Source organism: Chionomys nivalis, chromosome 8, assembly GCF_950005125.1.
Source record: "Chionomys nivalis chromosome 8, mChiNiv1.1, whole genome shotgun sequence".
Classification (NCBI taxonomy): domain Eukaryota; kingdom Metazoa; phylum Chordata; class Mammalia; order Rodentia; family Cricetidae; genus Chionomys; species Chionomys nivalis.
In genome coordinates this window covers 94,729,052-94,785,767 of record NC_080093.1, presented here as the reverse complement: position 1 = coordinate 94,785,767, position 56,716 = coordinate 94,729,052, and the positions used below count along the sequence as shown (strand labels likewise).

General features: G+C 44.7%; 4 protein-coding genes across 4 annotated transcripts; 1 reads left to right on the top strand and 3 right to left on the bottom strand.

Moving 5' to 3' along the window:
- The first annotated feature begins 369 nt into the window (after window positions 1-369).
- Rrm1 (ribonucleotide reductase catalytic subunit M1) lies at window positions 370-28,006 on the top strand. Its single transcript, XM_057779662.1, has 19 exons — window positions 370-697; window positions 1,518-1,606; window positions 4,783-4,960; window positions 5,977-6,077; window positions 8,435-8,494; window positions 9,222-9,261; window positions 9,943-10,105; window positions 12,884-13,025; window positions 13,877-13,960; window positions 15,568-15,729; window positions 15,878-15,957; window positions 17,546-17,747; window positions 18,261-18,410; window positions 18,622-18,843; window positions 19,924-20,000; window positions 22,023-22,158; window positions 23,804-23,899; window positions 24,988-25,176; window positions 27,417-28,006. The coding sequence occupies exons 1-19, from the start codon at window positions 679-681 to the stop codon at window positions 27,603-27,605; spliced, it is 2,379 nt and encodes a 792-aa protein (XP_057635645.1). The 5' UTR covers window positions 370-678; the 3' UTR covers window positions 27,606-28,006.
- A 4,728-nt stretch (window positions 28,007-32,734) lies between these two features.
- LOC130880720 (olfactory receptor 52E8-like) lies at window positions 32,735-33,745 on the bottom strand. Its single transcript, XM_057779898.1, has one exon. The coding sequence runs from the start codon at window positions 33,743-33,745 to the stop codon at window positions 32,735-32,737; it is 1,011 nt and encodes a 336-aa protein (XP_057635881.1).
- An 8,417-nt stretch (window positions 33,746-42,162) lies between these two features.
- Window positions 42,163-43,167, bottom strand: LOC130880702 (olfactory receptor 52K1-like). Its single transcript, XM_057779870.1, has one exon. It carries the CDS (start codon window positions 43,165-43,167, stop codon window positions 42,163-42,165), a length of 1,005 nt encoding a protein of 334 aa, XP_057635853.1.
- A 7,062-nt stretch (window positions 43,168-50,229) lies between these two features.
- LOC130879996 (olfactory receptor 52K1-like) lies at window positions 50,230-51,180 on the bottom strand. The gene has a single exon (XM_057778802.1). The coding sequence runs from the start codon at window positions 51,178-51,180 to the stop codon at window positions 50,230-50,232; it is 951 nt and encodes a 316-aa protein (XP_057634785.1).
- Window positions 51,181-56,716: the final 5,536 nt, after the last annotated feature.

Below are 56,716 nucleotides of genomic sequence, written 5' to 3'. Positions count from 1 at the left end.
AAAAGACAAAAAAAGGCGAATGGCTCTCCCTGCTTAAAAATTTTGCAGAACCTATTTCTGTAAGGCTAAAATCTGGTTTAGCCTGGTTCTTCAATTCAGGAGTGCAGGCCTCCTAGTTGCCTCTGGTCTGCGGGGCGTAGGTTTTACTGGATGGAAATCTTGGGGTTGCCAGAATGTAAAACAGGAAAAAAAAAAGTGTTCTGGGTAGTTACTTTTTTGTTATGAAATTAAAAAATACTTGTGGGCGGAGATTCCCTTTGCTCACACCCAGTATGGCGGCCGAACACTGTTCCCGCCAGGTCCGCCTTTACCCAAAGCGGGAGAGAGGCGCAGACTCCGGGGCTTTGCCCATACTCAATATGGCGACCATGGGAAGGGCACGCTGACTTTCCGCTACTCGTTTTCTGCATTCGGCTCCGGGCGTTGGAAGCGTCAAGAACGTCATTCGAATTCCGTCGCGCTGCGTTGCGTTGTACGTCACGGGTGGCGGGAGCGGGAAGGAGTTCGGATTCTCGTTCTTCCCTGGCGGTTAGGAAAGTGCTGTCTGTCGCGCAGTCTCAGTCCGTTCGCCGAGCGTTCCTTGGGGGTCCGCGCTCACTTTCGGCCGCCGCTCTGCCCATCAGCGCCGCGGAGCTGCAGATCGGTTTCGAAACCCTCGGCACCCGAGCCGGCAGCGCGATGCATGTGATCAAGCGAGGTGAGGAGGGAGAGCGGCCGCCCGGCTGCAGCACCTCGGTCACTCACGCCCGCCCCGCGGCGCCCCGCGCTTCCCGCCCTTCCCGCCGCGGCTTCCCGCCCTGTCAGCGCGCTGGGCCCGGTCTGCTCGGTCGGCCCCTGAGTGCCCGGGTTGGCTTGGCCTTTGTGGTGGCGCGCCCTCCACAGTTACTCCCGTGTGGGCTTGTCCCCGAGCACTGCTGTTCCTAGCCGCCATCCGCAGCTGCTTCTGGCTCCATTTTACAGAAGGCGTTTCAGAGACTGACGAAAAGCACTCCCCCACCCCGCCAGTAATTGAGGAGGCTAGAGTTGAAACTTATATAGCTGATAACACTTTTGTCCGTCTTTTTTTTTAGTTTCTAAAACAAAAACAAACACCACGAAGTTGATGACCTGGAAATTAGAAAAGAAAATACTTTGGACACCAAAGTCATTTTTCTGGTCTTTTGGGAGGTATCTCTCCACCCCTAAATTTTTTTTTTGGAGGGTTTTTTGTGTGTCGTTTATTTGTTTCTTGAGATAGGGTTTCACTATATAGTTAGTAGTGGCTGACCACTTTTGGCTATGTGGACCAGGCTGGCCCTGGATTCACAAAGATCTGCTTGCTTCTGCCTCCTAAATGCTGAGGTGGGTGACTTTTAATCCAATTAAATTGACAAGGTTAGCCACCAAGCCGTCTCTGCAGACCCCAAAGACGATCTCTTAACATTTCTTTTTGGTCAGTTTCAAAAGCTGATTACACTTGATTCTTTCATATTCCCATCTTAATAACTGCTAGTGCAAACTGTGGTTTGATTCTTCAGATGGCCGCCAAGAGCGAGTTATGTTTGACAAAATTACATCACGAATCCAGAAACTCTGTTATGGACTCAATATGGACTTTGTTGATCCTGTAAGTAAATATAGTGTGTATATTTATATCGTGGATTCTTCCCCTCTTGTGACTTTTTGTGTCTCTTATCTGTAGACCTTCACTAACTATACTTAAGTGTTAAATGTGAATTTGTTGCCCGAAACTTTTTTAACTCTGATGTGTCCTTTGAGCTTTCACTTTTCAGAAAACTGAATGTGGACAGAGGGAGCAGTTGATCTTACCCTGTGCAGGCACCTCATTTATCCTGTCCTGGTGCCTGTGTTCCTCTCCGCTCTAGCCACACAGTATGAAAATTGGTTATGTATCTCCATCATCTAGTATTAAGAGTGGATGTATCTTATTCTTAACTTTTAAGATGCTCTTAACAATTTTATACATACATATATGAAATACGTTTTTATTATCTTTTGCCCAGTGTCCTCTTATCTCCTTTCCACCAAACTTCTCCGTAAGTCCTTTTAGTACTCTGCATGTTTGTGTCTCTTTGTGTCCCCGTCTGTCCCTTCTCGTTAAAATTAATTAGGGCTACTTGTATGAGCAGGACCCAGGGCTTAATTTACCTGGTTGAGCAAGGGCGACTTACCAGTGATTGCATTGCTGAGGAATTTGACCCCTCCGGCAGCCGTTAGCTGGACAGTGAAGGGAAGGGCCCTGCGTGTCTGTCATCCACTCGTGCAATACTGATGGGCCCAGTCTTGCAGTTGCGTGTCCAAAGGGACCAGAAGAGGTCACCGGATCCTGTGGAGCTAGAGTATATAGGCTGTCGGGGGGTGTTGGGAACCTACTTCGGGTCCTCTGGAAGAGCAGTGTGCTTTCTTTCTTTCTTTCTTTCTTTCTTTCCTTCCTTTTCTTTTCTTTCTAGATTTATTTATTTATTATGTATACAGTATTCTGCCTGTATGTTTGCCTGCAGGCCAGAAGAGGGCACCAGATCTCATTACAGATGGTTGTGAGCTACCATGTGGTTGCTGGGAATTGAACTCAGGACCTTTGGAAGAGCAGGCAGTGCTCTCCAGCCCCTTTCTTTTCTTCTTTCTTCTGGTTTTTCAAGATGAGATTTCTCTGCGAAGCTCTGGCCTTCTTGGAACTCTCTTTGTAGGTCACGCTGGCCTTGAACTCAGAGACCTGCCTCTGCCCCCAAGGGCTGAGATTAAAGGCGTGTGCCATCGGTGTGCTGAACCAGTCCTCCAGCCCTCATGAAAATATCTTATTCTTGTGAGAGCCACAGTGTGACATTTATCTAATTAAGTACTTGGTAAATGTTTAGTTAGTAGCCAAAGTGAGAAAATAATTTTACACTTCAAAATTTTATAAATCTACACATTTTGAACTTCTAGATAGTAATTAAAATAGTCAAATGTTAATATTGGGATGAATCTGAGACCTTGTCCTATTTCATCTTCTTTGTTTTGTAGATAAGAGAGCGGAGGGGGCTGATTGAATGGTAGTGTAATGAGAACCAGGTAGAGTTTCTTGAATCTTAGTCTATTGCCTCATCTAAAAACGTATGTCCACATGCAGAGATGCCTTAATGGACTAGCTTCCCAGGGTGGATCCTGTTGAAAAAGTCTGGTGGATGCTGTTATATTCGGCACATAGATGATATGCTATTCTGAGTTCTGATTACTTCCAGAAGCTATATGGACTTCTTTGCTTTCCTGCTTATCTGTTGAGTCAAGAAAGCAATCAGGAGCAAACTGTGGTTTTTGTTGTTGTTTTGTTTGTTTTTGGTTTTGGTTTTTCAAGACAGAGTTTCTTTGTAGCCTTGAAGCTGTCCTGGAACTAGCTCTTGTAGACCAGGCTGGCCTCGAGCTCACAGAGATCCACCTGCCCCTGCCTCCTGAGTGCTGGGACTAAAGGCGTGCGCCACCACCACCCGGTGGCTTAGCTGTGTTATAAATGCAATCACAATAAGCGCCTACATTCTCTCAGATCACTCCTGAAGGAGACATGCTTTGGCCAGCTTTCCTAGTTAACCTGTTTCTAAAAGAGTTAGTAAATAAGTAAACTATAACTTAAATTTATTTTTCTTTAAAATGTTTGGTGGGCTCTATAAGCATGAGTCACTGAATTTGGATCTTAACACCTATGTGGAAAAGCCAGCTACAACAGTGTATGTAATCAGAGCTCTGGCACATGCACAAAGGGTCAGATCCTGGTCGCACATAAAATGGCAAGCTCCAGACTCGGAGACACTATCTATAAGTAGAAGGCAGTTGTTACAGTGAGGCCTCTATCCATAGACTTTCCACGCTGGCTCCTCTGACTGTGTGTGCTGTGTGCTTGTGAGGTTTCTGTTGTGTTTTTTTTTCTTTTTGTAAATTTATACTTACTACCGTGGGAGAAAATTATAATCAGCTTCAATTAAAACATACTTATAAAAACGATTCTAGTCTCAGGCTAGCCAAAGGTAGTAAGAACATGTCTGAAAACAAGAACAAAAAACAAAGTACAAAGCTATTCATGTAGTCTAAAGTATGCTTTTGGTATTATTTATCTTTAAAATTTAAATGGTCTTTACTGAACTAAAAACTTTTTCAACTCGGGAGGCAGGGGCAGGTGGATCTCAAGTCGACTCTAGCCTCCACATGCACCTGCGTGGGTAAGTGAGCTTACTCCCATGTGTGTGTGCACATGTCTGTATGCCAACAGTGTCTATATGGTATAGGCACGGGGGAGATGGCTCCGTTGGTAGTGCTTGCTTTGTAAGCATAAGGACCCGAGTTTGGATCCCCAGCATGCATGGAGAAGTCAGATGTGATGGCGCATGCCTGTGGGAAGGAAGATACAGGGTCTCCCTGAATTTCGCTGGCTGGTGCGCTACTCCAGGGTCAGTGAGAGTCCCTGTCTCAAAAACGGAAGTGTGTGAGGTGGAGGTTGGAGCGATGGCTGCTCTTCCAGAGAACCTGAGTTCAATTCCCAGCACCCACATGACAACTCAATTGTAACTTCGGCCCCAGAGTATCTGTCCCACACCTCTTCTGCCATCCGCTGGCATTTTTTTTTTAAAGTGACACTAATTCATTTGTATATGTATAGGATACATTTTTGGTAGTTTTGTTGGTTTATGGATTCTTACATTGGGATAAGGATGAGGAGATTTATGTTAAGACTTTGGTTGTCTTAACTGCTCTTTTAAGGAGGCTCTTGTTTTTTGGGTTAAACTCAAATAACTGTTGGTTTTATTTTTGTAGGCTCAGATCACCATGAAAGTAATCCAAGGCCTATACAGCGGAGTCACCACAGTGGAACTGGATACTCTGGCTGCTGAGACAGCTGCAACCTTGACTACAAAGCACCCTGACTATGCCATCTTAGCAGCAAGGATTGCTGTCTCTAACTTGCACAAAGAAACAAAGAAAGTATTCAGTGGTATGTCTGGAGTAACAGCGGTAGAAAGAGTTTAATATTGTCATAAAATTATAGGGATAATATTACATAAGTTCCAAAGATTGCATCTTATTTTAAAAAGCAGGAACTAGAACTTCCTACTTTTCCATGTAGCTGACCTGCTGTGTGAAATGTGTGTGTATGTGAAATTGTATGTGTGTGTGGTATATGTTGAGACAGGGTCTCTCTTAGCCTAGGGTGCCTGCAAACTCAGTTTGTAATCCATGCCAGCCTTGAACTCCTGATTCTCTTGTCTCTATCCCCCAAGTGCTGGGTTTATAGGCATATGTCATCATTTTGGCTTGAGTTTCTGTTCTTTTTAATTTTTTAAAATTAATTTTTAATTATGTTTGCTTATTTTGTGTGTTTGTGCACATGGTGTGCAAATGTGTACCACAGCATGCATGTGAAGGTCCAGGGACAACTTGTGGGAGTCGGTCCCTGGGATAGAACTCTGGTCATCGGGTTTGGTGGCAAATCCCTTTACCTGCTGAGCAATCTTGCTGACCTAAGTTTTTGTTCTGAAAAAAATTAAAAAAAAAAGTGTCACAAAGTGATGGTAATTTCCTTCTGCACCCTGTTTTTTAGCTGTGTGTGAGAGCCATTTAGGAATTGCTATTAAGCTATAAGGGCTTATATTCATTATCTTTTAAAGACTGTTTCTTTTATATGTAATGTGTTATACTATAGGTACTCAACAGAGGTATGTTTGTTGAGTATTTTCTCTGCTAGGCACTGAAGTAGGTTGGTATTAAAAAACAAGAATTGAAGCCGGGCGATGGTGGCGCACGCACTTGGGAGGCAGAGGCAGGTGGATCTCTGTGAGTTCGAGACCAGCCTGGTCTACAGAGCTAGTTCCAGGACAGGCTCCAAAGCCACAGAGAAACCCTGTCTCAAAAAACAAAAACAAACAAACAAAAAAACAAGAATTGAGAGTCATTATTTTAAAACAGCCATTTAGCAGTTTGACTTTCCTTGTTTATTTTGTCTTTCCTCAGATGTGATGGAGGATCTCTACAATTACATAAATCCACACAACGGCAAACATTCTCCCATGGTGGCCAGTTCAACCCTGGATATTGTTATGGCCAATAAGGATGTATGTACAACATTTTTTTTTCTGGTGGGAATTAATTAATTTAATAATGCATTTAAGGCCGGACAGTGGTCGCACTCACCTTTAATCCCAGTGTTCAGGCTGAGGCAGGTGAATCTCTGAAGTTAAAGCCTAGCCTGTTCTCTAGAGCGAGTTCTAGGACGACCAAGGCGACACAGAGAAACCCTGTCTTAAACAGAAACAAAGCAAAACAAAATGCATTCATCAAGAACGTTTGAACACTACAGAAGGTGTATATTAAAACCAATCCTGCTCTAGATCCTGGTTTTCTTTAGTAAAAGCAACTTGATCTAAGCATCTAAAGCATTTGACTGTGTGTGCTGTGTTGGGCTCACTGTTCTCGCTGTTGCTGCTCTCACTTAGAACTTGCCCCATTTCTCCTGTCGTCAGTTGCATGGCATTCCATTTTGTAAATTATTTTGATTGTACCCATGAGAATCCCTCTGTTGATGAAAGTTATTTTCCATCTTCCCTGCAATAAGTAAATTTCCTGGTATGATAGCCATGTAAGTGTTTTGGTATAAATCAGTTTTAACGTTAGGTAACAGGGAAATTAGTTTTCTAGTTCTCTAAGTATGTGTTAGCTATTAAGGAGACTTAAAGCAGCCATTTGTATGTTATTTTAGATTTTATTTTTATTTTTATGTATATAACTGTTTTACTTGCGTGTGTTTATGTGCACCATGTGCATGCCTGGTGCCCACAGATGTCAGGAGAGGCTCTCAGATCCCTATGACAGCTACAGTTACACATAGTTCTGCACTACCATGTGGGTGCAGGGAAGTGGACCCTGCTCCTCCTAACCACAGAGTCCTCTCTAGCCTCTCTTCACGACCTGAATTTGTAGCCCTGGTAGGACCTGGGACCTGCAGCCGTCCTCTGTGCTCTGCCTTCTGAGTGCTTTCACAGGCCTGAGCCCCCAAACCTGGCCCAGTGCATAGTTTTGAAAATAAGTTAAAAACAAGTAACAGTAGCAAAACCTGAGCCTAAAAGTAAATATTAGAAGATAAACAAATACTCATAGTTTCGGACCCCTGTTCTTCACTGATCAGTCTAGCCCATGCCTGGTTTGGATTACAAAATTGCTCTTCAAAATTTGGCAGAAGAAGGAACAGGATTTCAGATAGTATGGCTGATGTGGCCACATCTAATTACTTTTATTGTCTTTAAGTGACTTTATAACCTACCAAACCTCTTTAACAGTGACCAATTTTATAAAATCTTACTGCCACAATAGTAATTTGTTTTAGATCTGTTGAAGAACCATGAATTTTCAAAGCCTATAAACTACTTTCATTTGTTTGTAATACATATTATTTTGTTCAGTTTATTTTATTTTATTTTTTTTGGTTTTTCGAGACAGGGTCTCTCTGTAGCTTTGGTGCCTGTCCTGGAACTAGCTCTTGTAGACCTGGCTGGCCTCGAACTCCCAGAGATCCGCCTGCCTCTGCCTCCCGAGTGCTGGGATTAAAGGCGTGCGCCACCACCGCCTGGCTATTTTGTTCAGTTTAAAGTGGGTTCATTGTCAAAACAAATATTTGCAACTGGTAATGGTGCGTTCTTATGACCCTAGCAAGAAGAGTCAGGACTGTTCATCGGTCTACTTAGTGAGTCCAGGTTAGTCAGAGGTATGTAGCAAGTTCCTGTTTCAAAAATAAATAAAGGCAGGAGCACACCTTTAATCCCAGCACTCAGGAGGGAGAGGCGGGTGGATCTCTGAGTTCAAGGTCAACCTGCTCCCCACAGTGAGTTACAGTTCAGCCAGGGTTCCACAGAGAAACCTCAGAAAAAAAAAAAAGAAGAAAAAGAAAGCAAACAAACAAAATTTAAATAAATAAGTATACTCACATGCAATAAAGTTAAAAATGAATTAATATGTGGTACCAGTATTTTAATATTTACTAGTATTTTAGAAAGCCGGTTTAAGGGTGTTCATATAGTCACTTTCATGCTCATATTCTTTCAGATTGATATAAACATAAGGGAAATTTGGAAATTAATCACTTAGTGTAAGTTCTCTAGTTTTTAAATAATTATGTTTTAAAGTTTTAACTTTTTTTGTGGTAAGGATGGAGCTTAGGGTTGTGCATGCTAGTGCCCTGTCACTCAGCCTCTAGCACACTCCTGCGTGCTTGTCTTAAAGTCTACTGGGGTTCAGTTCGTATGCTTCCCGCCCCTCTGCCTCTCAGTGTGTGAGATTTGTGTCTGTGAGAGTAGACATAGTGCTGTCTCTTTGGTACGCTATATTACTTTTAGTTCTGGAGTCAGCTAAAAACACTAGAAGTTGTGAAAGTTAAGTCTTATTATCTTAATTATGGATTCTTTTTGATTTCCTCCAGCGCCTGAATTCTGCCATTATCTATGACCGAGATTTCTCTTATAACTACTTTGGCTTTAAGGTAAGTAAATAATGGGTCTCCTATACGTGAGGATCCCTCCTTGAACCTGGAAGTATAAGGTTTTGTTCATGTTTGATGAAATCAACATGGATGCACCTGGTTATGGTAGGATTATGGTAGTGGTGACACTTTAAGCAAAAAACAGCTTATTCATTAATAGCTTTCAAACTTTCCAAATATTACTTCTGGGTTATTTTAAAAAATTACTTGGATAATCTGTCACAATTACTTCATATTCTACTATTCTTGCAATACCTATTGACTCCCTACTCTGAGAAGTGTTTGTGCTTACGTAACGTAGTGACTAAGGACAGGGCTGTTTAGTTCAGACCAGCTGGGCTCAGCTCTCCTGGTTCTTGTTCATAAGCTGTGCGATCGGCCCCTTAGAATGAGGATAGTGTAAGAGTCAACATGTCTCTTCTGGAGACTGATTATGTTGCTTGGATCAGTGTCTAGTATCTTAAAAGCACTGCACAGATGTTAGGATGCTTCTGCTGCGAGCCTATAGCATTGTTGTATACAAGCAGGCCTTGCCCAGAAGTTTGCATATAGTTTTTGCTGCAGCAGAACAGCTAAGTGATAATGTTCTAGACTGCAGGTAGAAATGGTAAATATTCTTTTTATTTAAAATGATAAGTTTGAGAGATTTCATCAGATCTTACTATAAATTGTATATCCGCTATGTATTTTAAAACTTGAGAATTATTTGTTGACTTTGCTCTTGTAGACACTGGAGCGATCCTATTTACTGAAGATCAATGGAAAAGGTAAGAAATGAAAATGTATGTTAGCTTTTCTGTTCATTACGTTGAATGTAGGGCTTTGCACTATTAGCCTTAACATTTCTATTTAGAATCAAAATAACATTTAAAAACATTTATTGCTTTTGGGACTGTAGAAATGACTCAGCAGTTAAGAGCCTGGGTGCTCACAACTGTCTGTAATGGCAGCTCTAGGGGATTCAGTGCCCTCTTCTGATCTCTGGGCACCAGGCATGTACATGGTATATAGTCATTCATATGCAAGCAAAACATTTAAAAAATTATTACATTTATTTATTTGTGTGCATAGGTATGGGAAGGGGAGAGAGATGTACTTGTGCCATAATATACATGTGGAAGTTGGAGGCCTAGTGAGAAGAATTGGTTCTTCCCTTCCACAGTGTGGGACCCAGTTGTTAGCCTTAGCAACAGTGCTTTTACCTCCTGAGCCACTTTGCAGCCTTCCAAATAACCTTTTTGTTGTATCATTGTAAAGAATAGAAACTTTTTTAGCTTGTGGTTCTGAGGATTCTCACATGGTAAGGGCAGCAAAATATCTCTAAATGACATTTAAACTTTAGTTTATTATAAGTTGTGTTGCTTGTTTGTTAAGTTTTTTGCTTGGGTATGTTTGAGCCTAGGTATTCTGACATGTCCCATTATCTGAAAACTCCTACCTTCTTTCAGTGGCCGAAAGACCACAGCATATGTTGATGAGGGTATCTGTGGGGATTCACAAAGAAGATATCGACGCTGCAATTGAAACATACAACCTGCTTTCTGAGAAGTGGTTTACTCATGCCTCTCCTACTCTCTTCAATGCTGGGACCAACCGTCCACAACTGTCCAGGCACGTATCATCTAAAGCTATTTTTCGTTGCTGTTGTTTTCTTTTTTAAAGGTTTATTTTTTTTATAATAGTGTTTTGTCTGTCTGTATGTATGTATGTGCACCATGTGTGTGTCTGTTGCCTGTGATCAGAGAGGGCATTGAATCCCTGGAACTGGAGTTAGATAGTTCTGAGCTGCCATGTAGGTGCTAGGGATTGAACCCTGGTCATCTCAACGAGCAGCCAGTGTTCTTAACCACCAAGCCATCTCTATGACCCCTAAACTGCTTTTATAAATGGTTTGACTAGGGAAATAAGAAAAAGCCAGGAGGTTCATTACATTAAAAATAAACAAAAACTTCAATTATTGCCTACTCTGATGAATGAAATAATTTGCATTTGGAACAATCTCTGACTTAGGGTAAATAAGTTGGAAGAGGACAAGTGCTGTTAGTGAGAACGTCCTGGACTGGGGTGGTGGTTCTGCAGCTGAGTGTTTTAGGGGCCATTGAACAGAATGTTTTTGATAGGGAATTGTATGTCATTTGTTTTTGTTTTTTTTTAAATATTTATTTATTATGTATACAATATTCTGTCTGTGTGTATGTCTGCAGGCCAGAAAGAGGGCACCAGCCCTCATTACAGATGGTTGTAACCAGATGGTTGTACATGTGGTTGCTGGGAATTGAACTCAGAACCTTTGGAAGAGCAGACAATGCTCTTAACCACTGAGCCATCTCTCTAGCCCCTTGTATGTCATTTGTATTCCAAGAAAGTTGTTTTTAAGTAAAAAAAGAGGACATAGTTCAGTGGTAGATCATGTGCTTAGTATGCACAAGACCTTTGGATTAAGAGTTTTCAGCACTGTTAAAATGATTAGTAAGGAAGGAATGATTAGTAAGTATCTGGAGCTAGTTAAGAAATTTCTGCAGTAATTTATTTTAAAAATTGTGAAAGGATTAATGAGGTGAAGGTAGAGGTTGGGAAAAGGCACATTCCTAAAATACATGGGAATTAAATTGATGGGATTTGTGTGTTCTGAATCTGGGTTAAGGACAGTTCCTGAGTTGATGGGCAGAATAACAGGATTACTGGTGTTGCCCTTGACTGTGGAAGGGATCACAATTAAAGTATCTGGAGTAAGTAAGAGAAAAATACCCTCTGTGTCTTAGAATATGCCAGTGTCTGTATACACACCTCATTGCACTAACATTTATGTACTTCATTGTTGTTTTAGAATAAAATTCATTAGCAAAATTGCTGTCGAAAATAACCTTAATTTGGTAAAAGATATCCATTAAGAATTTAGATCTGGAGCCAGGCGGTGGTGGTGCACACCTTTAATCCCAGCGCTTGGGAGGCAGAGGCAGGTGGATCTCTGTGAGTTCGAGACCAGCCTGGTCTACAAGAGCTAGTTCCAGGACAGGCTCCAAAACCACAGAGAAACCCTGTCTCGAAAAACCAAAAAAAAAAAATAGAATTTAGATCTGGGCTTGAAGAGATGGCTCAGAGGTCAATAGCACTTGTGGCTCTAGTTGTAGACCTGCTTTTGATCTCCAGCACCCATATGGTGGCTTGTAACTGTCTATAATTCAGTTCCACAGGGTCTGACACCTTCTGACCAGGCATGCATGTGGTACACATAGACATACAAGCAAAATACTCATACACATAAAATAAAATAAATCTAAAAGCAAAATAAAATCCTTGTCTCTCTTTTTTTTTTATTTATTTATTTTTTTTTTACAAAATTTTGGAAGATAAAACCCTTGTCTCTATCACTGTTTTTAGTGTGGTAGTGGAGGCCTGAGCTAGCATTGTAAGATAAGAAAAAGAAATAATTAAAAATGGAAGAATAAGATACAGATATGATTTTTACATGAAGAATTCAAAAGTATCTATGGACAAGTTATTAGAATTAGAGATTTCAGCAAATACTTGAATATAGTTCAATGTAAACAAATTATTGTTATTCTGTACTGTAGCATTTGGAAAATTTAAGATTTGGTGTTAAGCTGGGCGATGGTGGCGCACGCCTTTAATCCCAGCACTCAGGAGGCAGAGACAGGTGGATCGAGGCCAGCCTGGTCTACAAGAGCTAGTTCCAGGCCAGGCTCCGTAGCTACAGAGAAACCCTGTCTTGAAAAACCAAAAAAAAAAAAAAAAAAAAAAGGTTTGCTGTTAAGATCCAGGCATGATGGGTGTGCTTGTGATCTCAGGGTAAACACAGAATTGTCATTTGGGGTCAGTCTGTTCTACATAGCAAATTGACAGCCATCCTGAGCTGTACAGGGAGACCCTGCCTCCAAACATCAAGGGTTTGGGCTATAGCTCAGTAGTAGAGTGCATACCTTTAATCTTAGCACTCTGGAAGCAGAGGCAGGCAGAGCTCTGAGTTTGAGGCCAGCCTGATCTACATAATGAGTTTTAGGACTGCCAGGACTATGTAGAGAGACCTTGTCTCAAAAACAATAACAAAAAACCTTTATTTTTTTCCTGGTGGTTTACTAACAATTAGAAAAGTCTAGTTTATGTGTAAGAATTTGTTTGAGAATATTAATTCTGGCACATAAGTAGTCTGGTAAAAATCAGACTGATATTTTAGACTTACCTATAAAACTTATGGGCTTAATGTCTAAGTTAGGTAGCAAGATTAGTTTAAAATAATAGTTTAAAATAATTGGTGTTTTATATTCTTGTGAAAACATTTCGGAACTTTATAGGTTTCAGCTCATTTGGTTTGATCAGATTGTCTAGCCACTTTTGGCATTGTTTGAGTTGTCCTTTTTCTCGTAACAGCTGTTTCCTTTTGAGTATGAAAGATGACAGCATTGAAGGAATTTATGATACTCTGAAGCAGTGTGCCTTGATTTCTAAGTCTGCTGGGGGAATTGGTGTTGCTGTGAGTTGTATTCGGGCTACTGGAAGCTACATTGCTGGGGTAAGTGTTTAAGTTGTATGACTTAAAGCCAGTCATACTCTGTGAGTGGCAGAGTCATTTTACTTCTCTCATTTATCATTGGAGAGTTAAGTTATGTGAGATAAACTCTAGAATTTCCCACTCCCCTCCCTGAGACTGGGTTTCTCTGTAGTTGGAGCCTGTCCTGGAACTAGCTCTTATAGACCAGGCTGGCCTTGAACTCACAGATATCCACCTGCCTCTGCCTCTCGAGTGCTGGGATTAAAGCCGGGCACCTCCACCGCCCAGCTCTCTAGAATATTTTTTTAGCTTAGATTTTAGAATTATGGTTTTGTTTTTGCAACAGTAATTGCAGCCATCATTTATCTCTGTGTAGTTTTGGAGCCTGTCCTGGAGCTCTCTGTAGACCAGGCTGTCCTTGAACTCACAGAGATCCACCTGCCTCTGCCTCCTGAGTGCTGGATTAAAGGCATGCACCACCAAGTTGTTTCGGATTCTTTAGTGGGGAAAGTGCTGTCATTGTATGTTTTTCTTTTAAGGTACTCAAAGTATATTTTTATCTAATGACTTAAATTTAGTTACTTTGGTTTTGTAATTTTTTGACTTGCTATATCTCATTCTGTATTAGGGTTGTGTTAAGGCAGCTGGATATAAACTTAGTGATATTGTATTGATTCTTCTGTTAGGCATTATGTTTTCATTGCTCAGGTGTGGATGGAGAGCAGGTAAACCTCATAGATGGCTGCTTAGAAATCAGTCAGTGCTTGAACAGAAGATCCGGAACTGGCTTTTACTTTGAACTGTTTTGGGTTTTTTTCCTTGTAGAGCCCTGTGTCTCATCCAGATGCCTTTATTCTTGACTTTTCTTTCAGACTAATGGCAATTCGAATGGCCTTGTACCGATGCTGAGAGTATATAATAACACAGCTCGATATGTAGATCAAGGTGGAAACAAGGTATGCTTTGTTACTGGCAAGTGCTGGATATCAGAACTGAAAGTCTTTAGCTATAAAAGTTGGTTTAGTCATATATTGTTTTACTTTGTTTTTAAAGATTTATTTTATTCTTATTTATATGATTAGCATGTGTATATCTTTGTGAGCATGTACAAGTGGGTGCTTATGGAGTCCAGAAGACGGCATTGGATCCTTGGGGCTGGAGCTCTAGGTGGTTGTGAACCATCCAGTGTGTGTGCGGGGAACTGAGCTCGAATCTCTCCAGTGTGCCCCCCCCACACACACACACCAATTTTCTAAACACCATGCCTTCTTTTTATTTATTTATTTTTTTAAATATTTATTTATTTATTTATTATGTATACAATATTCTGTCTGTGTCTATGCCTGCAGGCCAGAAGAGGGCACCAGACTTCAATACAGATGTTGTGAGCCACCATGTGGTTGCCGGGAATTGAACTCAGGATCTTTGGAAGAGCAGGCAATGCTCTTAACCACTGAGCCATCTCTCCAGCCCCATGCCTTCTTTTTAAAAGGCAGAATCTTATTTTGTAACCTTAAGCTGACCTCACTCAGACTTGCTGTACAGTAGTCTAGGCTGGTCTTGAATATTGTGTGATTGTTTGTTTTTGTTTTTTTTTTTAACTTAATAAAATTAAATAGACATAGTTGTTTGCTTAATATGTAGTTGAATGGGTTTTAATGAAAGTACATCCAGAATAACTGCCATACACAGTTAAGATACGGGGCACTTTGAGTACCCCAGAATGTTTGCTAATGTACCTTTGCATTCAGTCATTGCTTATAGTCTCACCCACACATACTTTATCCTTGGCTGTTATTTATCTTTTTATCTAATGAGCTTTGACAACTTTCATGAGGTAGATCACCAATTTTTGTTTGTTTGTTTGTTTGTTTGTTTATTTGAGGTGTTCTCGTGTAGCCCTGGCTGGCCCTTAGTTCCTGATTCTCTTTCCTTTCCCTCCCAAGTGCTGAGGTTACAAGTATGTGTCACCCAGCCGCTTGGTCTTTTTCCTTAGCTAAAAACACTTGTTATATTGCTAAATTTAAAGCAACTTGTTGTGGCCTTCATGTGCTGGTCATGGTGTGAAGTGCTCTGCACTGCAGTGAGGAGAGCCTGCACTTCACTGTGAAGTGCTCTGCACTGCAGTGAGGAGAGCCTGCACTTCACTGTGAAGTACTCTGCGCTGCCTTGCTTCACTGCCACTTGGAACTAGTTACTCTTGTTCCAGGAGTTCTCTTTTAGCTGTGTGTGTCCACGCTTGCATGCTGATGCCTGTGGCAGCCAGAAGAGGGTGTCAGATCTCCTGGAAGTGGAGTAGGCACTTGTGGGTGCTGAGAACTCTGGGCCTCTGTGAAAGCAACAAATGATCTTAACTACTGAACCAGCCATCTTTCCGACCCCTAAGTTTTCTCTACTTCTAAAATGTTAAGAAAAATATTAATATTTACTTTTGTGGGTACTTTTACTTTTTTCACTAATCATAGTGAAGATGAAAGGAGACTTTATAAAAGTGCTTTGTAAAATCTGAAGCTTCTTTGTTTTATTTTGGTTCAGATAAGAATGCTAACTTTCTTACCTTTAGCGTCCTGGGGCATTTGCTATTTACCTGGAGCCTTGGCACTTAGACATCTTTGAGTTCCTTGACTTGAAGAAGAACACAGGGAAGGAAGAGCAGCGAGCCCGGGATCTCTTCTTTGCACTTTGGATTCCGGATCTCTTCATGAAGCGAGTGGAGACTAACCAGGTGAGAGGGCTGGTACCTGTGTGCAGTTTTGGGCCCCCAAATTATTACTTTTACACCCAATTTCCACTAAAGCCCGCTTCTTGGAGTGTTTGTAATGGGCTGGGCTGGTTGTATGACATTTCTCATAGCTGGTATTACTTCTTTGTAGGACTGGTCATTGATGTGTCCAAATGAGTGTCCTGGTCTGGATGAGGTTTGGGGAGAGGAGTTTGAGAAATTATATGAAAGGTATGAGAAAAATATTAATGTTGTAATTGTTTGAGCCATGGTTTCTCTTTCTCAGGGTATCCAAATATCAAGAAGTGTTTATGGTGGGCTAACACCGAGACTCTTAAGAGCATTTGCCTGCCCCGTTGTGAGGCACCGAGTTTGAGCCTTGCCTTTGGATAGAGAGAAAAATGTTTAATCTTAGTTCATTTCTAGAAATCTTTGAAAGAGTCTAGAAGAGAGTGTAATTATTAATTTGGTTTTTGTTTGATGTTTCTTGGCTTTTTCACCAAAATTATTATTTATCTTCTTAAAATTTGGGTGCTTGGTAATTTTTTTAATTGATCCTTATAAAAACTGAGATTAAAGACTAGCTGGGTTATTTTATAATAGTACTTTTTAAAAAATTACATTTATATAATTATTTTGGGATTGGGGCCCCAAGTGTGCTGCAGTGCATCTGTGGAAGTCAGAGTACATTTTGCAGGAGTTGCTTCTCTCCTTCCACTGAATGGTCCCCAGGGTCAAACTCAGGGTCTCAGATTTGTCAGCAAGTACCCTTCCTTACTGAGCCATCTCCCTGGCCCAGTATAGTACTTTTGATAATATAAAAACAAGTAACTAGGACACACATGTTGACAATTCATTAAAATTAGCAGAGTAGTGAATTTTGTTTTTTTATTTCTTTGAAGCTGAATGACAGCTTTGCTACAGTTTGAGAAAAACAGCAGGCAGTCAGACTGAACAGCTGGCTGTCAGACTGAACAGTAGGCAGTCAGACTGAAACAGCAGTCAGTTAGACTGAAACAGCTGGCTGTCAGACTGAACAGCAGGCTGACTGAACAGCAGGCAGTCAGACTGAACAGCAGGTGGTGACTGAACAGCAGGCAGTCAGATTAAACAACAGACAAACTGAACAGCTGGCAGGCAGACTGAACAGCAGGCATGGCAGAGACAGTGTAAGCAGTGCCATGGCTTTGATAATAGCTCTTGTTCCTTTTTATTTTGATAAGTGCTATTGATTTGGTGGGGTCATTTGAAGGAATCCAAAGCTGCCTGGTTTTCTGGTGGTCTCGGCTGATTAAGAAAATGAATTTCAGCCGGGCGGTGGTGGCGCACGCCTTTAATCCCAGCACTTGGGAGGCAGAGGCAGGCGGATCTCTGTGAGTTCGAGACCAGCCTGGTCTACAAGAGCTAGTTCCAGGACAGGCTCCAAAACCACAGAGAAACACTGTCTCGAAAAACAAAAAACAAACAAACAAACAAAAAAAAAACGAAAATGAATTTCAGGGTTGGAGGAATGGTTCGGTAGTTAAGAGTGCTCATGCAGTCTTGAGGCCCTCCCTGCTTTGGATCTCAGCCCCCAGATAACAAGCCAGGCATCTTGAAAATACCCATTAGTCCAGCTCTGGCTTCTGTGTGCCCGTAGGCATGTACCCTCACACACACCTACACAGGCACACATAAAGAAATAAATAGAACCAGCCTTTTAAGAAAGATGAATATCACTCCCTTTGTCCTCTTCAGTAAAGCTTTGAGAATCTACATAACTTTATATTTTCATGCATTCTTCCTAGAGTATGAATGTTGGAATAATTCTATCTTTCAGTTACGAGAAGCAGGGTCGTGTCCGCAAAGTTGTGAAAGCTCAGCAGCTTTGGTATGCCATCATTGAGTCTCAGACAGAGACGGGCACCCCGTACATGCTCTACAAAGACTCCTGTAATCGGAAGAGCAACCAGCAGAACCTGGGCACCATCAAATGCAGCAACCTGTGTACAGAAATAGTAGAGTATACCAGCAAAGATGAGGTAGGCAGAGACGCTGCCGCATCCTGAGGGAATCGTAGAGGTAGTTACTAACTGTGACTCCCTTGCTTGGATTCACTTGAAGTGGTTGAAGGAAATTTTGTTTCCCAGCACTGAAAAAAAGAAAAAGAAGAACAAAACAACACCCAGAAACTAAACTAAGCTGTATTTTAAAAATAAGAATTTAGCCACCTGGGAGAATGGGGAACGGCATACATTGAAGAGTTAAGAACATTCCAGCATTCTGACCAGTCAACTCCCTGTGTAGCTGACGGTGCTAGGTCAGAAATACACTGAGAAGTGATGAGGAGACCCCAGTTTTAGGGGTGGGGGCTTAGCTTAGTTGTAAAGAGTTTACCCAGCAAAGACTGATAAATTCCTTGAGTTTGGTTCTCAGCACTGGTGTCGGGGGTGGTTGTGTTCACATCTGATAGTTCTGAAGGCTGTAATGATCTCACTGATACAAAGAGAAGAAACTAAAAGTATGTGATTCTGAATTCTTTCTTTATATTGCAGGTTGCAGTTTGTAACTTGGCTTCTCTGGCTCTAAATATGTATGTCACCCCAGAACACACATATGACTTTGAGAAACTGGCTGAAGTCACTAAAGTCATTGTCCGAAATTTGAATAAGATAATTGATATAAACTACTACCCTATTCCAGAGGTATGGTTACATGTCCCTGCTTATTGATAGTTATTGAATCCAAGATGGAGGACATTTGTCTCGGTCTGCAAGTTCTAATTTAAATGGATGTCCTTGGAATGGTGTGAGAAAACGGAAAGGAGGAGGTCACGTGTATCAGTGGTGTAGGATGTTACCTTTTGTGCTCAGTGATGTTTTCTTTTCTTTTTTCCCCAAATCTTTTCACACAAAGGCACAGTTATCAAATAAACGCCATCGGCCCATTGGAATTGGGGTACAAGGTCTAGCAGATGCTTTCATCTTGATGAGGTACCCCTTTGAAAGCCCAGAAGCCCAGTTATTGAATAAGCAAATCTTTGAAACTATTTATTATGGAGCTTTGGAAGCCAGCTGTGACCTAGCCAAAGAATGTGGACCCTATGAAACGTATGAGGGCTCTCCAGTCAGCAAAGGAGTAAGTATACAGTAAAATTTCCCTTTGCCTGTGAAGTACCAGTAATGGGCTGAATAAAGGCCCCTCCTCAGAGGATGGAGCCTGGGAGAGTGCATTTGTTTGCAGAATGGCTTTTACAGATTTAGTTTAGGACCTCGAGATGGGGTTGTTTTGGATTATTGAGGCCTGGATGTGTTCAGGTGGACCCTAAATCCAGCAATCACTGTTCTGCAAGAGACAGTGGGACATTTATGATGTTTCCCAGGTCCTGTCCACACTCAAGTAGAAGACATCGATTATCCATGACTTGTGATCCTGGGGACTATAATCTGTTTTCCATGCTGCCCTTGTCATCAGTAGTATGTCTTTTCAGTTTTTACATTTATTCTGATACTCAGAAGTCTAGTGTATAGTTATTTGAAATTTGATATTCTTAGCCAAGTATGCAGATCAAGGAAAAAGAGAGAGAGAGAATGTTTTATAAAAGAAATGTATCTTTTTTTTTTCCTTTGGTTTTTCAAGATAGGGTTTCTCTGTAGTTTTTGGTGCCTGTCCTGTAACTCGCTCTGTAGATCAGGCTGGCCTCGAACTTACAGAGATTTTTGCCTTTCTCTGCCTCCCGAATGTTGGGATTAAAGGTCCATGCCCCCACCACCTGACTAGGAATGTATCTCTTAAACCATCTCATGAATGTTAAGATTTCCTGGTTTGAAGATCTGCAGGAATGTGGTGAGACAAGGTCCCAGGCTGCTTCTGATCAATAATGCTTCGTGGAACTTTGTCCAGGAGACTCACTGGAGCTGATAGTCCTTTTTATTTTTTTCGAGACAGGGTTTCTCTGTAGTCCTGACTGTCCTGGAACTTATTTTTTTAGACCAGGCTGGCCTTGAACTCACTCTACCCGTCTCTGCCTCCTGAGTGCTGGGATTAATGGTGTGTGCCACCAGCCACCACCACTCAACCAAGGAGCTTATATTTCTTAATGTGTTGACTACTGGGATGTGGGGATATGGTACAGTTACCCTTTTTTTTTTTTTTAAAAAAATGATCATTGCTTTAAATTGCCTTAGAGTAACATCATAAACATGGGCTATTTCTTAGATTCTTCAGTATGATATGTGGGATGTTACTCCTACAGACCTGTGGGACTGGAAGCTTCTCAAGGAGAAGATTGCAAAGTAAGTGAAGATGTATAAAGTAGCATGGAAGCCGGCGGCTGGGGCTTTCTGGCTCTTCAGGAGTATATATGCTGTTATAACTTTGAATCAGGGCTGTGACCTATCTGACAGAAATGGCTTTAGGGGGAAATACGAGAAAATAGTCATCTGAGAGTACTTGGCACAGTGAAAGTCTTTCAGCACACAGTAGGCTTCTCTGTAGGAGTTGATGTTGTTTGAGGAGCTCAACACCTATGCTAGCTAATTTCTTGTTTTGTTACAACTTTTAGTTTTTTCAAGACATGTTGTCCCTATGTAGCCCAAGCTGTCCTAGAACTCACTCGGTAGACCAGGCTGACCTTAAACTCACAGAGATCCACCTGCCTCTGCCTCCAGAGTGTTGGGATTAAAGGTGTGTGCCACCACTACCTGGCCCAAATAGGTCTACTTTAAAAAAAAAAATTTTTTTTTTTTTTTACTTTTTTAATTCACTGGGCTTATAAATAGTTTGGAGATTTTTTTGTTTTGTTTTGGTTTTTGTGTTTTTAATAGAAATTCACTCCACATTTCAGACTGACTGCAAACATACAGACCACCACGCCCTATCCTAAATACAGTAATAAAACTGTTCATTATACTCTGTCAGCTGCTTGCGCCACAAAACAAACAGAAACCTGGTTTATTCCTTTCCCCAGAGATAAGCCTTATTTATTGTTGATGTGTTTTTCTAGACCTCTTCCAAAAACATACAGTTTGATTATATAAATGTAATTAGAGCTTGAGAGGTTCTGACCGTTGGTTTGGAGATCTTCTAGTGAAAGAAGATCTTCTGAATGTTTTCCACAATTACAGATGATTCTATAGTTGGTATCTAGCAAGTATGACCATAGCGATCTCCTGTCTATGAGCATGATACTGGGATTTACAGGTGAGGAGGTAGAGACATGAGAAAACAGGTGGTCTGCTTCATGCCTTACGTCTAGAAGGTGACAATGAGATTGCAAATGTCATTGTACAGACCCCCTTAAGGCTTGCTCAGTGCTGAGCACCATATGGATCAACAGGTAGAATGTAGGAAGGATAGGCTGTCTGTATTAGAGGAACATAGGTAATACAGGCAGTGCGGACAGTATGTGTAGTGGTGGGAGTCACTGTTAATGCTTGAAGAACAAGTATTTGTTTTGACATTTATGTTTGTTGCCCACCTGGGCAGGAAAATGCTATGGAGGTTGGTCTATACATTTTTAAATGTTTATTTAGTGTGTGTGTGTGTGTGTGTGTGTGTGTGTGTGTGTGTATACATACATGTATGTTGGTGCATGTAGAGAGGTCAGAGGACAGCCTGAAGGAGTTGGTTCTCTCTTACTATGTGCGTTCTGTATGTTGAACTCAGGTAATCAGGGTTGGTGGCAGATGCCTTTATCCACTGAGCCATTTTGTAGGCCCGGGAGTTGGTATCTTAGGCTAAACTATGAAGATTTCTAAGAATGTTAAATAGTGTGTTCTTTAAATATTCTCGGTGCTAAAAAGTGAAAAAATTAATTTTTTAGAAACTAGTACTTGGTAGTAGGGGACATTTAGATTTCCTGAGTATAATCTCTCCCTTTACACAGGATAGCGAGAGTTGTGTGAGACAGGACTGACCACTTTCCCAGCATGGTTTTGTGAAGGGGCCCTGATCATTAAGGCACGTGGTAAAGATGAGTGGGATTGAATGACTGTGCCATCAGGATCCAGATGGACTCAGGACTGCGTTCAGGTTACCTGGGCAAAATAGTACACTGAGTACTGTTTGTAACCCGAGTGCCCAGAACAAGTGGCGTAAGTGAGGACTTCATAAGGCTTGCTAGCAGTTACACTGGTTCTGGGTCTGTTGTGGAACAGTGCCTCCTGCTGTGACCGGTACTCCTCCTGTAGTTTGAAGTCAGTTTGTGAGTTGCATGCCTCTGGTGGTATGCTCAGCCTCTGCTGCCGTGTTGGAGAGTAGCTGCCTTGGCAGACGTTGTCTTTAGCACTAACCTCTAATAATCTTTTTCTTTTAAGGTATGGTATAAGAAACAGTTTACTTATTGCCCCAATGCCTACTGCTTCAACTGCTCAGATTCTGGGGAATAATGAGTCCATTGAGCCTTACACCAGTAACATCTACACGCGCAGGGTCTTGTCAGGAGAATTTCAGGTGAGACCTTTACAACCAGGTTTATAGGAGCTCTTCTGAAAGCTGAGAGTAAAAACTTAACTCCTCATCTGCTTAAACAGCCAGTGACCAGAGCTACAGTATGAGCGTAGCTGCCCTAGCTGGCCTCGAGCTACCCCGCAGCTGAGGATGACCTCGAGCAGCTCCTTCTCAGCTGCTGGGATTGCAGGTGCACACTCCATGCCTGGCTGAGTCAGAGCAGACAGATGCCTACGTTTTTGTTTCTGTTTCTTGAGATGTCTCACTATGTAAATCAGGCTGGCAGTGAGCCTCCTACCTCTGCCTTCTGAGTACTTGAATTATAGGTATGAGCACTCCCTGCATGTTCCATATATGCTACCTCTCATGCTTTAGTTGGGATATTAAAGGTGCCCATAGAAATGTCATTACCCAGGTATGGTGGCTTGTGTTTATAATCCCAGCACTTGGGAAACTGAGGTAGGGGGCACTCTAGTTTTAGGTTAGCCTAGGCTACATAACACCCCCCCCATCCCATCCCATCCCACTTTTTACTCTTATCATTTTAGAGTAGTTCTTGGGTCAAGAATGGTGGTTATGCTTTTAATTCTAGCACTTAGGAGAATCAGAAAGTTCAAGGTCATCTTTGGTTACAAGTAGCCAGTTCCTGGGTAGTGGAGCTGCCTGCGACATAGGCATAGTCTTAAGCAAAGAGGTCGGGGAATGCGTGGTTCTCAGACACGGTTACCAGTGAGAGTTTCTGTTGGTGAGATTAGTGTTGTTTTGTAAATTCCCAGGTAATTCTTTGTGCTGCAAGGTTGAAAACTACTAATTTTAAAAAAATGGGTTTCTAGAGGTCTTGAAATAAGTTTTGTTTATATAGGGACATTACATTTCTAGTTATTTTGCTGAAGTTTTTATTGTGTGATCACGTAAGAAAACCAAAGAAGAATCAGTTTATAAAAACTTTCTTGGCTTAGACAATGTTATTTCTTTTCTTCTTTGCAAATGCTATAGTTTTTCTTAAGCTTTTAAAAACATTTTTGGGGAGGGGCAGGCCAAAATGCACATGGACAGAGGACAGCTCCTGGGTCTGTCCTTCATATGAGTTCCAGGGAGAGACTCAGGTTGTCAGGTTTGGTGGTGCATACCTGCAGGTGCCGTTAAGGTCTCAGGACATGTGCTGTACTTACAGAGGACCCAAGCTTGGTTCTCAGCACCCACACTGGATGGCTTGCAACCACCTGTTATTCCAGATTTAGGGGATTTCATTCGTTTGCACTTTATGTGTGTATATACACATACAATCAAAACCTTCAAAAAAATTTTAGTTTAGTAAAATAGAGTTTACAAAAAATCCAAGACAAATACTTTGATGATCTGATGTATATTTGTGTGGTACGTACATGTGTGTATAAATTGTAGAATGATTACTACAATGTATTGTTTCTTTAATAATGTCAAGACCTTGAAGGGAGGTAGCTTTGTGTGGTGCAATGATCCTCTCGGTTTTGTTAAAAAAACAAAAACAAGAAAGCAAAAAACAGTGGAGTTTATTAGGGGACCTAATAAGTAATTCAACTGTCTTTGAGCTCCAGCTAAGCCTGGGATCCTTTCTAGGCCCTGCCAGTGTTATTTTATTTCTTCACGTCTTTTGTTTTTTCATCAGATTGTGAATCCTCACTTACTGAAAGATCTTACTGAACGGGGCTTATGGAACGAAGAGATGAAAAACCAGATTATTGCGTGCAATGGCTCCATCCAGGTACAGGCTTGAAATGACGTGTGCTTTCTAAGCTGCACGTTGCGGTGCTGTCCCCCTTCTCCCAGGCAGTACAGTCCACACAGACTGTTTTAATGTGTCTGCATTTCTGCATTGTTATGCTAGTTTTATGCACATCTTTACATAGTGTTTCTCCAATAAAACATTAGTTCCTGATTTTTTTGCACAATCGGGGAGCTTTTAAAATCTTGAAGCTTGGGTTGTATTTATTGCCAAGTAAATAAGAATGTCAGGTAGTTGGAATTTGTCCTACAGATTTCTTAAAATCCTGAAATTGGAGTTAAACTTTAAAAATATGGGGGACTGAGACCAGCAGGCTAGAAAGGTACTCAGGTAGTGCTTAACAATAAAGAGATTGCATTTGTGCAGATGGACACCTTGGCTAAGCACACCAGCTTGGCAATACCCCTCCAACTCTCAGCTTTTCATGGCAGAAACTGTAGCACCAGCCAGGTGTGTATTTCAATTCAGTCAGTCGTAGGCCTAAGAAAATCACTTGGTCTCTAAGTGCAATCTGTAGCATTTGGACTTCTTTAAAGTAGTGTATCTTACTGCTTCCTTGGTTTGTGTGTCTTGAAAGCCCTGATTACTTGTGTTTCTGCTGTATATTAGCGTAACTCTTACTTTCCCTCCCTCCCTCCTTCCCTCTCTCCCTCCTTCCCTCCCTTCCTTTTCTTTCCTTGAGACAGGGTTTCTCTGTGTAACCCTGGCTGTTCTCGAACTCACAGAAATCCACCTGCCTCTCTGCTTCCCAGCATGTACCTCCACCACCCGTCCCCATTTCTTTCTTAAATACATTTAAAACAATAACTGCTTTGTCCATAAGCCAGCTCATTTTTAAATCACTACATCAAATTTATATTTGGTTGATTAAATGAGATTTTATTGCCTTTCTAAGCAGGGGATAAGCAGTTTGGGCAAACTTGCTAAAACCATTAAGATATGAACTGCATTGTGGTGTCAGATCTGCAGGGACACCAAACCAAACATCAGAGCAAACATTGTTAGCCTGTTTGTTATATTGCTTTCTTTAATTGGAATTACAACAACACATGGTTTTCCTTTCCCAGAGCATACCAGAAATTCCTGATGACCTGAAGCAGCTCTATAAGACGGTGTGGGAGATCTCTCAGAAGACTGTTCTCAAGATGGCCGCCGAGAGAGGCGCTTTCATTGATCAAAGCCAGTCTTTAAACATCCACATTGCTGAGCCCAACTATGGCAAACTCACGAGTATGCACTTCTACGGCTGGAAGCAGGTTGGTTGACCACTCTGAGAGGGCTTTGCCAGCTTGGGATATTGGGGGATTGGAATAGTTTCTGCTCTAGTTACCTTTTACATATTGCTATTTGTATTTTTCGCTTGAAGTCCAAATGTGTTAAACCTGAGTAAACACTCATCATTGCGTCAGATCAGACTTTCACATTGGGTTTTCTGGTTTCTGTTCAGCAGTCGTGAGCTGCCTGATCATGGGAGCTGAGCACTGAGGTCCTCTAGAAGGGATGAAGTATTCTTAGACTACTGAGTCATCATCCTGGCGCTTTGTCTTTTATATTCTTAGTCTTTAAGAATTTCATACTGTGTAGTTTGATCATTCATAATCACCTTTAACTATTCCCAGATCCACCCAACTCCCACAACTTAATGTTCTCTCTTTTTTCCTTTTCTTTTTTTTCTTTCTGTTTTTTGTGTTTTCAAGACAGGGTTTTTCTGAGCCTGTCCTGGAACTTGCTCTGTAGACCAGACTGGCCTCGAACTCAAGGAGATCTGCCTGTCTCTGCCTCCCAAGTGCTGGGTTGAAAGTGTGTGCCACCACACCTCGCCCTCTTTCTCTTGTTTGTAAATAACCCACCGACTCCTGTTTGTATTGTCCATCACTTCTGGATGGGGGACCATCCACTGGGGTGTTGACTCTCTCTTCCCAAGAAACCGCCCACTGTCCATAGCTCCTCAGTACTGGACCTATGAACTCCTTGTTAGGACAATGACTTGCTCCAGTTGTCTGGACCTCTGTCTCTTACTTTTGTTAAGCCTTCCTTTCTCTTTCTTCCACTGCCCTCTTCTTTACTGACCTCTGTTAAAGACTACCTTGTGTGCTGTTGCCTTTTCCAGAGTAGCCCTGCACTGTCAATCCACTAATTCATAACAATAGGTGCTTTATCCGGAGCGTGTGAGCCAGGGTACACTGTTGCCAACTGCAAAGTGCTGGAATCCTGTTGTGCTCTATATTCTTATTCCTGACGTGTGAGAACCCTTGTATGGAATTACAGATTGACTCTCTTGTGGTAGGGTGATGTTAAGCTCTCTGGACTCTTTTGTGGGGGCTGCCTCCCAGCTCCCAAATGAATCACTCAAGGAGACGTCTAGCCTTAGCTTGATTGGTTTCTTGCCTGGTTTTCTTAATTTATATTATTCCTTCTGCCTTTTGCCTCGGGGCTTTCCCATTCTCTAACTTCTGTAAATGTTACTTTTACTCAGTGGAGTACTGTGGAGAGCTGGATGACTGCCCCCACCCCCCACCCCCCACCGCGTATTTCTTCTTCTCTGGCTTCTATGCCTGCCAGCCCACCTATCCTTTCTCCTGCCTCACTATTGACTGTTAAGATCTTTATTAGACCATCAGGTGATCTAGACAGGTAAAGAGTCACAACTACCTTGCCCTCTCTCAGGACTGGAAGGGGAGGGGGACAGGATGTGTGTGGGGGGAACAGGAGAGAAGTGGGAGGGGAAAAAGTGGAAATTTTGATTGGTATTATTTATAAAGTAATAAATTTAAAAAAGAGAGTCACAGCTTCACAGAATTAAACAAATGCAACATAAACAACAGTAACACACCTTAGCATAATATTCCCAATACTCTTATTTATTACTGTGCTGTTGTCTGCTCCTGGGATTACTGGACAGGATGACCTTTGTGAAGTTTTGATACTCTGTTGAGACCATCTCATCCCCCAAAATGGTTACAGTTCAAGGCAGTAACGTTGTTTTGTACAAACCTGGAAGTAATACATATAAAAGTAAATACAACTGAACAAAAATATTTGACATTCCAAGAAGTAATCCTCTTTTAGGGACACAATTCCAAGGTTTAGCTATCTATTTAAGCATTTTTCAGAATGTTAGAATGTTACATGGAATAGATAAAATTGCAAGTTTAAAAAAGTTTAAGTTGGGGGGCTGGAGAGATGGCTCAGAGGTTAAGAGCATTGCCTCCTCTTCCAAAGGTCCTGAGTTCAATTCCCAGCAACCACATGGTGGCTCACAACCATCTGTAATGGGGTCTGGTGCCCTCTTCTGGCCTGCAGGCGTACACACAGACAGAATATTGTATACATAATAAATAAATAAATATTTAAAAAAAAGTTTAAGTTGGTTTATAGGAATATATTTAAAGGTCTCAAAAATTAGTTTTGTAACTGATCACATGAGAATTGTTTTGAACAAAGATCTTGACTCTACTGTACTGGAATTCTTCCTCATAGCTGTATTTCCTTGTAGGGTTTGAAGACCGGCATGTATTATTTAAGGACAAGGCCTGCAGCTAATCCAATCCAGTTCACTCTGAACAAGGAAAAGCTGAAGGACAGGGAGAAGACATTGAAGGAGGAAGAAGAGAAGGAGCGGAACACAGCAGCCATGGTGTGCTCTTTGGAGAACAGAGAGGAGTGTCTGATGTGTGGGTCTTGAGCAGAGGCCTAGGAGAGACCAGCTCTCTGCCACAGCAGACTTCCTGAGCTTAGATAGGCATAGTGGGTTTGCTTCGTTACGGAAAGGCTTTGCTGGACCTTACTGCCAGGAAAGGAGTCCTTGATTCGCAGTACTGTTTCTTCATAGTGTAAAATTATTTTTAACAAAACAAAAATAACCAAACCCAGCTTTGATATTAGATTCAAAGTTGAAGTTTCAAGAATGCAGAAGAGGCTTCTTGGAGATAGACACGAAGTCTCATCATCCTCCAGCATTCCTGTCTGACCATTTCATTTGGACAAAGAGACTGATTGCCTAGGAATAAAAGTAAGCGATTACTCATCTGTTCCAGACCTTGTCTAGATAAGGTTCTATAGGTCATTTTGAAATAAAAACATTTCTAACCGATTCTGTGGTGGTACAATTGTCATCTATTATCATACAAAGGTCATTTTGGGGGAAAAAAAAAAACAATTTTCTGTTTAGAGTTCAGAGGCAAAATTTTAAAGCCATTGATTAGACTATATAGAAATCTGATGTTAATATATGCTCTTCCCTGCCCTGTGATGAACTATCTATAACATAAACTATAACATAAAATTGACAGTTTCATCCATTTTAAATTTGATTCCATGGCATTTAGTATATTCACACTGTTGCATAATTATCATCACTAGCCATTCCCAGAATGTTTTTGTCATCCCTGACAGAAACTCATACTCATAAACAGTACTACCTTGTTCTCAGTCCCTGTGACCACTCCACTATCTCACTTCTTTCTGAATGTGTGTTCCAGGGATCGCATGCAGAGAATGCAGCATGCCGTGATCCCTAGATGCATCACAGTGTAAACTCTCAGTCACACACATCCCTCCACTCACCATTAGATGAACTTGGGCTGTTTCCTTTTTTAGCTATCAAGGACGATGGCTACCACGAACATTTGTGTACAAGTATCTGTTGAATTCCTGCTTTCAGGTTGGTTTGGTTGGTTCTATACAGCAAAGAATGTTGGACTATATAATTTTTGTTGACTTTGAGGAACTCTACCATATTGACAGTCCCATTATATTTCCATAAAAAGTGTTTAATGGTTTCCCTCTGTCTTCGTATCCTTATATACTTACATTTCATATTTTTGTAAGGCCCTTCTCATGTTATTGTAGACCGATATGTTCATTAAATCCAGGGAGGTTATTTTTTTCTTTAGTTAATCGTTCTTTTTTTTCTCTCATGGAACTCAAAAGAATCTACTGCTTCACGATGGTTGATAGTCCATCATGCATGTTTTCCATCAGCCTTTACTCTGCTTAAGACAGCTGGTTTGTTTTGTTTTGCTTTGTTTGAGACTGGCGCCTCCTGAGGCCTAGCTGGCCTCAGACTGGCTGTGTAGCTGAGGGTAACCTTGAATCTACCACCTTGTCTACAGTTGCTGAGAACGGTATTGCAGGTGTGTGCTGCTGTGTGCTGTGCTGGGGTCGGTCCCTCAGGGATTCTTGCCTGTTAGCAGGTAGGTACCACCTCCAGAGCCACACCCTCTAGCCTGAGGCAGCATTAATGTCTTGGACCAGTAGGACCAGTGTCTTGGTTCCTCGAGGAAGTTCCAGCTTGTTTTCTGTAGCTGGCCTGTCTTGTGGGCTTCGACACCGAGAATCTAGACTCTGACTTGTAAGGGGCCAGTCTGCAAATCAGATTCTCCAGACTGCTGCTTTGCTTATTGTGTAAGGCCTTAGCCGTGTGTGGTCACTGAAGTCTGTTAGCATATATTCGGGTTATGTTTGCGTAAATATTTCCTTGAATTTCTAGAGCTGTCCCCATAGGCACAGTATGATTGGTTGCCAAGAAGGACACCGGTGTCAGGTGACAGTGTTATCTGTGTGTAGAGATTGTGGTTAGGCAGTTAATCGGAGTTCCTAGACCCCAGGTTGATGGGAGTGCTGTTGTGTTCTTACTGGACGAGCTTGGGCCCAATAAACAGACTAATTTGAATTCTATAAATGGTTATAGTACTTCACCCAGTGTCCAGGTTTGGTCAGGTTTCTAGGTCCAGAGCCCCTTAATGAAGGGGAGACCACATTCCTTTGAGTGAAATCTTTCTTCCTGTTCCCGCTGGCCTTGAACAGGATGATGTGCACTGGGAAGAGAAGTTAAACCTCTCAGATTACTGGATTTTGGCTTTTAACTGCACTAATTTCAGGTAACACCCCAAATCATCATGGTCTATAGGTAGATCTTGTTCAGCTTTGTCTCACAGTCTGAAGAGGATGCCAGAACCACCCTGTGGTCGTTCCTTCAGAAGGCCTCGTTGTAGCAGGCACTCTGCAGCTTACAGAGTCTCCATTTGGTCCTGTGACTACAGCGTGGGGAACTGTTGTACCAGGAAAAGGGAAATATTAGCCACTCGCCAGGCTAGGGTCACCGTGGACAGATCACCTCTTTGGCCTGTGGAAAAACCAAGGGAATGACAATGGATTATTCTAAGCTTGACTGGGTGGTGACTCCAGTTGGTTTTGTTTTTGTTTTTCTGAACCAGTTATCTCCTGGCCTGTTTGCAGTTCCTAGTTTGTTTTGTTTTCCCTCCTTATCCTTAGTAAAGACAACCAGGAGCAGGTTTGCTTTCAGCTGACAAGAGCAGCAACATACTTCCACTGTCTTTTAAGAGGTTTCATTTATTAAATACAGGATCTCCGTGTAGTCCTGTCTGTCCTGGAACTTACTCAGTAGATCAGGCTGGCTGCAAATTCAGAGATCTTCCTGCCTCTGCCTCCATCTGCTGGAATTAAAGGTGTGCTCCACCCCTGCCTGGCCTTAAGATTTTTTTTTAATTATGTATAGATATGTGTGTCTGAGTTAGGGTATGTGTACATAGTTCAGCTGCCCACAAAGGCCAAAGGAAGTCATCAGATCTGGGACTGGGATGACAGGTGCTTGTGAGCCTCCTGGTGTGACTGCTGAGAACTAAACTCGGGTCCTCTACAAGAGCTTCTAACCACTGAGCCATCTCTCCAGTCCCTCATCTTATTCTGAAGGTATTTCAATTCATCAGCTCTGTGTCATAACTTAGTTCCCACATGATTTCAGTCAGCTTTGCCTTCTACAAAACAAAACTGGTACATTGATGATATCATTGCAGATTGGAGCAGTGTTTGTAACATGGGGAAGATGTAGACTGGTCTAGACTTATTGGCATGTCTATGGGCAGGAGATACATCGAACAAAACACCAGAGGGATTTCCCAGGACCCCTGTGATGTAAGGTAGAGGATAAACTAAACCACCTCACCTTCCGTTATCCGGAAAAGGGTAGGACAGCTGATGAGCTTCTACCTTAAATCCCATGGGATTTAGGTAAAATATTTATCTGGTATTAGTCCAGCCTGTTTATTGAGTACCTGGGAAAGCTGTTTGTTTTAAATGTGGTCCGAAGCAAGGGAAGTCTCTGCCACACATCAAGGATGCTGTACTGATCCTGAGGTCACAGTGTGGACAGGTGTTCCCTTCAGCCTTTGGGAGGATGCTGGAGGATTTGGGGATGAAGTCCTGCTATCCTCTGGATACATATACCTTTTCGCTTGGTGGCTAGCCTAAGCAGGGACCAGACATTTAACTGTGGGTTACCAAGTGGCCTTTTATCATGAATTGTGTATCATGAGTGGGCTGTTGTCTGACTCACCTCTCCATAATTTTGAACACGCCCAGCATTTTGTTATCAAATGGAAGGAGCATGTATACTATTGGACTTGCCCAAGTACTGAAGGCACAAGAAAGTTTCATGAAATAACTCACACCGTGGTCCCTGCACCTGCTCCACTGATTCTCCCTCCCAATCTGCACCCATGAATTCCTAAGGAGTTTCCTGTAATCTGCTAACAGAGAAAGATAAGAAAAAAAATCCATCTTAGTTTGCAGGAGGTTTTGTGTAGCATTCACGATAGTCCATTTCTGGGACATACCTAAAAGACATTCATAGACGACAGGAGACTGTAGAAGTCTTAAGCAACAGAGTTACTTTATTATTTTATAGAGAGTCTTACTATGTTGCTCAGGCTAGCCTTCAACTCCCGGGATCAAGTGCCCCTGAGACATTACCTCTATACTTGGTTAGGAACTGTATTTCCATAGATCATACCGCCATTGAGAGAATGACCTGACGTGGGTTTGGGTCAGAACAGGTCCCCAGATTTGGGCTCTGTAGCAGCACCGTGTCTGTGTATCCAAGGAGACCTCAGGGTTCTGGTCTGGGAGTTAGGCTCATTTGTATTGATTAGTTTTTGGTCATTTGGAAAGAGGGAAGCTCAGCTGAGAAAAGGCCTCCATCAGACTGGCCTGGAGAGATGTCTTGGGCATTTTCTTGACTAATGATTGATGGGGGATGATCCAGCCTACTGTGGGTGGTGTTGCAAGCTAAACAAGCCATGGTAAGCAAGCCAGTAAGCAGCGTTCCTTCATGGTCCTTACTCTGCTTTTGTTCCTGCCCTGCTCTCTTCTCTTTGCTGGATGGTAATCTGTCCCAGCCAGGTTGCTTTTGATCCTGGTGTTTATCACAGTAATAGAAACCAGAGAATGTCAGACCAGAACCCGGAGAAGGTCTGGCCTGACTGTCTTTCAGACTGAGGCTCCTGGATAAGACTTGACCTATTTGTGTGGTCTGAATGACACCCAGGGTTGTCTGGCTCTGTGTGCTTGTGTTAGATTTGGGTTCTCAGGACTGACAGGACTCTAGAACTTAACCAAGGCTGACACCCTATCTGGTCATGTTGAAATTCATGTCACGTCTTAGGCTTTATCTAGGAGACACAGGAAGGGCTGGGACTTTGCTTCAGACAGGGGTTCAGGGCAGATTGTGGTCTGTTTGCCTTGTTCTGTGTCTCCTAATGAAACTGTAGGCGTTCACAAAGAATTTTAACTTTTTCAAGAACTGTGAAGAAGATAAAAGGAACCTAGAAGGATAGATAAACATAGATCTATTTTGGGGATTAGTAACACAATGTTCTAAGAATTTATCAAGTCACAGCTGCAACAAGAGGCTCCATCGAGCCCTAAGCTGCTCTGAACCCACCCAGCCTGTCAGTACAGACTGCCTACTTGTGTGCAGAGGCCACGGTCCCAGCCTCTAGCTGATCATGCCGTCTATCCGGGTAACTCCCTCTCCCCTCTCATGTTCTCTGACTTCTCTCTGATGTCTTGGGGTGACCGCTTTCCACAGAGTATTTTCTCTATGTGTTGCCGGATCTCCTTAGTTCTCATCCCATAAATGAGAGGATTCAAGGCTCCTGGGAGCAGCAGGTATATGGCACTGAGTAGGTTCTGGACGTCTTGAGACACAGTCTTGGCCACTCGAAAGACAATGGAAGTAGACAGACCAGAAAGATAGATGGTGAGGATGACCAGTAAGTGGGACCCACAAGTGTGCAAGGCCTTGGCTCGGGCTCCCCCAGAAGAGATCCGGAAGGCAGCGTAGATGATACGGGTGTAGGAGGTTCCCAATAAGGTCAGGTCAAAGGTCACGGTGACCAACCGCATAGCCAATCCCAACCGATTGTTGAAGGTCAGGTCTCCACAAGCTATGTTCAGCAGTGCAATGTATTCGCAGGTGAAGTGCTGTATCACCGACGTCCTGCAGAATCGGGCTGTGGCAGTTACTACCACTAGGGACACTGCTACTCCTAGGCTCCGTGTCAGAGCGAAGGTAGCAATCAGGCCCAGTAAATGAGAGGTCATCAGTTCTGTATAGCGAAGTGGGTGACAAATGGCCACGTAGCGATCGAGGGCCATGGCTAACAGGAGATTGTAGTCCAGAAGGAGTGTAAAGTAGATAAAGAACATTTGTACCAGGCAGCCACGTAGCGAGATGGGATTGGCGTAGCGCACAAAGCCTTCTAGCATTTTAGGCATCACAGTTGTGGAGGCGCAGATGTTGACAGCCAGGAGCAGGGCAATGAGCACGTACATAGGCTGATGCAGACTTCTCTGGGCCACCACTGTATGGATGACTAAGGCATTTGCAGAAATGATGGACACGTAGAGGAAGGAAAGAGGCAGGACCAGAAGGGGGCGCCACTCGCGCAGTCCAGGGAAGCCCACCAGGAGGAAGTTGGTGTAGGAAAAGTTGAAGATGCTGGCATTTCCTTCCTCACCCATTGACTCTGCTCCTGGGCTGGCACCACGCGTGAGAATCAGAGGCTGATAGAACAAAATGGTTATTTTAGGAGCCCGAGGCTGGCATGGTGAAACGCTACGTGTGTGTGTGTGTGCGTGCGTGCGTGTGTGTGTGTGTGTGTGTGTGTGTGTGTTGCTTGGGAGCAGACATGGACACCGCCAGGTGTTTGGGGAGCAACACAGATGAATAAGACATTCCTTGTCCTCAGGGAGCTCCTGGTTTTCTCTGTGTAAAATATAAATGCATGGGATACATTTATATATGTTTGGGGGATTTTATAGGTGTTTTATTGTTGGATAAAATGTTAGACAGAAGATTAGATGTGGTATATGAGAGGGTGAAAGTGATGTTCGGAGGTAAAACAATAAAAAATCTTTAGCTAGGAGGACAAGAAAGTATATAAAGAATATTTGTTCCAGGAAATCTGGGAAAGGACCCAAATAAGGATTCAAACTGAGGAGCAGAATCAGCCAGAATCAGTTGACTTTCCTATGTGCTCAAGGCACACTAGGTAGGCCAGGGGAAAGTTCCTGAGGAAAGTGGTTTTCTGGGGCCTAAGGCACCAGGCTGCAGAGTCTGGTCCCTTCCTCAGCCTTCTAGTCTGGTGGCAGTACCTCCTGCCTTGCCTTGTCCTGGGAGCTTGCTTTCCTTCCCCAGGATGAGTCCAGGGAAAGCAAGGTTCACCAGAGTGCCGAGTGCAGAGGCGCACAGACCTTCCTAGGGCTTTGCTTAGGTACATGGATGAGGACTGGAAGGAGGTGTACATCCAGGTCGTGCCTCTCTGATAGTATTTATACATCAGAAAAGATGTTTCAAGTAATTTCAGAAATAAATTAAAAAAAAATCTTCACTTGGGAAGCTGTAGAAATGGTTCAGCATTTATTGTTCTTCCGGAGGACCCAGGTTAAGTTTTCAGTACCCACATGATGGCTCACATCTGCCTATAGCCCCAGTTCCAGGGAATAAAAGCCCTATTCTGAGCTCTGCAGACCCCTGGCACACACAATGTACAGACATGGATGTGAGTGAGGTGCTTGTACACATATAATTAAATAAATAAATCCAGTAAAAAAGTCTTCAGCTTAGTAAGTGTAGTGATGAGCTGCAGGCAGGCCTGCTTTCATCCCGCCCGGCTTCTGCATGGCTAGCTTTACACCCGAAATAACAACACACAAATTGTATTCCTTTAAACACTGCCTGGCCCATTAGTTTCAGCCTCTTATTGCCTAATTCTCACATCTTGACTAACCCATTTCTAATAAACTGTGTAGCACTACGAGGTGGTGGCTTACCGGGAAGATTCTAGCCTATGTCCATCTTGGGTCTGAGATTCATCGGGTCTGACCTACTATACTTTCTTTCTCCCAGCATTCTGTTCTGTCTACTCCACCTATCTAAATCTTGCCCTATCAAAAATCCAAGGCAGTTTCTTTATTAACCAATGAGAGTAACACATAGACAGATGATCCTCCTCCATCAAGTAAGTGTGGTGATGCATGCCTTTAGACCCACAACACAGAAAGCAGGTCTCTTTAAGTTCAAAACTAGCCTGATGTAGACAGTGAGTTCCAGGCCAGCCAGGGCTACATAATGAGACCCTGTCAAAGCAGCAGCAACAAAAACATCTTATCAACAAGGAAACTGAGACACAGAAAGGTAAAATCTAGTTCAAGTCACACTAACAAATGAGACTTGGATTTGTGCCCAGGCAGCTGGTCCACAATGCACTCTTTTTCACAATTTCAAGATTCACACTTTGTCTTGGTTTGTCTAGGGTTTTAGAATTGGAAGTCTGGAATCCCCAGAAAATGGCCAGGCAGACCCAGCAGCTAGTCACTTCCCTGCCATAACCATGGCTTCCACTGAAGAGCAGAGAAGCCTTGCGAGCTGTGGAGTATCAGAAATGCTCTCCTCCCTCTCTGTCTGTGTTCCTGCGGTCATGACAAGACTCGCTCCGAATGCCAGAAGAGGCGGGTTTGTCACCAAATCCTCCTGGGGAGGAGTATCCAGGAAGAGGTGGGTTTGGAACTCCCCCACCCTGGGATGTTTTCCTGAAAATTCCAGAACATGGCTTTGGGCCGCATATTTTGGAAGATCTATCATTGCTTGGGTTGTGTGAGGACCAGACAACCTTTGTGGCAAAATGATAAAAATCTGCATAGTTGAGTCTGTCAAAGACTGTAGAGGATGTTGGCAGCGAGTCACAGACAAGACAAGAAGTGGACACTAAAGGAGGGAAAGAAACTGGAGGAGCAGTAGCTAGGAAGACATTGGACAGTCCTATAGTCCTCTTTCCCAGACATACCAGAAGGTATAAAGGAGAACAAAAGAGACAGTCCTATAGTCCTCTTTCCCAGATATACCAGAGGGTATACAGGAGAACAAAAGAGACAGTCCTATAGTCCTTTTTCCTAGATATACCAAGGGTATAAAGGAGAACAAAACAGGCAGGCTGCTCATAAATCTTTAATTTGTTTTCCTGCCTGTGTCTTAGGAGTCCTCAGATAGATTCCATAAGGAACATCTTAGGCATGCAGAATAATGACCCTGCCAAGAAGGGACAAAAGACATGCTGGGGAGACTGGAGGGCTGCCATTTACCTGGCTAGGAAGAACTTCCTAGAGTCAAATCAGTCACACAGCAACCACTTAGAGAGAAAGAGAATGATCAATAGTGTCAAGGTTGTAAAGATCTAACAATAATGTTGGGGTTGCCAAACCCTGAGAAGGGAGGAACTGGATTGAGGTTCTAGAAGGTACAGTTAATGAATTGCATTTGGGTGCTTTAAGCAACTCACAAGCAAAGGGTTTTGCTATTTTTAGTCAATCCTTCAGGTGAAGGATTGAGGCTGGGGATGGAAGTGTGGGGCGTGAGACAGCGTCCCAAGGCACAGCAGAGAGGACATCCAGTGTCCGTGAAAGACTTAAAAGGGAGAGGAGTGGGAATGAGAGCCAGGGGTGAGCAGGCAGAAACTGCAGGAGGCTTCATGGTGTATGAACCTGCAGACTAATAGGGTAAGATAAACAACTCTAACTGTCCTTTGAGGATTGATGTGAAGAGCAGCCATGGCATGAACAGACTGCAGACATCACATGATTCCTTAAGAGGTGATATAACCTCTGCAGCCAAAAAAAGCTCATTTCATCCCTATAAAGCCTGTGGTCAGTGTGGCCGTGTTCTAGGAGAGATATGGTTGTTCTCTCTCTGACCTCAGGGCAACTTCCATGTCTCCCTCTGTTCCCCCAGCTTATGAAAAGTCCGCTGTGTTATCAGAGAAAGGAAGCTTTTCCTCCTCTAGATCCCAGTCTCCCTTCTTCCTTTCCAAGCCGAGCCCTTGGCATGCCCTTCTCATGGTGCAGTCCCTGACATGTTTATCTACCTCCTTACTAGACCAGAGGCATTTCTAGCGGGGAGATCATGGCTTATTCATCTCTGTGAGTGCCCAGCATGGATTCGTCTACAGAACAGGGCATTTACAAAGTGTGTTGTGGGAACTGACGAGCGTACAAAGGGATCATATTGAACTTGAAGGAGCTCTTTGAGGCTGAATGAATAAATGAAAACCAAACCTTCCTGATTCAAAGATTTCAAGTGACTTTTCTAGTCTTACCCGGCAAGAGAACCAGGCTTCAACTCTTGGTCTTACCTTGGCATCCTTGTGCCCTCATGAGAAGGCACCGGAAACGTCTGAGCGGGTCTCTCAGTGGCAATAAAAGAGGGTTTACTACATGGCAACACGGTGTCAGGTATTTATCATATAGTGTCCTTCCCCATGACAACGTCAACTTGTTTATAGTAACTCATAGGTGAAGATACTGAGGTGGAGAGAATCGAGAATCGAACTAGCATTCTTAATGTACTGCAGGCGTTAAGTTCTGGGAATGAAATGCAAACCTAAGTTTGCCCAAGGTAAAAGGTAAAGTTGGTTCCAAACTCAGGTTCACCTGCCTCCAAATTTCCCATAATTCCTTGTTCTCACCACGGCAGCCTGCAAACAGTCTCCAAGTGTGTCACTTACCGGGCCTTGATTTAATGTCTGCAGGCCTGAGGTGTGTGATCAGTGCCCAGTTCCAAGGCACTGATCTGTGAGTCTGCGGAGGCCTGAGTAATTATACTTGGGACCCGTGGGAGCAGGGACTTGAGGGAGGGAACAAGGAGAAACCCAGATGAATCTGTTCCTCTTCATTCTGCTATTATTTCAGTGGTTCCTTTAGGATTTATTGTTGTTGCATTTTATAGGATTATTTTAAACACACCCCCACACCAACTACTTTGTACTGTGTTATGAAGCATCTTCATTTTGTACTTGAAGTGCTCAAGTTCCTTTTGTGGAAAGGAAAGATTCGGTTTAATATATATGATAAGAAATAGTAGTTTGGGACTGGAGAGATGGCTCAGCAGCTAAGAGCCCTGGCTGCTCTTGCAGAGAAGAACTAGGGTTCAGTATCAGTACCTTCATCAGATGACTTACCACCATCTGTACCTCCTGTCCCAGAGACCCAAAACCCTCAGTCACTTCCCCACACATGTGGTGTGTGTATATGTGTGTTTATACATATACATATATATACACACATATATATGTAAATATACATACATAAAAAATAAACTAATATTTTTTAAAAAGAGATGATTACTTCCAAATAAATTTCTTGATATTTTTCTGAGAATCTCAGTCTTGATGCTCAGTCAGATTGATTGGGAATAGTACTTCCAATCAATGGCTTTTTTAAAAAGATAATTTTATAGCTTGGCCATTGTGGCACACACCTTTAACAGCACCTAGGAGTCAGTGTCAGACAAGATCTTTGTGAGTTCGAGGCCAGCTTGGCCTATAGAATGAGTTCCAGGACAGTCAGGGCTACACAGAGAAACGCTGTGTGTGTGAAAAACCAAAATCAAGAGAAAAATGTAGAGCTCAATAAAATCAATTAAAAAAAGAAAAACCAAAGTCAAAACAAAACAAAGAAAAGGAATTAGTTTTATTTTACATGTTTGAGTGTTAGGCTGCATGTATGTCTGTGCACCATGTGTGTGCAGTGCCCACAGAGGCCAGAAGAGGGCGTTAGGTCCACTGGAGTTGTAGTTACAGATGTTTGTGAGCCATCATATGAATGTTGGGAACTGAACTTAGGTCTTCTGCAAGCGTAGCCAGTGCTCACTCTTAACTGTTGAGTCATCTCTCCAACCCCACAGTGGCTTTTCCTATGTTTCTAAAAAGATTGTTTCCAAAACGGTGGCTTCTTTCTTCATCATTGCCATCCAGTGGCTTCAAAGTCTTTTTATTTGGATAAATAATAAAGACTCCAGCTTGGGCATTGTTCTGAACTACATACAGTAGAGTCAGCCACCCCACCCATGCTTTAACCAACGATAGATTAAAAGTAGTTCTAAGAATTGCATCTGTATTGAACATTAATAGATCTTTACTTTCACGATTTCTTTTTATTTATTTATTTATTTTTTAATTGAGACAGGGTTTCTCTGGAGAGCTCTGGAGCCTGTCCCAGAACTAGCTCTGTAGATCAGGCTGGCCTCAAACTCACAGAGATCCACCTGACTCTGCCTCCTGAGTGCTGGGTTTAAAGGCATGCGCCACCACTGCCCGGCTCTGTTTATGATTTCTTAAATGCACATCTTAACAATTATTTATATAGTTTTTTTTACACTGTATTAAGTCTCATAAGTATCTATAAATTATTAAAGTATATGGGAGAACAAGTGGAGGTTACATGAGATTACTATACCATTTTACGTAAGCAGTTTGAATATCTGCAGGTTTTGGTAGGGCAGGGTCCTGAAAGCAATCCAGCATGGGCAGGACAGATGGCGGAGCAGTTGACCGTTTCAGTGATCTATTTAACATCTTTGATTAGTGGTCATTTACCTCCATACAGGCCACAAACAAGCTCCAACTTGGATCAGCACTCCCATGCCTACTTTTATATTTCATGCTGACCCCCAGGACTTGGAAGTTTCCCACTTGCTCAGAACACTCCCGTCTCATCTGTCCTCTTGTCCAGGGAGGTCAGACTCGACCCCAGGGCTGCTGACTCTCATGCTATCTGCTGGGAGTTGGGAGGAAGCTGTGTGGATGCGGGGTCCCTGGAGACCCAGCACAGCCGGGGCCTCAGCCCCCATCCCCTCTTGCTGAGACTCACCTTTCCTGCTCTGCTCTTTTGGCCCCAGGCTGCACATCACTGAAGGCTTCTGCTTCAACTAACAGAACAGGAGGCAGAGTTCTCAGGTGGGCTGGAGGATTCCATGGCTGCTTTCTGCTCTTGCCTCCTGTGAGGGTCTGAACGAAGACTCATATTCTAGTCTCTCCTTTCCTGGGCTCCATGTTCTCTCTTTTTTGCAAACTTTAGCCACATCTTCTCTTTCTTTCCTTTCCTCTATGGTTTTCTTTTTTATTTTTATTGTTTTGGTTTTTTGAGACAAGGTTTCTCTATAGCTTTGGAGCCTGTCCCAAAACTAGCTCTTGTATACCAGGCTGGCCTCAAACTCACAGAGATCCGCCTGCCTCTGCCTCTCGAGTGCTGGGATTAAAGGCTTGCGCCACCACCGCCCGGCCATTTAAGGTTTTTTATTTACCTCCTGAAAGCTTCTCTCCATCCTCGGCTAGGTTCATGGTGGTTTTCTTTTTTATAATTGTATTAATTCATTTTACATATCAATCCCAGTTCCCCCTCCTGTCCTTCCTCCCGCTCCCTGTACCTTTCCCTCACACCAACCCCATCCACTCCTCAGAGAGGGTAAAGTTTCCCATGGGAATTCATCATGGTGGTTTTTCAATCCCCACCGTTTCAGTGCATTGAAAACTTTTGTGTGTGTTTGTGTCTGTGCATGCATTCTGAGCTAGACCCCTGCCCTGGGCATGCTGAAGATGTGCTCCACCACACCTCATCCCTCTCCTCGAAATATCCAGTCTATTGAAGGCAAGGGCCATCTTCCCAGGACCTGGAGAAAGAAACAGCCAAAGTGGAAACATTCACCAGCCACTGGACAGCACTGAGTTGATAGCTCCATTAGTCCTCCCTGATCCATCCGAGGTTTTAGCGTCATTGACTACTCCAATCTGATTACAGCCTCTTCCCTTGCACTGGTAAAGCCATTCACCTTGTTTCTGCTTCTGACCTTGATATACAAACCCAGCTTCCCTCCTGGTCTCTCTCACGCCTGACTGTAGCTCTCCTGGTCTCTCCCACGCCTGGTTGTAGCTCTTCTCTTCCTGGTCTCTCTCACGCCTGGTTGTAGCTCTTCTCTTCCTGGTCTCTCCCACGTCTGGCTGTAGCTCTCCTGGTCTCTCTCATGCCTGGCTGTAGCTCTTCTCCTCCTGGTCTCTCTCACGCCTGCCTGTAGGTCTCCTCGTCCTGGTCTCTCTCATGCCTGGCTGTAGCTCTCCTCATCCTGGTCTCTCCCACGCCTGACTGTAGCTCTCCTGGTCTCTCCCACGCCTGGTTGTAGCTCTTCTCCTCCTGGTCTCTCTCATTCCTGGCCTCACTACAACTCTTCCGCTTGCAGTCCTAGCCACCTCTCCCTGCTCTGCACTAGTGTAACAGCCTCCTAGGAGCTTGCTTGGCCACTGCATCAGACACTCTCCCATGGCAGCATGGTGATGGTGCACAGTATGGTATGGACCTCCTTGCTTTGGATTCTTCAATGAATATTGCTTGGAGTAAAAGCTCAAACTTCTTTCCATCACAGATGAGGTCTTCTATTGTAGCCACACCTGCCCATCCACAGCCCTCTATCACCCACATCAGGGAAACAGCAGCGAGAGTCTACAACTCTATCCTAGAATAGGTTCCAGAGCTCTCTCACTCAAACCACTGGGTTCTCTGTGAGGCGTTCTTACCTGTAGTGAATGTCAGAAACTACTACTGAATATTATCACACCATAGATTGCTAACGTGGAGATCTCCTGGAGAGGGCCAAAATTTTCTCTTTCTTTGATATCGTTGAGTTACAATGATGTATGCAGAATAAACATTTGATGGGTGTACAAATGAAGGAATGACTGGAACATATGCAGAGGGACGGGGAGAGAACGTCAAGGCAGGGACGGATGCTTGCTCTGTTGGTAGTAGTTCAGAATGGGTAGGTGTTTTCCTGAAGCAGATATAAGATTCCCAAAGATGAATGCAGATAAGCTGGGTACTGTGGCTCACGCCTCTAACGCTAACATTTGGCAAGCTAAGAAAGGAGAATTGCTTTGAGTTCCAGGTCATCCTGGGCAAATGAAGGAGTTCTAGACAGCTGAGGCTATGGAACAGAACTTTGTCATGAAAAGATCAGGTAGCCATGAACAAAATAGACCAGAGATGACCCACTCACACGAACGCCCCTCCTTCACTAAATAGTGAGAGTGATTCTGAGGCCCACAAATCCTGGACAGTCAGCCAGGAAGCTCTCTATGTGAGGGCAGGGACTGGGGCTTCTCAGTGGAGACCTGTTGTTGAGTCCTGTGGAGCAGAGTCACCAGGGGCTGCCTGATTTCCTTGGTTCTGGCCCCATAGATGATGGGGTTGATCAGACATGGGAGCAGCAGGTAGAAAGCACTGAGCAGGTTGTGTGTGTCTTGGGAGGCAGCACGGGCCACGCGGTAGACAATGGATGAGGACATGGTGGAGGAGTAGACAGTGAAGATGACCAGCAGGTGGGAGCCACAGGTGTTCAGGGCCTTAGACCGCGCTCCACCTGATGAGATCTTGAAGACAGCATGGAGGATGCGGGAATAGGAGGCTCCTAGCAGAAGCATATCCAGGACTCTGTTGAAGATGCGAACAGTGAGTCCCACGGTCTTATTCAGTGAGATGTCCCCACAGGACAGCTTCATCAGGGCCATGTGCTCACAGGCAAAGTGATGGATCACATCTGAGCGGCAGAAGCGCACTCGGGAGGCCAGCACCACCACCGGAGCAACGATGCATGTGCTCCTGGTGGCTGCCAACCCCACCAGGCAAGCCAGTAGCTGTCCTGTCACTATCTCTGGGTAGCGGAGAGGGTAGCAGATAGCCACATAGCGATCCAGGGCCATGACCAGGAGGATGTTGCAGTCAAAGACAATGAAGAAGTAGATGCAGAACATCTGCCCCAGGCACTGAGGGAGGGAGATGCGGTTGAAGCGTGTGGAGAAGCTGAACAGCATGGTGGGCAGCACGGTGGTGGCAGTGCAGACATTGACAGCCAGTAGCAGGGCGATGAGCAGATACATGGGCTGGTGCAGGGTCTGCTGGGATGCCACTGTGTGGATGATCAGGGCATTGGTGAAGAGGATCACCAGGTAGAGGCTGAGGAAGGGCAGCACCAGGAGGGCTCTGGCTTCTTGTATCCCTGGGAAGCCCACCAGGAAGAAGCTGGTGTAGGACTCATTGTAGGCGCCATTGCTCCACCCTGACATGATGCCCGAGGACACAGGGCGTCTCCAGGGAGAAGGAGGGGCAGGATGCCTGGTTTCAGTCCCTGAAAGGCCCTGCAAGAACCTGCCCCAGCCTTACCAGGCTGGACTGGGTGCTTTACCAGTCATCGGCTCCAGAGTTTCTGTTGAGGGAATGAAGAGCTGCATGTTAACATTTATTCTGCTATCTAGGAAGTGACGACTCCCCAGTCCCTCCATGGCTGTGAGCCTAGGAAATGACGACTCCCCAGTCCCTTCATGGAAATTACAACTCCCCAGTCCCTCTATGGTTGTTTCCCATTTGTCACTGAGTCCTGATTGGAGACCTACCTTTGACCGTTTGTATACCTGGGACTTGGAACGTCAGGTGAACAATGTCTCTGTTTTGAGTGGCTTCAGATTGTATGGAATGTGATCCAAGTGAGAAGAGAGAAAACGCCGTGAACTCCCGTGTGTGGAAGTGGAACCCTTTCCCTTCTAGGTTCAGCTGATGGGACAAACCCAAGGTGGGGAAGGGAAGCAGAGCAGTGTCTCTCTGTTGTCTTTTAAGACGGCACCATCCGGGTGAGTTGTACAACTGTTTCTTTGGTTCTTCCCCGCCTCTTTCTCCCTCCTACCCCTACTTCTTTCTGAAATCATCATCCGAATGCTACATTCACCTCAACTCTGAGTTTTCAACTCTCCCTTCAGAAGTTCAGACCTTTAATCTCGAGAGCCATCCTAAGCTGACCCCAATGTCTGAGCAGAGGAGGTTTGGATTCTGGGACTGGGGCCAAGGGAGGAGACTATGGCTCAGGGCTGAGCGAAGTTCTCAGAGAAGAGCCTGGACTACGATAAGGAGGTGAGGGGCGGCTCATATTTCAAGTTATTTAGTGGTGGTGAGAACGGGGCAGGAGAGGGCAGCATAACCATTCTCGTGTTCCCCGGGATCCCAGATTCGGAGACCTGTGGAGCTCAGGAATCTGTGAACAGCCGAGGATGGACTCATAGGGGGGAGTCAGGTCCTCCTGCAGGAATGCAATTCCCCTGGTCAGAGCACAGCTATCTGACGTTGGGAAGACAATGGCTTTTGAGGATAATGGTTTTACTTTGTTTTGAAGTTCTATCTTTTGGTGAAACAACCCACTGTACCACAGTTGGAGTTTGGGACGGAGTCCACCCTTAGCAAGAACTTTCTATGGAGCTACTGGCATCCCTCGGAATATGCCTCCCTTGCTCCTGAGTGTGCTCCCAGGAATCACACAGAGTTCATCCAATCTATAAAACGGTGGCTAGTTTGTTTGTTTGGTTTGGTTTTTTGAGACAGCATTTCTCTGTGTCTCGCTGGCTGTCTTGGAATTTGCTCTGTAGACCAGGCTGGCCTCAAACTCAGAGATCCACCTACCTCTGCCTCCCAAGTGCTGAGATTAAAGGTGTGTGCACCACCATGCCTGGCAAAATCCAGTCTTTTAGAGGAGGCTTTTAGACAGGAGTTTGGGTTGGTTTAAATGTGGTCCTGACAGGACAGGTGCTGGCTGTGTTTCATCTCCTGACTATAGGAAGCATCAAAGTGCGTGGCTGTCATTGATTAGAAGAGGGAGGCCAGGCTGGGGAGACGAGGGTGAAAGCTGGAGTGTGCTGAGCTCATGGGACAACATGGTGGAGACAGTCACAAGGAAGCCCAGTCCTGCCACTCACTGCTGTGACTCTGGTAAGTGAAGGGCTTATTCCATCCTTAGCTCTGAAGTGGGACTTACTATAATGGCTCTCAGGATGTCTGTAAAGATGATGAGTAGCGTGGATGACTCTGATTCTTTTCTTATCTTTCTCCCCACCTCTCCCGCCCCCAGGGTCTCATGTCCTTAGGATGGTCATAAACTCACTGTGTAGCAGAGGTTGATCTTGAACCCCTGATCTTTTCTCCCAAGGGCTGTGCTGGTACAGGCATGGGCCACCAGATCAAGTTTGGGGCTTCTTTCTCTATGTCCCTTTTTGGTAAATAAAAGAAGTGAGCTCAGGGCCCCTCTGTAAATCCTGGACATGAACAAGGAGTCTGGGGACAGAGGAAAGGCTGCTGCCTTGGTCCGTGGGCATAGGTACCTACGCTATCCTGAGTTTGTAGGCAGATAGGTCACGCAACCTTAGTTCCCATCTGTCCAGAAAAGGGAAGGTACAGTCTCAGATCTCTCCCTTATACAAAAGCGGGTCCTTTGTGGCACTGGCTGTGATGGCAGACATCCGATCTTCAGGTACACAGATTTGCTGGGGGACACTATTCAGTGCAACACTGGCTGCTCTGAGATGCACACCTGTCAGGAAGGTCTAGAATTTACCTTCACACACGAGGAAAGGAGTAAGTCAGATTCAGTCTGTTGCAGTACGGTTCTGGGTTCCTCTCAGAAGATGACTTAGGAGACATGACCAACCTCAGAAACCCTGACAACCAAGATTAGAGGCTGGGACTGTGGATGCGTGCTCTTCATCCCCCCTGGATTGGCAAGGGTGGTGTACGGGCAAGAGGAACTGAGGAGCTGGAGTTGGCCCCTCCTCATCCCCATCTTCTCTGAGAGCCTCACCCATGCCCCTGCCTGGCTAAGCACATACTCTCCTACTTACCAGGACACAGGCAGGGAAGTAAGGACTGGTCAAGTCAGCCCCAGTCGCCAGAGTGAGTTAAATTCTCTCCCTTCTTCCCCGAGGGAAACAAGAGCTCCTGAGGTTCCCTACCAAGTTCTGACTTAGCCAATTACCAGGGCCCCAGTGGCCGCCAGGATCCTCTATGTGGGGGATGGAGAACGAGAAGAGCTCCTGCTGAGAGAAGCTAGGGAAGGGGGGGGGGGAGGGACACACACACACACACACACACACACACACACACACACACACACACACTTGTCTGTAGGGAGCCGAGTCCCGGCAGAGAGTCTTAACCGGGATTTTCCTTTGACTGTCTCACCCACTCCTTCCCTTCCCAGGGTTCTCATCCTTCTGATGGAGTCAGCCACCCATCAACCCCAGTGACTCCACATCCCCATACCCAGTCTGTCCCTTGTGTCCAGCCCTGGAAGTCTCCATGGATCACACTGCACACTGGGGTCATGTCCTCATTCCCAAACACTCATCCTTTGGTGTCCCCTCTGTTAGAAATGCTGCCACCCCATGTGTTCTGGGGTGGGGTAGAGAAAGCAGTCAGGACTGAGAAGGGCCTCGAGGGCTGCCTCCTCTTCCTAGCCTATCCCTGCCTGGCTTTTGTTCCTTCTTTCCCTAGCAGCCCCGTCCTGTTAGGATTGTTCATGCTTTCAATTTCCGTCCATTTGTATGCAAAATTCAAGAAGTCATTGTTTTTTACTGCTGAGTAGTACTCTAATATGTATATATTCCATACTTTCTTCATCCATTCTTCCATTGAAGGACATCTAGGTTGTTTCCAGGTTCTGGCTATTACAAACAATGCTGCTATGAACATAGTTGAGCATATACTTTTGCTGTATGTTTGGGCATCTCTTGGGTATATTCCCAATAGTGGTATTGCTGGGTGCTTTGTGGGAGCCCAGGTAGTTTGGATGCTCACCTTAATAGACCTGGATGGAGGTGGGTGGTCCTTGGACCTCCCACAGGGCAGAGAAACCTGCTTGCTCTTTGGGCTGAGGAGGAAGGAAGACTTGATTGGGGGAGGGGGAGGGAATGGGAGGTGGTGGCGGGAAAGAGGCAGAAATCTTTAATAATTAAATTAATTAATTAATAAAAAAATCAGCAAGAAAAATAAATAAATAAATAAATATTTTTCTTTCTCAAAGCTCTTTAAAACAAAAAAAAAAAAAACAAAAAAAAAAAAAAGGATTGTTCATGCTTCAGGTGCCAGGAGCGGCCACTTCTCTGTCTGACACCCAGGAGGTGAGATTACGGTAAACTTAATTTTTCTTAGTCGTTACTCACTTGACGGGTAAAAATGGAACGTCTTTGGTTCCTTAGGTGTTCTTTCTTTTTCTCCCTTCCTCACTGCCCTCACCTTTGAGACAGCATTCCACACTGTGGCTCAGTCTGGCTTGGAACTTACTATCTTCCTGTCTCAGCCTAACCAAGTGTTATTACATGCACATCACTTACAATTTTCTGACGTTTGAACATTGGCTCTGTGTGGACAGTGTGTGTGAACAGTGGTGTGAACAGCACGTGTGTGAACAGCATGTGTATGAACAGCGTGTGTGTGAATGTGTGTGTGAACAGCGTGTGTGTGAACAGGTTGTGTGTGAACAGCATGTGTGTGTGAACAGCGTGTGTGTGAACAGTGTGTGTGTGTGAACAGTGTGTGTATGAACAGTGTGTGTGTGAACAGGTTGTGTGTGAACAGCATGTGTGTGTGAACAGCGTGTGTGTGAACAGTGTGTGTGTGTGTGTGTGTGTGAACGGCGTGTGTATGAACAGTGTGTGTGTGAACAGGTTGTTCACTGTGATTTGGTAAATGCTTTGCTAGCTTAACTTCTGTGTTTTTTTTGTTTTTGTTTTAATTTTGTTTGGAATGATTCTTTTCTCATACAATACATCCTGTCTACAATTTCAGCTTCTGTCTATGACATAAACATGAACTCTCCCGCAGGAGGCCCTCCTGTGCTCCATGCTGGAGTTCCAGTATGTATGTATGTGTGCCACATACATGCTTGGTGCTCAGGGAGGTCAGAGGAGAGCATTGGATCCTCAGAACTGGAGTTACTGAGGGTTGTAAACTGCCCTGTGAGTTCAGAGAACCAAATCTGAGTCCTTTGCCAAAGCAGCAGCACCCTTAACCACTGAGCCTCACTCCAGTCCCCTCCCCCAGCCTAGTTCTTTATCCAGGCACTTGAGGACAAAGTCCTGGGCTTGGCAGCTAAAGGGGAAGCTGGTGACGGGAGGAGGATGTGTAGTGTCTGACTCCTGGTACGGAGCGTGTGGAACTGAGGCTAGCTCAGGGTCATGTGTCTACACGATGCCTGGAAGTCAGAAGAAAGTCAAGCACAATCCAGGTATGTCTTCTAACGGAGTGTGATTTGGACACACTAGAGCCAGAACATTCTGGGCACAGCAGGGAAGTTGCTCAGACCCAGGGGTCTGAGAGAAAGTAGAGTTTGAATGACCCTTGGTCCAGGAGGTTCTGGATGCCTGCAGCAGGTGTGCTGACATTTGATTGTAATCTGGGTCAGGATGGGAGGGGACACACTCAGTCTGGGATTCTGGATGCAGCAGGTGTGCTGACGTTAGATTCTAATCTGGGTCGGGATGGGAGGGGACACACTCATAGTCTGGGTTCAGCAGCCACATACAGTGAGGAGAGAGAGCTTGGTAAGCCTTGAGACCCATCAGTGGCACACACACTGAGAATCTACCAGGAAACTAATGTGTAGCTATGGTTGGGAGGCCCTGATCTAGACTTTCCTGCAAGGCTGTCTGTCTTCTGTAAGAAATGGTTTTCTATGGGGCTCAGTGAGCCCATCCTGGGCTGCACAGCGGGCAGAGCAGGGAGCCTTAAACGGTACTTCTGCGCTGATGGAACTCCACTTCCATTCTGGCTGACTTGGTCCTGAGGGAGGTCAAACTGTAGACCAGGCTAGCCTCAAACTCAGAGATCCGCCTGCCTATTATTACTTAAACTTTATTTTTATTTACGTGTATGTTTGTTTGTTTATGTGCAAGGGTATTCTATGTGTGTGGACGGCCTAGCAGGCCAGCTGGAGTTACAGGCAGCTGCGAGCAACTTGACGTGGCTGCTGGGAATAGAACTCAAGCTCTCTGAGAGAGTGGAAGTGATCTTAACTACTGAGTCATCTCTCCAGCCTCCACTTAAAATTCTTAAAAATTTATATGTATTATTTAATAAGCTGTGTATTTTTGAGCCACGATACCTTCAAAGACCATGAAGTATCAAGTAGAGGTCTCTTCTATCTCCACCCCCACCTCACTAACAAACATATCCTTCTTCCTGGTGCTAAGAATCAGTCCAGGGTCCCTAGGCACATGCTGGGCAAGTATTTGCCGCTGACCTACATCCCCAGCCACTCTTAATAATTACTTATTATTATTGCCTGTTTTGATACAGGGCCTTAATGTGTAGATTTGACTGGCCTAGAATCTGCTAGATCGGCTGCCACCAAACTCATGGTTATCCTCCTGCCTCTACCTTTCAAGTGCTGGGATGATACTTTTGTATCGCCACTTGCAACCACAATAATATTTAATGATAGACCCGCCCTCTGGATTTTCTAAGCCAAGAATTCTCTATGTTGCTTCCAATGAAATCTTTTGGATAATTAAAAATGCTGTTTTAGGCCCTTGTCCTACGCATAGGAGTCAGCATGAGCCAAGGCCAGGGGTAGTTCTGTGAGTATCCTTCCATTTGATTCTTCTTAGAACATGGAAAACATTTTTCCTTCATTTTATTTGCTCAGTGATAGATTCTCCTGAAAAACTGGAACCCAGATGTCAAGATGCATTCTTTATTTTTTTGGAGGTCAATATTGTTTTCAAGTTTAAAATGTTGTTTGTAAATGAGGACAATATGAAGATCTTGTTGGGTGAGATATATTAAGAAGAAGAGCTACAGACTTCTTCATATCCTATGTGATTCTGAAGGCATTTCTAAAGAGAGGTTAGAAGGTCCAACCCCCGTAGCTTTTGCAGGATTTGCTCTGCAGCTGTGGATATACTGATGCTCTTTTGAGAGACTAGACAGCACCTGGTGTTAGGATGCCGGGAGAGCAGAACCGAGCGAGCTGCTGGCGTACTCCCCTCTCCCCTCTCTGTGCTAGGTGAGGAAAGTTTGGAGAGGGATAATGGGGCACATGTGATCTGAAGGTGGGGGGGAACCAGCGATGGTGGTGGGGTGTAAGGGGCACAAAGAAGGACCGTGGGTGAAGGGGACGAAGGGGAACAGAGCACTAGGCCACATTGTAAGAAAGCCTTGATGTACGCTATTGTTATGTACGCTAACTCAATTGAAACAAACCAACAGAGTAAGGAGAGGGAGCGTTATGGTAGCAATTTGGTCCTGTGTATCCACTTCCTCAGTCTTACCTGGGGTACCTGAAAAGTGGGCAGGGATTTATCAGAAGAGACTCATGAGCCTGTACTCAGGGATGACCTCACCAGGGGCTGCCTGATTTCCTTGGTTCTGGCCCCATAGATGATGGGGTTGATCAGACATGGGAGCAGCAGGTAGAAAGCACTGAGCAGGTTGTGTGTGTCTTGGGAGGCAGCACGAGCCACGTGGTAGACAATGGATGAGGACATGGTGGAGGAGTAGACAGTGAAGATGACCAGCAGGTGGGAGCCACAGGTGTTCAGGGCCTTAGACCGCGCTCCACCTGATGAGATCTTGAAGACAACATGGAGGATGCGGGAATAGGAGGCTCCTAGCAGAAGCATATCCAGGACTCTGTTGAAGATGCGAACAGTGAGTCCCACGGTCTTATTCAGTGAGATGTCCCCACAGGACAGCTTCATCAGGGCCATGTGCTCACAGGCAAAGTGATGGATCACATCTGAGCGGCAGAAGCGCACTCGGGAGGCCAGCACCACCACCGGAGCAACGATGCATGTGCTCCTGGTGGCTGCCAACCCCACCAGGCAAGCCAGTAGCTGTCCTGTCACTATCTCTGGGTAGCGGAGAGGGTAGCAGATAGCCACACAGCGATTCAGGGCCATGACCAGGAGGATGTTGCAGTCAAAGACAATGAAGAAGTAGATGCAGAACATCTGCCCCAGGCACTGAGGGAGGGAGATGCGGTTGAAGCGTGTGGAGAAGCTGAACAGCATGGTGGGCAGCACGGTGGTGGCAGTGCAGACATTGACAGCCAGTAGCAGGGCGATGAGCAGATACATGGGCTGGTGCAGGGTCTGCTGGGATGCCACTGTGTGGATGATCAGGGCATTGGTGAAGAGGATCACCAGGTAGAGGCTGAGGAAGGGCAGCACCAGGAGGGCTCTGGCTTCTTGTATCCCTGGGAAGCCCACCAGGAAGAAGCTGGTGTAGGACTCATTGTAGGCGCCATTGCTCCACCCTGACATGATGCCCGAGGACACAGGGCGTCTCCAGGGAGAAGGAGGGGCAGGATGCCTGGTTTCAGTCCCTGAAAGGCCCTGCAAGAACCTGCCCCAGCCTTACCAGGCTGGACTGGGTGCTTTACCAGTCATCGGCTCCAGAGTTTCTGTTGAGGGAATGAAGAGCTGCATGTTAACATTTAGTCTGCTATCTAGGAAGTGACGACTCCCCAGTCCCTCCATGGCTGTGAGCCTAGGAAATGACGACTCCCCAGTCCCTTCATGGAAATTACAACTCCCCAGTCCCTCTATGGTTGTTTCCCATTTGTCACTGAGTCCTGATTGGAGACCTACCTTTGACCGTTTGTATACCTGGGACTTGGAACGTCAGGTGAACAATGTCTCTGTTTTGAGTGGCTTCAGATTGTATGGAATGTGATCCAAGTGAGAAGAGAGAAAACGCCGTGAACTCCCGTGTGTGGAAGTGGAACCCTTTCCCTTCTAGGTTCAGCTGATGGGACAAACCCAAGGTGGGGAAGGGAAGCAGAGCAGTGTCTCTCTGTTGTCTTTTAAGACGGCACCATCCGGGTGAGTTGTACAACTGTTTCTTTGGTTCTTCCCCGCCTCTTTCTCCCTCCTACCCCTACTTCTTTCTGAAATCATCATCCGAATGCTACATTCACCTCAACTCTGAGTTTTCAACTCTCCCTTCAGAAGTTCAGACCTTTAATCTCGAGAGCCATCCTAAGCCGACCCCAATGTCTGAGCAGAGGAGGTTTGGATTCTGGGACTGGGGCCAAGGGAGGAGACTATGGCTCAGGGCTGAGCGAAGTTCTCAGAGAAGAGCCTGGACTACGATAAGGAGGTGAGGGGCGGCTCATATTTCAAGTTATTTAGTGGTGGTGAGAACGGGGCAGGAGAGGGCAGCATAACCATTCTCGTGTTCCCCGGGATCCCAGATTCGGAGACCTGTGGAGCTCAGGAATCTGTGAACAGCCGAGGATGGACTCATAGGGGGGAGTCAGGTCCTCCTGCAGGAATGCAATTCCCCTGGTCAGAGCACAGCTATCTGACGTTGGGAAGACAATGGCTTTTGAGGATAATGGTTTTACTTTGTTTTGAAGTTCTATCTTTTGGTGAAACAACCCACTGTACCACAGTTGGAGTTTGGGACGGAGTCCACCCTTAGCAAGAACTTTCTATGGAGCTACTGGCATCCCTCGGAATATGCCTCCCTTGCTCCTGAGTGTGCTCCCAGGAATCACACAGAGTTCATCCAATCTATAAAACGGTGGCTAGTTTGTTTGTTTGGTTTGGTTTTTTGAGACAGCATTTCTCTGTGTCTCGCTGGCTGTCTTGGAATTTGCTCTGTAGACCAGGCTGGCCTCAAACTCAGAGATCCACCTACCTCTGCCTCCCAAGTGCTGAGATTAAAGGTGTGTGCACCACCATGCCTGGCAAAATCCAGTCTTTTAGAGGAGGCTTTTGGACAGGAGTTTGGGTTGGTTTAAATGTGGTCCTGACAGGACAGGTGCTGGCTGTGTTTCATCTCCTGACTATAGGAAGCATCAAAGTGCGTGGCTGTCATTGATCAGAAGAGGGAGGCCAGGCTGGGGAGACGAGGGTGAAAGCTGGAGTGTGCTGAGCTCATGGGACAACATGGTGGAGACAGTCACAAGGAAGCCCAGTCCTGCCACTCACTGCTGTGACTCTGGTAAGTGAAGGGCTTATTCCATCCTTAGCTCTGAAGTGGGACTTACTATAATGGCTCTCAGGATGTCTGTAAAGATGATGAGTAGCGTGGATGACTCTGATTCTTTTCTTATCTTTCTCCCCACCTCTCCCGCCCCCAGGGTCTCATGTCCTTAGGATGGTCATAAACTCACTGTGTAGCAGAGGTTGATCTTGAACCCCTGATCTTTTCTCCCAAGGGCTGTGCTGGTACAGGCATGGGCCACCAGATCAAGTTTGGGGCTTCTTTCTCTATGTCCCTTTTTGGTAAATAAAAGAAGTGAGCTCAGGGCCCCTCTGTAAATCCTGGACATGAACAAGGAGTCTGGGGACAGAGGAAAGGCTGCTGCCTTGGTCCGTGGGCATAGGTACCTACGCTATCCTGAGTTTGTAGGCAGATAGGTCACGCAACCTTAGTTCCCATCTGTCCAGAAAAGGGAAGGTACAGTCTCAGATCTCTCCCTTATACAAAAGCGGGTCCTTTGTGGCACTGGCTGTGATGGCAGACATCCGATCTTCAGGTACACAGATTTGCTGGGGGACACTATTCAGTGCGACACTGGCTGCTCTGAGATGCACACCTGTCAGGAAGGTCTAGAATTTACCTTCACACATGAGGAAAGGAGTAAGTCAGATTCAGTCTGTTGCAGTACGGTTCTGGGTTCCTCTCAGAAGATGACTTAGGAGACATGACCAACCTCAGAAACCCTGACAACCAAGATTAGAGGCTGGGACTGTGGATGCGTGCTCTTCATCCCCCCTGGATTGGCAAGGGTGGCGTACGGGCAAGAGGAACTGAGGAGCTGGAGTTGGCCCCTCCTCATCCCCATCTTCTCTGAGAGCCTCACCCATGCCCCTGCCTGGCTAAGCACATACTCTCCTACTTACCAGGACACAGGCAGGGAAGTAAGGACTGGTCAAGTCAGCCCCAGTCGCCAGAGTGAGTTAAATTCTCTCCCTTCTTCCCCGAGGGAAACAAGAGCTCCTGAGGTTCCCTACCAAGTTCTGACTTAGCCAATTACCAGGGCCCCAGTGGCCGCCAGGATCCTCTATGTGGGGGATGGAGAACGAGAAGAGCTCCTGCTGAGAGAAGCTAGGGAAGGCGGGGGGGGGGGGGGGAGGGACACACACACACACACACACACACACACACACACACACACACACTTGTCTGTAGGGAGCCGAGTCCCGGCAGAGAGTCTTACCCGGGATTTTCCTTTGACTGTCTCACCCACTCCTTCCCTTCCCAGGGTTCTCATCCTTCTGATGGAGTCAGCCACCCATCAACCCCAGTGACTCCACATCCCCATACCCAGTCTGTCCCTTGTACCCAGCCCTGGAAGTCTCCATGGATCACACTGCACACTGGGGTCATGTCCTCATTCTCAAACACTCATCCTTTGGTGTCCCCTCTGTTAGAAATGCTGCCACCCCATGTGTTCTGGGGTGGGGTAGAGAAAGCAGTCAGGACTGAGAAGGGCCTCGAGGGCTGCCTCCTCTTCCTAGCCTATCCCTGCCTGGCTTTTGTTCCTTCTTTCCCTAGCAGCCCCGTCCTGTTAGGATTGTTCATGCTTTCAATTTCCGTCCATTTGTATGCAAAATTCAAGAAGTTATTGTTTTTTACTGCTGAGTAGTACTCTAATATGTATATATTCCATACTTTCTTCATCCATTCTTCCATTGAAGGACATCTAGGTTGTTTCCAGGTTCTGGCTATTACAAACAATGCTGCTATGAACATAGTTGAGCATATACTTTTGTTGTATGTTTGGGCATCTCTTGGGTATATTCCCAATAGTGGTATTGCTGGGTGCTTTGTGGGAGGGAGCCCAGGTAGTTTGGATGCTCACCTTAATAGACCTGGATGGAGGTGGGTGGTCCTTGGACCTCCCACAGGGCAGAGAAACCTGCTTGCTCTTTGGGCTGAGGAGGAAGGAAGACTTGATTGGGGGAGGGGGAGGGAATGGGAGGTGGTGGCGGGGAAGAGGCAGAAATCTTTAATAATTAAATTAATTAATTAATAAAAAAAATCAGCAAGAAAAAAAAATAAATATTTTTCTTTCTCAAAGCTCTTTAAAACAAAAACAAAAAAAAAAAAAACAAAAAAAAAGGATTGTTCATGCTTCAGGTGCCAGGAGCGGCCACTTCTCTGTCTGACACCCAGGAGGTGAGATTACGGTAAACTTAATTTTTCTTAGTCGTTACTCACTTGACGGGTAAAAATGGAACGTCTTTGGTTCCTTAGGTGTTCTTTCTTTTTCTCCCTTCCTCACTGCCCTCACCTTTGAGACAGCATTCCACACTGTGGCTCAGTCTGGCTTGGAACTTACTATCTTCCTGTCTCAGCCTAACCAAGTGTTATTACATGCACATCACTTACAATTTTCTGACGTTTGAACATTGGCTCTGTGTGGACAGTGTGTGTGAACAGTGGTGTGAACAGCACGTGTGTGAACAGCATGTGTATGAATAGCGTGTGTGTGAATGTGTGTGTGAACAGCGTGTGTGTGAACAGGTTGTGTGTGAACAGCATGTGTGTGGGAACAGCGTGTGTGTGAACAGTGTGTGTGTGTGAACAGTGTGTGTATGAACAGTGTGTGTGTGAACAGGTTGTGTGTGAACAGCATGTGTGTGTGAACAGCGTGTGTGTGAACAGTGTGTGTGTGTGTGTGAACGGCGTGTGTATGAACAGTGTGTGTGTGAACAGGTTGTTCACTGTGATTTGGTAAATGCTTTGCTAGCTTAACTTCTGTGTTTTTTTGTTTTTGTTTTAATTTTGTTTGGAATGATTCTTTTCTCATACAATACATCCTGTCTACAATTTCAGCTTCTGTCTATGACATAAACATGAACTCTCCCGCAGGAGGCCCTCCTGTGCTCCATGCTGGAGTTCCAGTATGTATGTATGTATGCCACATACATGCTTGGTGCTCAGGGAGGTCAGAGGAGAGCATTGGATCCTCAGAACTGGAGTTACTGAGGGTTGTAAACTGCCCTGTGAGTGCAGAGAACCAAATCTGAGTCCTTTGCCAAAGCAGCAGCACCCTTAACCACTGAGCCTCACTCCAGTCCCCTCCCCCAGCCTAGTTCTTTATCCAGGCACTTGAGGACAAAGTCCAGGGCTTGGCAGCCAAAGGGGAAGCTGGTGACGGGAGGAGGATGTGTAGTGTCTGACTCCTGGTACGGAGCGTGTGAAACTGAGGCTAGCTCAGGGTCATGTGTCTACACGATGCCTGGAAGTCAGAAGAAAGTCAAGCACAATCCAGGTATGTCTTCTAACGGAGTGTGATTTGGACACACTAGAGCCAGAACGTTCTGGGCACAGCAGGGAAGTTGCTCAGACCCAGGGGTCTGAGAGAAAGTAGAGTTTGAATGACCCTTGGTCCAGGAGGTTCTGGATGCCTGCAGCAGGTGTGCTGACATTTGATTGTAATCTGGGTCAGGATGGGAGGGGACACACTCAGTCTGGGATTCTGGATGCAGCAGGTGTGCTGACGTTAGATTCTAATCTGGGTCGGGATGGGAGGGGACACACTCATAGTCTGGGTTCAGCAGCCACATACAGCGAGGAGAGAGAGCTTGGTAAGCCTTGAGACCCATCAGTGGCACACACACTGAGAATCTACCAGGAAACTAATGTGTAGCTATGGTTGGGAGGCCCTGATCTAGACTTTCCTGCAAGGCTGTCTGTCTTCTGTAAGAAACGGTTTTCTATGGGGCTCAGTGAGCCCATCCTGGGCTGCACAGCGGGCAGAGCAGGGAGCCTTAAACGGTACTTCTGCGCTGATGGAACTCCACTTCCATTCTGGCTGACTTGGTCCTGAGGGAGGTC

What these genes read in the sequence shown, in the direction of transcription:
- LOC130880720 (XM_057779898.1), bottom strand. Translation starts at nt 33,745, where the DNA reads ATGGGTGAGGAAGGAAATGCCAGCATCTTCAACTTTTCCTACACCAAC.
- Rrm1 (XM_057779662.1), top strand. An exon ending in ATAACTACTTTGGCTTTAAG is followed by an intron (nt 8,495 to 9,221) that starts GTAAGTAAATAA and finishes TTGCTCTTGTAG; the next exon opens with ACACTGGAGCGATCCTATTT. An exon ending in TCTTGTCAGGAGAATTTCAG is followed by an intron (nt 22,159 to 23,803) that starts GTGAGACCTTTA and finishes TTTTTTCATCAG; the next exon opens with ATTGTGAATCCTCACTTACT.
- LOC130880702 (XM_057779870.1), bottom strand. Translation starts at nt 43,167, where the DNA reads ATGTCAGGGTGGAGCAATGGCGCCTACAATGAGTCCTACACCAGCTTC.
- LOC130879996 (XM_057778802.1), bottom strand. Translation starts at nt 51,180, where the DNA reads ATGTCAGGGTGGAGCAATGGCGCCTACAATGAGTCCTACACCAGCTTC.